This window comes from Prunus mume, linkage group LG6 (assembly GCF_029339155.1).
Source record: "Prunus mume cultivar Tortuosa linkage group LG6, ASM2933915v1, whole genome shotgun sequence".
Lineage (NCBI taxonomy): Eukaryota > Viridiplantae > Streptophyta > Magnoliopsida > Rosales > Rosaceae > Prunus > Prunus mume.
In genome coordinates this window covers 5,070,031-5,141,065 of record NC_142703.1, presented here as the reverse complement: position 1 = coordinate 5,141,065, position 71,035 = coordinate 5,070,031, and the positions used below count along the sequence as shown (strand labels likewise).

Below are 71,035 nucleotides of genomic sequence, written 5' to 3'. Positions count from 1 at the left end.
TAGTTTCTTATTTTTTTAGTACAAAAAAGAATACAGTTATAAGCAGAAATCACGTGGACACGCAAATCAAATCATATCAAAATAAAATGAAAATAAATCACGCGGACACGCAGACCATACCATATCAAAATAAAACGGAAAGAACAGTTCATAGACAGCCCATACTCTTCTAGTTCTATTCAAAAATGGAACTAAGGTGGTTGCTCATCCACTATTACTAAAATGGACATTGCTTGCTCAGCTCAGTTGTTCTTTTCAATCTCTAACTTTTTATTTGGAGATCCACTATTTGTATAAAATGGACTTTGCTCATTGCCGAACTTAAAGAATCTAATATTTTAGTTGAGGGCTGCCAAAAATGGCCAATGTGGTTCACTTTTCAAATGCCACTATGATGAGTGGATCTTTACTAACACATTCCAGCTTTTTTCTGAAAGCTTTTAGGTAAAGACAAGTCACATTCTTCCTCCACACACCCCTAACTTCCTTCCACTATTCCACATTCAATCTTAGATTTGAAGAATATGCAAAATTCCAGTTCTAAAAAATAAATCAACAAGAAAAATTACATGACTTTGTATAACTGAGTTACATTACTAAAGGAAAAGTTTAAAAATAAATAACCATACAGCTCAAATTATACCGTCCAATAATGATTTAGTTCAGTTTGATTTATATGCTAATTTTAGTTCAAACGAATCAATCCATAATAGTTTAGTTCGGTTTGATTTATCCGCTAGTTTTAGTTCAAACCAACCGATGCTTTCTGCTTAAAAATAATTGATTGAAACTAATCCAAATTATGGCATACCCACCCTATTTGTAATAATTCAAACAGAATACAAACTGATGAGGCAAAAAGAATAAAAATCTCTGATGCAGCCACTGAATACACACACACACACTGTTTTTCTCAAAAAAGAAAAATAAATCGAAATAATGGAAGAGAAGACGCTTAATATGTTGGAGTCAAAATAGACGTTCTTTCTTTGTCCATGCTTCATTTTCATGTCAGCATTGACGCCTCGGGTTGGACCAACTTCCCTCTATTTGGCGCTCCATCTGCAACTAACAGATCGAGAGAGAGAGGAGCTTCTCGTTGGACTTAGAATATATAGCAGGAGAGAAGCTTACAAAAAGAGCCAAGCTTCTCCAGAGTCAAAGGTTTCTGGGTAAGCGGAAGAAGAAGAAGAAGCTATTGCTGGGTTGAATGGTAGTTGGGTAGAGAGATCCTTCACGGCCTCTTCTAACTGGCTGGAGAAAGGCAGGCCTGAACAAAGTGAAAGAGGTGACTGAGCTCTGCCGTCTTTTTTCTTTTCTACTTAGTACTGAATGCTCTGTCAAGTTTGAATCTTTTGATTTGGTAGTGCTATTTTGCTGGGTTGGTAGATTGTTTGATTAATTTGGTTAAATCGAGCGTTGGATTTGGCTTAATTAGGAATTTACAACTCTAATTCAGTTTGGATTTTTGGGTTTAGGGATTTCTTAGCTCTTCTTCATGTTCAATTTCGGTGAAGTTCAGTTGAAATTTATACAAATTTGGGAACTTTCCATCTTTGCATCCGATATTTCCACCAATATGCCGATGAAGTTGATTCATCATTTATGTTGGCAAGGTTTTTAGATTGATTCCACAAACAAATTAGAAGAGAGGTAGTAGTTGTCGATTGGAAAGTAAAGACAAGACAAGACAAGTAGTAAGCAGGTTTGCTTATGTGTGATGGTGTCACATGCTCCTTAAAATCATTTCTTTCTCATTCGCATTTGTGATATATTTGCAATTAGTGTTGGTTGTAATGCTTCATGTTATATTCATGCATCATCTTGCTATGTGGTTTTTTGCTACATATTTCAGCCATCTTTTGGCATATTACTTGCATTTAAGCTGCGTAGTTTTGAGTAATGATTACTCGCATGTATACCCAGGAAGAGCAAACAGAATAGCAAATGCTCACAGCCCCAGTAAGTCTTCAGTGGCCAAAAACAGTGAAAAAGGTCAAAGACTCTTGTATAAAATCTGCCCACTTACCTTTTGTTTCTGAAAGCTGTAATATTCTCACCATTATTTTAGAGACACTTGATGCATTACCATTTGATTTGGAGAACATTGGAGCCATTGAAGCAGCCAAATGGATACGGACTGTTTTCCAGTTGGAATTTTATAAAAGAAGAAGCATAAGATATCCTGCCAAAATCGAAAACTTGTCATTAAAGAAACTTTGAAAGTAAGGGTAGACTTCTCATGTATGGGAAGTCTCTACATAACCATCCAATACATGGCAGGCCTTCCATGCTTTACTTCCTCAGATTAGAGCGTTGAAAAGTTGATTCTTCTATCAGTTTTTGACTCAATCTGTCGTATAGAAAATCATTATTGATAATTGAGAACATATTCTGCTATTTGTATAAGTGTAGTTCCATTGTTGTGGATGTATATTTACCATTTTGTTTGTATTTGAGTGTTGGCTTGGAATTATAAGTTTTCTTGTCCTTTTTCCGATTCTCCAAGTAATAAATTAGTTGCAAGCACTTGACTATGCTAATTACTCAAGTGTTAGTGATGGTTACCTTTTTTGTTGGTTGAATATACAGAAGATATAATTCTCTTTGTGGCTTTGTCCTTTTTTTTGTAGCTCTTTTCTTCTTTTCACTTTTATTTTACCTGCAAGATACTTTTCACTCTTATGTGACCTGTAAAATCTGTTTGGAACCAGTCCATATGTTCTCTATGTTTCAGGATGAGTTCTCTCAGCCTATCTGTAAGTCTGTGTATGCGTGTCTGTCTCTACCTCTCTCCTCCTCCTTGTCTCTTATCTAACGAGTGTAGAAAAGAGTTGTAATTATCTTGTTAAATTTTCATATAGGTTTTTATTTCCAATGAATCAGTTTGAAAAGAATGAAACTGACTTGGAAGGCGGAAAATTGTTAAAAGATGGAGATAAAGCAACACGAGGTAATAAGGTGGTTAAATCACAGAATCAGGCCTTGTTGGCTGGTCTTGCATATTGCATATCGTCCTGCAGCATGATATTAGTTAACAAATTCGTGCTTTCGAGCTACAACTTTGATGCTGGAATTTCTCTGATGCTGTACCAGGTAATTACATTATTGATTTTGATTATTTCAAGTAGAGTTTGTATGTGTTTTCCTCCAGATGACATCAAAAGGGGTTTTTTTTTATACTCAATTCTATTTAATCAAACAATTTCAGATTACTTGTCAAGATCTAACGATCTCATGGTACTTATATGGATGCAGAACCTAGTCTCGGTTATAATCGTTTCTGTGTTGAGTTTTCTGGGCATAATATCAACCGAGCCGCTAACATGGAGATTGGTTAAGGTCTGGTTGCCTGTGAATGTTATATTCGTTGGGATGCTCATTACAAGCATGTTTAGGTATGAAGTAGATAGAGTTTTTCCTATTTAAGTTCATCTTGGTGCTTAATGGAGTTTGGTAGTCTTTAATTTGTTGGACTATGAGAGTTAATATCAAATATTACGTTTAATGCCAGCGTCCATTTCATTGGTATGCAAATTTCGTCTTGATCCTTTATAAGCAACACTTTAGGGTCTTCTGATACAATACTTCCTGGCCACTGCCAAAAACATGCATGATACCTCACTAGTGTTTTGAAAAATATTAAAATTCTTGAAATACATGTAATGCTTATTATGTACCGTTGAGTATGTATCAAAAGCACCTCAGATTTGCTGACATGAGTGTTCAGCATTGGTGTATCTTATTGTCCACGTAATGACATTAGCCTAATATGAGATGTTGACCCACATTCTTTTCTTTTGCTCTTAATGTAGTAGGTCTACATTTGTCACACCATATTTATACTCACATTCTTGTTGCATTAAATCTGGTATGATCTGGATAAGAAAAATACTGATCATGAAAGTATTCCTGGGTTTGTGGCTCTTGCAGGTGTAAATTTCTCTTTCTGCACAGTATTTTTCTCTTACTTTTCTTTATTTTTACTTAATTTCATGTTTGCAGCTTAAAGTACATCAATGTAGCAATGGTCACGGTCCTAAAGAATGTTACCAATGTGATAACTGCTATTGGTGAAATGTATCTATTCCAAAAGCACCATGACAGCAGAGTATGGGCTGCTTTGTTTCTAATGGTATGTTTGATAAGTCAGAATGTGAATTGAGATTCGGATGTTGATACATGTTTCAATGCTTTACTCAGTGTTCTTCTCTAGTCTTGCCTTGCCTTTCTATTTTCTTTTTTATTTGTCTCAGAAATTTTCCTTTTTTCTTCTTTTTCTTTTTGAAAGTTTGATTCACATCTTAATTCATCATATTGATGTCAAGAATACCATGATGTGTGAGTATATAAATACATTTTTTTTTCTTTTAAAAAATCCATTTTTTCAAAATTAATTTTTTTTAATCATATGTTTATAAATTTCTTTTTCTTTTTCTTTTTCTTTGGTTTGGAGCTTGGTGATGAATATATGAATTGAAGACCAAATCAGACTGCATGTGTGGGGTGTAGTTAATTGTTTAAAGTCTGGTTTTGATGATAGCATCAAGCCAAATCAACTAGGACAAAACATTTGTTGAATAGATGAAATATTAACCTCCAGGAGTCTGCGGGCAACACTTCTATGTTTGATGCTTTATCATAGTTCTCTAATTGTTGGGGGTTGATGTCCTGCCTGGTAAGTGGATGCTGTGTGGGTACACTTGCGTACATGTATGCATGCATGTTCATTATTCATAGCAATATTTTTGTTGATGGCAACCTAGTGCTATTCATGCCTGCAGACACTGCATCTCAATATGAATTTATTTGAAGATGTTTTTGGGTATCATAAGAATATATTAGTGAGTTCTCATATGATAATGATATGGTTTGACATGGTTTTAAATCTAACCTGTGCAGATAATTTCAGCAATTTCTGGAGGCGTGACTGATTTATCTTTCCATGCCGTCGGCTATGCATGGCAAATCATTAACTGTTTCTTGACCGCATCATATTCTGTGAGTAAATAACATGAAGTTTCAATCTGTTCTGTACACTTTAGAATCCCATTAGTCTTTAATTTTCCCCCTTTTGCATATAAGCTTGTATATATGGCAAAATTTTATTTTAGTTTAGAGTTTCATGACAGAACTTCATATAAAGTATATTAGATAACTACCATATTACAGATTCCTTTATCTGTTATGTGGTTCTTGATATCTCTCCACTCAGAAGAAGTTGTTAGCAATAAGAATATGAATTAGGAAGCTACGTGATAATTTGTTTTTAGATCTACCTTGATGAGAGTTCTTTTCATATTTATGAAAAATTGAAGTCTTTGAGTGTTAATAGTGGTCATTACTAATTATAAGAGGCATTGCCAGAACTAATTATAGACAGTAAAAATCATGTTTCTCATGTGGAATAACAATATCCTTTTACCGGCATTCTGATTTGATCCAACACCGTCTAAATCTTTTCAGTTTCCTTCTTGCATATCAGAGGTCCTGTACCCTTCTAATATTGAGTTAACAAGATTTTTACTTTTATGGTGCAAAATCAACAAGATGTCAGAATTGAACTTTGTTCTTGTTTCTAAAATTTTGAGTGCTTTCTTGTAATTTCTTGGTCTGTGTGCTGACTTTCTTCTAACTTGTTTTGTATTGTTTAATTGTTGAATGTAGCTTATTTATTATTATTATTATTTTAATGTTTTGGCAGCTGACTCTACGTAGGGTCATGGATACAGCAAAGCTTGTTACAAAATCTGGAAAGCTGAATGAGTTTTCAATGGTCTTGCTAAATAACACTCTTTCTCTGCCTTTGGGGATTGTGCTTATTTTTGTTTTCAGGGAGGTTGATTATCTCTTTACAACGTGAGTATTCTGTTTGCTCTGCTTTGATATTATTTCCCCGCTTCTTTGTTGCTTTGCAAGGTGTGGGGTTGGGCTACACGTATATGTTTCTCTCTACCTCTCTTTCTGCATGCCGTTGCCTCTCCACTTGCAGGATGTGGCTACATGTGATGTGAGGGAGGGTGTTAGCTTGACGTACGTCATTGGCCTAATCCCTAGCAACTAAAGTTCTTAAGGTCTAGTGGTTGTCTAATATATGCCACATCTACCACCACACTGTCTACTGTGTTATATTGATGTAATTAATTTTTTTTTATTAACAATAAAGATGGATGGTTGTAGTCTAAATTATATGCTTGCAAGTTATGAGTTTAGCCATAGTTCATAATTTAATGTGTGGGAGGGTTATCAAAGCCCTTCTCCTATCTAAGGTCATTTTGGTTAATGTAGTTAAAACTTTGGATGTTTTTGGAGAGATATAGAAGTATGGAAACTCCTACAATACAAAGGAAAGTGCAAATCAGCTAGTGAAAGAGGAATAACTTGCATAGACACACACACACACACACACACATCTTCTTTAGAATTTGTCATATTGAATATTGAATTAGAATCTATATGTTAGGTGTGGACAGAAAGCTTGCAACTACCACTTTATGATGTTGTTCGATTAGGTTCCTACTATTCTGTATTCTTCCTTTCCTGCCTGTTACCCTCCTGAAATATTTATCAAAGTGTGAAATATTTCAGATGGACTACACTGTCTCTAACATATGGTATAGTAATTTAAAAATATGCATGAAGTACTGCAAAGTTTGTTTTGTCATCGTTGGTTTTATTTTGTTATTGTTTTCTGCCTGAAACTGCAATGACTAGCTAATAATGTGTATGCAAGCCCATTTAGCTATGACTGAGGTCTAGAATTACCATGTGGGATGTCTACTTGTCAACAGAAAAACAGGAAGAGCAAAAGTTTTTGCATTTGTTTTTCTTATAAAATTTTGTTTTCTTTTATCCTATTGAATCTAATGAAGGTTGAATTAAAATGGCAGACCACTTTTGAGGTTACCAACCTTCTGGATGGTAATGACGCTAAGTGGATTTTTAGGTCTTGCAATCAGCTTCACGTCTATGTGGTTTCTTCATCAAACAGGTGCCACCACATACAGGTAAGCTGAATGTAGCTGATGCATAGTATGATATTTGTAGGATTCCGACCTGGTTTAAATGAGACTTTGATTACTGAGCTTAAACCCTTGATATGTTATTCTTAGCTTTCAAATTTATAAGTGATTTTTTTTTATAATGAAACTTTTGAAGCCTGGTGCAATAAGTTTAAAATCCCTTTTTCCAGGCTGAATGGATCCTCAGCATTGATTTCTTTTGTTACATAGCATAATCTGGCCAGCTTGATATCTTACAGTTGTGGTTGATGTAGCCTGACACTTCCCAAAGCTGGAAAATATACACTAGGAATGGCCAGTTATGTAATAAGACTTGGAAACCAATTTAAAACAACCCCATATTTATATTTATATGTGAAATTCGTTTCGTGTTAGTTTTGTGTTGTCGGTTTAGCATATGATTAAATTGCTATGCTTATTTCGAATAAGGAGACGTTAGTGACATCTCTAATGACTGCTCAATGTCTGCAGCCTTGTGGGGTCGCTGAATAAGATCCCTCTATCTGTTGCTGGTATCCTACTTTTCAAAGTCCCGACCAGTTTAGAGAACTCTGCTAGCATTTTCTTTGGTAAGTTCTCTCAACTAGACTGGCTTCAGAATGTGATGTACTACTTTATTACTCTGCAAAGACAATAGAGTTTTGTAGCATTAACCATAAAAAATTGCAATTTGGTAGGTCTTGTGGCTGGAGTATTTTTCGCTAGAGCCAAAATGCGGGAGAGATCTCAATCCTGAACTGTTGTAACTAGTTAGTATTTGATGACAACCAAGTTTTTCACTGTGTGAAAGCTGCATCCGGCTGCCTTAATATCTCATTCTTCAATTTTGGGAAATCATTTTATAGATTCTCATGAAGTCTTAAAGAAGATTCTGCTGGGCATTAGGAAAACTTCCATTCAACTTCATCAGGCCATCTAGAGATGTTGTGTACCAAACCTTACCACTAATTTTTTCACCAATCTGTATTTTGTTGTGTAACTCATTCCTCTGTATCATCTTTGCTAGTCTTATACAAACAATTATTCTGAAACTCGTGCTAAATTGGGAGAAAAATGATCTCCCTAAGATAATGTTGAAAAAAAAAAACTTTGTTTTCAGGTATATGCTATTTCTGTATAGAACAAAGTTGAAAGCTTGTATAGAAGATGTGTTTATTGTGTCATTCGCACGTATGAGTTAGGCCAGTAAGTCCACCATCTTGCATCTTAGTTTGAATCCCAAATTAGATTAATTTAAAGTTGTTTAAACTATCAATTGTATTAACAAAAGAAAGTATCTTGTAGTTCATTGTAATTTCAAATAAGTATGAAATTGGAAATAAAAGAGCATTAAAATGCTGGGTAAGAGTGTTTTAAATAGCGGATTTGTCGCGAGCTTCATGGTGTCTCGGAATTCTTTTTCAGACATAGCGGACTATCTTTGCAGAAGTGTCAAATAGCGTCGTGTAAGCTATATCGCCGTCACACTATTGCATTGACGCGGGTAATGGAATTTTTCTCTTTTTGAAAGAGAAAAAAATGTGTAAAATGACGTTGATAGGTGTTGCTTCTGAAAAACAAACCATAAACCTCAAATTTACCTAAAAATTGATACAGATCCATGAAATTGAAGGTCATACTTCGATGTTTCTAATCGATAGGTGTTGCCTTTCCTCCATATTTGTGACTTAAGGTTTCTAGTCGATACGTGTATATTCTCTTCTTTTTTAGATTGTGGTTGTATGATTTTGGGCAATTTCAGAAAGAGTAATGCTACATTTATCATATTTATATCTCATATTTTCATACATTATGTGGCAGATGAAGTGGACAATCACATCAATTAAAAAGTGTCAATAAATCATAAAAGATAAGAAAACTTTAAATTAATTTTAATTGATGTGTTGTCCACCTCATCTGCCACATAAGGTGGTATGAGAATGTATATACAAATGTGGTAAGAGTAGCATTATTCTTTAGAAATTGAATTTTTGTAACTTCGGAAATTCTTATGTATGCTCAGGTATTTAGTTGAATCGGTTTATGGGTTAATTATTTTAATTAGTTCATTTATATTCAATTATTCAATTGAAGTTGTTTATTGGTAGTTTAGAGGGGAGTGCTGATAATTTGGTAGTTATAATATATATATATATATATATATATATATATGAGTTCTACTATTTCCACTCATATGTCCTATTTTCCCACCTCCCTTTATCTTCTCACCTACTATGTAAATTTGAAAAAATAAATCATATCTTTCCACCCACCATTATTCCTAAAATATCCTTTAATTATTAATTCAACCAAACACCATGACTCCAAGTTAAAAGCATAAAAATTTTACCCCAAAAAAAAAATCTCTTCATCTTCTTCATGTCTTTTCAACTTCACGACCAGAAATCCCAATGAAACATCGTTACAGTCAGTCAACCCCTCAATCCTTTTGGAAGAATTACTCAAATTTACACTACCATATCAATATTCTCATCAGCCCGCAATAGTGGTGGCTTCACCGCTACAACACCACCACCACAACAACATGGCAACGACCAACAAGACTGCCATGGATTTTAATTGAAGTGATGTTATATGGATAAGGACCCGCATGTGGGTTAATTAGATTGAAAAATCTTTAAAATGGAATAAAATTAAAGGAAAATTTGGCCTCTATTATCAACACCCACCAACAGACACAATATTAAAGGTGGAGTTGCGAATTTGATTTTTTTTTTTATATATATATATATATATTATTTTTTTTTACTTTTTCAAAGGATTGGGATGGGTAGATCGGTGCTTGCTGGATTGTTGAGGTCAAGAAGATGGAAAAAATCTGGAGAGTTGAAAGAAAAAAAATTATTTTCTTTTTAAAATTTGTTTTATTTTTAGGGTTTTAGAAGTCATTTTACAAAGGGATAAATTTGTCTTTAAATTTTTTAAGATAAGGTGAGTGGGAAAATAAGACAGGTGGGTAGAATAGTATCACTCATATATATATATATATATATATATATAAAGAAAAATAAGCTAAAGGCAGAGAATAGTGAAACATTCAAAATACCATAAAATGTCATTGGTTAATGCAAACATTAATAATTGAAATTATTAATTAAATGAGGATAATATAGTAAATTCATATTTTTCATATTAAAAAAATTAAAAATAAAAGAAAAATAAGATAATGGATCCTATTTTTATGGAACACAATTACCATTATTTTTTAAATTTTTAAAAAGGCCTCTCTTGAAGCGTCTGAGAGAGACTAGTATATATATAAAGCAAAAGGTAGAGAATAGTGAAACATTCAAAATACCAGAAAATGCCCTTGATTAATTTAAACATTAAGAATTAAAATTATTAATTAAATAAGGATAATATGATAAATTCACTTTTTTTTTCATTTTTAAAAAATTAAAATTAAAAACAAAATCAGATAATAAGTCCTACTTTTATGGAACATAACTACTCATGTTATATTTCTCTTAATTCTAAAAATAAAATAAAATAAAATAAAAAACCAATTGGCACATGCGTGAACATGTGCCAAAGGGCTAGTATATATAAAGTAAAAGGCAAATAATAGTGAAACATTCAAAATACCAGAAAATGTCATTGGTTAATTCAAACATTAAGAATTAAAATGATTAATTAAATGAGGATAATATGGTAAATTCATATTTTTTTCATATTAAAAACAAAATCAGATAATAGCCCATACTTTTCTTAATTTTAAAAATAAAATAAAAAAAGAAAACAAATTGGCACATGCGTGAGCGTTTGCCAAAGGGCTAGTATATATTATGTCTTATCTTTTTTAGTTATAATATTTCTATTCCGAAATGGCTTAGGCAAGAACGTGTCAATGCTTACACTACATTATAACTTACATAATTTGAGACCCAATTCGCAATGTAAGACAAACTTTGGGTTGATATAAAAACTACTTCAAGAAATTTGTGATAATGTACTACTTACGATGTTTTGCTACAATTATTGTTTGGTTGGGAAACACAGGTTCTTGAAGGACTTGGAAGAAGCTCAAAGAAATAGCATCAGTTTTACTAAATCAAAAATATTACTAGATAAAAAACTAATTGATAAGAATATTGCCTGTGCAAGAATTAATTATAAAGAAAATCGCAACGACTAAGAAATGCCAACCTTATCATCTTGAATCACAGTCAGCATAGTCAGGAGGAGAAAACCAAAAAACAAAATGGCTAGATGTCCATATAACTTAAAGACTTTTACCAGTTGCTTTTCAAGGAAAAAATTGTAATGATTGTTTTCTTTTTTCCTTATTTTTTTTAATAAATAAAATTGTTATACGACTTATTATTTATAACTTTGTCTCAAGCCCAATCATCTGATAATATTTTATTTATTAAATAAAAGCTGAAGTCATAATCACAATTTAATACTTAAACACGGATTATACACACAACCCTAAAAAATAATTATAAAAAAAGATTATATACAATCCGTTACTAGAGGAATGTTATCCTTACATAAGTCAATATGCAATTTTCAATAGGAAAAAGAAAAAGTTTAAATCATCAGAGCCCATTTGAGAGTGCTTCGAAGTGGGCTAAAAGTGTTTTATAACAATCAAAAAGTGCTTTTGATAACGTTTGGCAAAAAAAATTAGAAGTGTTGTGCTTCTCCATGAAGCGCTTCGATTTCTTATGAAAACCTCAACGTGCCAGTTTGGAATTACTTATTTGGAGTGATAAGTGATTTTTAAAATTTTTGGGAAGCCTAGCCTGTTTGGTAAACTATAAGAAAATCAATTATTGTTAAAAATTGTTGTGAGAGAAAGTTACAAGGGAAAACAACTAATGAGATATTTTCATTTTCTAATTATGTAGGAATCAGTTTCGAAAAGACGCTGAGTTTAATGATTATGAGGGAATTATTTTCTAATTATACTGGAATTAGTACCAACAACACTTTTAACAAAAAGTTTACCAAAAGCCAAATTACTTTCTCACAACTAATTTCTCTCACAGCAAATTTGACAACAATTATTTTTACATCATAGCAATGCCAAACTAGGCCAATACCTTTATAATAAAAATACTTTTACTAAAAATGCTTATAAATAAAAGTGCTTCTTAAAAAAGCACTGTCAAACGAGAAGTTCAAATTCCAGTCCTTAACTTTTATTTCACTAAATTTACCTTCAGATTAATTATACTTCCTTGATGAATTAGGACAAAATCACATTTTCTGCCAACTAATATGTCCAAAATGTAATTTCAAGCACATTGAAACATTAACAAATCAAATTATAATTTTAAAATATGAAACTTGACTAGGAGGCATGGTACAGGCTATGACATTAATGCCCTTGTCCTTTATCCAATATCCATAACTTAATTACTGTGACAGTTTAGGATATTGATATGCAGTGCAGTACTAATGATTACAATGGCACTACTTTTCTTTGCCTTTTCCCTTCTTTTTATTGTTTTTTTTTTTCACACCTTTTCTCGATGACATCACTATATCAATGGCTAAAAGTCAAGCTCCTAGGCAATACCGAACAAGGCAAAGGAAATAAAAATGAAGTTACCTCATAATTCTGGAACTTGCTCATAAATACAACTCTTCTCCTACAAGGAAGCCAAGATTAAATTTTACAGAGGAAAATCATGGGCAGCTTAACAGAAGAAGAACTTATGCAAATGGTGAGAGATTTCCATGAATCAGACTCATCAGCTCGACCACCCAACTCATTATCATCTTCACAGCCCCTCTCTCCTCCTCATCAATCCAAATATCTCACTTTACAGGTCTCTTCTGTTTTTCTAAAGCTTCCTTTTACTACTGTATATGTACATTTCTCCTCCTTTTTGTTTGTTGGTAATTAATTTTATGCTGGTTTTTTATTTTATTTTTGAAAGGAGATAATTTGGAGGGCAACAGATTGTGAGATTGAGATTCTTGAGAAAGTGTTGATGTATTTGAGGAACACTGAGACTTTGATGGAACCCAACAATCTGAAAAACAAATGGGTTGTGATGAAACTAAAAAAGGATGGTTATGAAGCCTCCCTTTGCAAAACTTCATGGGTTTCTTCTTTTAGGCTCTCTGAAGGTACTCTGTCTCTCTCTCTCTCTCTCTCCCTCAATGTCTGAAAATTTCATTTGTTTTTAAAAACCCATTTCTGGTTTTGATGGGTTAATTTTTTTTGTTTTAAGTTCGTCAAATGACAGGTGATTATGAATATGTTGATGTAATGATGAAGGACAAGAACAATGTCAAAGTGACAAGGCTTATAGTGGACATGGATTTTAGGTCTCAATTTGAACTGGCAAGACCTACACAAAACTACAAGCAGCTCAAAGACACTCTGCCCACCATCTTTGTTGGGACAGAAGAAAAGCTTGACAAAATTATATCTCTGCTTTGCCCAGCTGCAAAACAATCTCTTAAGGAGAATGGCCTCCGTGTTCCTCCTTGGAGAAAAGCCAAGTACATGCAATCCAAGTGGCTCTCCAAAGATTGCAAGAAAGTCTCAATCAATATGGAAATGGGAATTATGGATCATAAGAGTGAACCCCAATTTACAACTACTCATTGATCCCAGCAAAATTAGTACTAATTGGGCATGCCATTTTGAAACTGCAGAGAAGAGTACAGATCAATGTTGTGATCTTGGATCTTGGACACCATTTTCAATTTTCCTTTAATTTTGATCCCCTCTCAATTTTCTTTTATTTCAGGTCAATTTTGTTGGGGCAGACCTCAAAGTTTTGTATGTTTCCAGAGCTATTTCCTAGGTGTCTCAGAGCCAGACATTTTTGTATTGGTTTTTTTACTAGTATTCTGCTCATGAGGGCCTCAGTTGCTGACTGAAATTAACTTGCTCATCAAGTCTTGAGACTGTTTTGAAGCAGAAGGAATTAAAGGAGAAACGCATGCCAACATTTTGGTTTGGCCTTGTTTTTTTATTTTATTTATAATTTTGCTTTTCCAATGAAATATACAGAGATCCACTATTGGAAAATGGTTGTTTTATATTGTTCGAATTGAGACATTTCCCTAGACATTTGGACAAGTGTAAAAGGTGTCTGATCCAATGGCATTTGTCTCTTGTGACAGAAGAGGGGAGAGAGAGAGAGAGACTTGGGATCCAAGTCTAAGTCAGACAGATAGAAAGACTTGGAAAAATAAGAAATAAATCTAACAACCAGCTTCTGCTTCCATGCTTATCCAGAAGAATCACTAGGTATAAGAGGGAGAAAATGATAGTAAATAATGAAAAAAAGCCTTGTTGAGACCCAGACAATTAAATTATTATTTTTTTATACTCGTGTTAAATTGTGATTAACGGATAAATGAAAACGGAAGTAATCAAGTATTTTCTTTTTAACAATTCTTAATAAAAAATTATTATTTTTATACAAACGAATTTGAAGGAGAATAAAACTTAGGACCTCAAATGCAATACTAAATGCTCTTAAACGTTTTTCTCGCAAGAGAAAAGAAAATTATAAGACAAAACATAGCATCGCTAAAAGTCGCATTTGTGTAATTAGGAACCTTCTTGACTTGTGCTGTGTTAGATACCTTTTTTTTTTTTTTTTTTTGTAAGGAATAAAAAAAAAAAAACTTTAGTCATATTTAAGATTTTTAATGAAAAAAAATATGAACTTAGTATAATCTTTTGCTTCATAATGTGTAGAAATGGCTGTGCATATTATACAAGTCATTAACCTTGGAAACAACATTCATAGACAGTAACTCAATTAATGAGGATCCAGAAGATGATAACAAATGTCAAAAGGGTTTGGTGAAAGTTTAAAAGCTCCCATTTTTATCTGGTCTGATAAGACTGATACCTGTAAGGTTGTATTGGACGTGACAATATTCGAAATTATTTTTCTTAACTATGACACAAAATATTAATAAATCGTACCCTACTTCCATGGATCTACGATTGGACTTAAATTAATGTTTCTGACCATAAAGGTTCTATAGTTTTTTGGGTTGTTGTGTTTTGTTTTAAGTGTAGGCATTCTATAGTCTTCTTTGCTGATGTGAGCATTTTCTTTCTCTGTTTCTTTTTTTTTGGGTCTTTCCAACTATTGGCAACATTATTTCTCCTTTTTTTAAATTTTTCTTCAAAAGAATTTGGAGTCAGATAATTTGGCATTTATAAGAGCATTTTCACCCTATTTGTCATAGCAAAAGACAAAGGAAGGTAATGATTGTTACTATTCACATGTCAGATTTCAAATAAGATTTTCGGTTGCTACTTTTGGGCCACGTGTCTTCTCTATCTTCTAAATCCTATTATAAAACCATACCCTCAACTCACACCAATCATCTATATCCTCTCTATCCTTTCATTTATCAGATTTTACAAAACACATTCTACTTTCAATGTCTTATACAAGAAGGTTGTTGGAGAGGGCCGAGTGAGAAAATAAAGAAAGAATGCGCAAACGTGCTAAAGAAGAAAGGGAGTGGGAAGCAAAAGATGATCAAGTTGTTTTAGTGGTAGGTATGCTTGATCAATCAAGCCAACACCACTGTGGTTCATAACCCAACCGTGGCCCGAATATGGACAGATGTAGGCACTCTTGGGGTAAGAATCTCTTGGAAAATTAATTTATCCTAAATTCGTTGTACTCTAGTGTTGATTTTTGAGGGCGATATAGAATGTAGCCCCCATTTGTTCAATAAAATCATGCATGATGTTTGCAATTGAGATGCATACTTCGTTCAAAAGCACGATGCTCTTAGGATTTTGGGTCTTCTTTCGGAGCAAAAACTTACAGATTCTTTAAGGTTGCTTGTATATGGCGCATCTGCAGACCAGGTGGATGAGATTGTTAGGGTGGGGAAATCCACTATCCTAGAGTGCTCGATCAGATTATGTGAATGCAATCGAAACTATCAACACGAGGGATTACCTCTGTAAACCTACGCTTAAGGATCTCTAAAGACTTCTACAAAAAGCCGAGAAAAGAGGTTTCCCATGCATGATTGGAAGTATCGACTGCATGCACTGGCAGTTGAATAATTGTCCAATTACATGGCAAGGATATTATGGGGATAGAATTGGCCAAAAAAGTATCATTCTGTAGGCCGTTACATCATTTGATACTTGGGTTTGGCATGCATTTTTCAGAGTTGCGGAATCTCAAAATGACCATAACGTGCTCGATCAATCTCCGATATTCAACAATGTGTTGAGAGGACATTCTCCTCAGATCACGTATCAAATCAACAATACCTTCCACTTGGGTGAGTACTACCTAGCAGTTGAAATTTACTTAAGGTGGACGACATTTGTCAAAACGATTTTGCATCCCCAATCGGATAAGGAAAACTACTTTGAGGCCTACTAAAAGGGTTATAGGAAAGATGTAGAAAGGTGTTTTAGTATCCTCAAAGCTCGGTGGGCAATTATTAGGGGGGCTGCTCGTATGTTTGATGAATAGGTGCTTCGGAGCATTATGATGGCTTGCATCATTCTCCATAACATGATTATGGAGGATAAGTATGATTATGATGAACCAGAGATTCGAAGTTGATCTCATGAACACGAAATTGAAAAGAATTTATGAACGACCCATTAGAGCAAATTGACAACCACTGGAGCACGAACCGTTGATTAGAGACAGTCGTTACAACAACCGTATGATTGATCGTTATACGAAAATGCAATCTTCTTATGTCTATAAAAGACGTCAAGTTGACTTGATCGAGTACTTATAAGCACTGAGAGACAATCACGGTCAATGAAGTCAAGTTTAATGCTTTGATCTTTAATTACGCTTTGTTTTATTTGTGATCTATTTCGAATTATGCTTTGTTTTGTTTGTGGTTTGTTTTCAATTATACTTTGTTTTGTTTGTGGTTTGTTTTCAATTATGCTTTGTTTTGATGTATGTAATGATTTAAATAAATGACTATATTATTGAATGCTTTCTCTATTCAATAAAACACAATCAATACAACTAATTAAGAAATGGCACCTCTTTCAATACAACCTAACGGTTTTTGTCATTTAACCAATCCATGTTGCTAGGTCCATCGTCACAAAAAAGCATTCTTCTCATAATATTCCTTCGTTTTTGCTTCCAAAATGCATTTGTTTCATGGGACATTTGGCTTGTGTCCATAATCATGGTTTCCCGATCTTTCTTGTCCATGTTTTGTTTGTATGCAGACTCCATTTCTCTTGCAAATGCGTCATCTCTTGCCTTGTCAGCCTCATCTATTTTCATGTCTCTCTCAATTCTCAGTGCGCCATTGATAGCAATTTGCTCTAAAAAATTTGCACATTCATTGTTCGAAGTGCTCATTCTCTTGGCTTTTGTCGCATTTCTCTCAATAGGCCTTGACTCTCTTTAGATTAGTGAGTCTTGATCGATTGTTCAACTGCGAATCCGATGCTGGTGAATCGTTGAGCAGCATCTCATTTAACACAACTCTTGGACCCTTGGGAATAATTTTGAATCTTGGACAATTCTTCACAACCTCCCAACATTAGTGATTGTTGAAAGATTTTTTACTTTGGCCAATGGCACCGAACCACATTTGTGTTTGAATAATCTATAATTAAAAATAAAATAAAATTGGAAATGCAAGGAAATATCAAAAAATAAAACAGCAATTACAAAAAAATTTACCTCATTGTCAAGATTTTCGCCTCATCGAACATTGTCCCTTGTTTTTGCCAACGCATCTATTCATTTCCCTAATTCTTTATTAAAAAAATTTCAACTATTAACCAAGGCCATTTCCGTACGAGGCGAACTCAATCTCTCATAAAATTCTTCATGAATTTTCCTCAACATATGAGAGAACTTCATTTCATTGCCCGTGATCGGGTAATGACCAACTTGAACCCAATATTCACATAACAAAACATCTTCCATGGTTTTCCATGAGCCTCCGGCTTCGGTGGAAGAGGTCATTTGTATTTTTACACAAATAGAATTTAAAGTAGTAGAAAATTTGGTGTGGAAAGTGAAGAATTTACACAAAGATAGGAGAAGAATTTGTATGAAGATTTGGTGTGGAAAGTGAATAATATTTTGTATGTATTTATAGAATAATAAAAAAATCATAATTTTTTGGTATTTTTTCCCCTTTTTTTTGATTTTTTTCAATTTTTATGTCGTTGGATGGCAATGGAAAAAATTAATCGGACACCCCAGGTAGCGCCACTTGGTTTCTAGCCATTGGAGGAAAGCAGGAGCCAGTTGGTTCAAATTTTTTTACCGTTTGTGTGCGTGGTCCCCGCGTGTATGTCACGTGCGAACAGTAAAAAAATTTAATTTCATGCGGTGGCGTCACAACTCACGGACAGGAGCTCGGCCTCATCTTTTCTCCTAACAAGATTTGTGCGCTGGAACCTACTTTGAGGCCTAGGGGGCCTTTTGCCTGGGCTACATGGAGGATCGTATACAACTTAATAATATTATTTCCTTTTCTTTGTATATTTTTCTTTTGATATTTTAACGCTTCTAGTATCATTTTGCCAACAGGGTCTAGCTCAATGAAAAAAGACTTTGATTTGCAGACAAATGGTCTCATGTTCGAATTTCATGGAATCTTGGTTGTGTATGTGAGAAATTTCCATCTTCTATAATTTAGACTATTACTTATACTTTAAAAAAAGAGAGATTCACTATTATATCTAATATAGGAGTCCAAATTATAAAAAAACCATATATAAAATGAACTTTAGAAACATACCAAACACTCATTTATAACATAACAAAAAGGTTTTTAACTTCTTTTAAATTACAAAACTACCATTAATTTCTTAAAACAAACCCAACCTTAAAATCTCATAAAAAAAAAGCTCAAAACACTCAATATGACATCAAAGTAAATTAATAATCAAAATTAAATTCAATAGGGCAAGCTGTCATTGTTTGAGTTTTTTTATATAGAAATTAAGTGGTATAGAGTTTATTTATAGTTTTAGTGCTAAGAATGAGTATATGACTAAATATCTTTTAAAAAAACACTTCTACTATCATTTTATGATAAAATTTTGACTAATGTAAACTTCATTTAAAGTCTAATCCAATGTGCATAGCCCCCGACCCCCCGGCCCCCTCCGACGCTATCAAGGGCTACATTCTTTATCTTTTCCAACCAAAGCTTAAGCTTTTAGATTTAAATTTATTGGGTAGTCTGTATCTTGCCTTCTTAATCAAATTCAAACCTTGTCCTCTTCTTTCATTTCATTTCATGTAACCTAAAGAAAATATCTAATCAAAGTAAACTCGAACTTCATTTTTCAAAGGAAATATACATGCGAAAAATACAAGTTTACTAATTTAGTCGGTAAAATTAAGATGTGACCAACTTGATAATGACCACTGTTGGGATTCTGTGGGATGTATTGGTAACACTGCAATTAACTGAGCCAGAGAATCCAACAGCTCACAGAGAGAGAGAGAGAGAGAGATAATCAATAATCATGATATGAACAGAGCCTGCATCTGCAAGTTTACTATCAACTCAGAAACGTTCCCCAAAGCCAAACTTTGATGTCTGAGTCTAAATCAAGCCGTCCCAATTAATTAATTGAAGGCCTCTCAGTCTCCACCGCAGCTGTAATTATAAATTACTGCACAGATATATATTTTATTTAAAATTTTGGAAAGAGAAGAAGAGAAGCAAACCAATCAATTCCATGTGGTGCATGCAATGATGTTTTTCTATTTATAGGGTGGTGGTGCTGGAGGCCGATGAGTTAAGTAGGATCTAACACACTTTGTATTTAAGTCTTGTTGTTGGTTATTTTCAGACAAGTCTCCTCTAACTCTCCTCCTAGGTAGGGCTCCTAGGCTGCTCTGCGTAATAATTTCACATTTCGAAGGCACCAAACCAAACCATTAACGTACGACATAGCCTATATATATATATAGACAGACTGTAGGGTTTAAGAAGATGGACAGGTTGCCAGGTTCTTGCTGCTCTTTTTTCGGCCCATACAGTTTGTCAGCTACCCACCATTGCAAAATTTAGGCACACAGTGATCAAGTACGAAACTTAATTTGGATTTACGGCGTCATAGGGTTTAAGATTGATGTGCAGGCTGCAGGGCAAAGGCTATCTGCCTTCCTGCCTAGACTTAAGCCACAAAAGACGAGTTGTGCTGGGCTCGGTTGTTGATGTATATAAAGTTCACATCACATCAACGGCTTAATACTTTTCATTTTACGATTTGGTCGGTCCAAAAATTTCCAAATTTAGCACAGTTCCAACGAAATTATGAAATTCGAAAATTATGAAAATATTTGAATTGAAATTAAAATGTACTTTGAAATTTTCCGAAATATATTAGAGTTTCAAGTTCGAGCTATTCACAATGTCTAATTTCATGTTAAAATATATTGTGAACTTTCAATTTTAAGCTCATTTTGACCTCTCAAATTTTTGGGTATATCCAAAAGTTTGAATTATTGACGAATGGATTTTAAAATATATAAGTCTACAAAGCTTTCTAAAAAAAATTTGAGTTTTACGAATTTATGATCAATGTCGAAATAAATTTCCATTCCAAAAGTTTTTATAATGAAATCCCTAATTCTGATATAATGCGTTCGAAAATCAAACATATACATTAGCATTTCTCTTTAGAATTCAAGAGATATGTAAACTCTAAATATTGATCATTCTCACTACATTTGTTGATAGTGAGATTTGACATCCTCAAATAACCTCCTCACTTTAAGCCTTCATTATAGCCTTTCCGCATACTCTCTAGTCTAAGGATAAGCAATTAATACTTATTGGGCCTAATGGGTACCCATTGTTATCCTTTAGCATTTGCAAGACAAAATATAAACAAAAATGAATCCAAATAACAATTCCGTTTATCAACATGTTTCATAAAAAATTCATTATGATAAACAACGAACACAAGATATCTAAATTGTGAATAGAAGCTTCAAAAATAAAAACCCAACACATCTAAATTGTTTATAATTTATGTGTTTTTAAATCAGCTTTGAAACATTTGTCCAAAAACAAAAAAGGATCACCTTTGAAACTGTGTCACTTTAAAATATATTTTATTGATGCAATTTTCAATAACAACTTGTCAAAATAAGATACAAAAAATGAAACCGAAAGGAAACATTTTATATATATATATATATATATATATATATTAAAGTTGGTTTAGCTGACTTTGTCTTTCTCAATTCCGTTATCAACTTTGTAGCCTAATAAAACAAATATTGTAAATAAAAAAGTGCAAAACGATCTGGTTTTCTCAATTCCTTTATGACTCAGTCTGGCTTCATGTCGGACTTCTGGCCAGTTGCCCTTTGCACTGTAAATTTTACTTCTACTTTTTAATTCTTTCAATTGCTGTCCCTTAAAATAATTATGCATGGATTTTATAATATTGGGAGGGATAGTTTGCATGATACTATTAGAGCATCCACAGTGGGGGGTGTATATAGAGGTGTATGTTAAATATCACTCCAAGTCACTGAAATCGTCTCTAATAGGGATTGTAAATGGATGTAAATATACATCACCATCATAAGGATGTAAAATAAAATATATATTTACATCTATTTTTACATCCTTTGCAGGCGGGACCCATCCGAGAAAAGAGAAGAAAAATAAAGAAAAATCAACATAAAAGGCTGGGACCCACGGCTATACCCGAATTTACACCCCCCACTGGAGCAAAAAACATATTTACACTCCCGGAGGTGTAAAGGGGATGTAAAAGTAGCTTTACACCTCCAAATTTACACCCTCCCACTATGGATGCTCTTAGCATGACTGGATCAAAACTTAACACTCACCAAGACCTGAATTTGCAACAAGAAGCCGATACAGTAAATCTATACTTTGTTGATCTCTCACAATATCTTAAGTACAAACTACATTGATACAGTAATATGTATATTAAAATAAAAAGAATCGGGAGATTTCATGTATGACAAGCTTCTTCTGAACAAGGCAAGAAAGTACATGTTAATTAAGTCCTCGGGTATCCGGCTTGGTTAGCGAAAAAATTGGTGCAAAGATGTGAGATCTCATTCTTTTCTATGCTTCTCTTATGGTAGGGAGGGAAACTGCTGCTAGATCTTACCCTCCAAATTTATGGGGTACAAATCCCCTTCAGTAATTACTCCAACAAAATGGTAATGAAAAGGCCGTGTGTTCTGCAGGAACAGAGGGCGATTCTGATGAACCCTCAAGCATGTGTGGCAATTTTTGATATTATAGCTGGTGACCATATCTAAACACCTGTATACATCCACAAACACTTGTGCACATGGCTCTTGAAATGAAAGATATACACCCAAAATTCAGACGGCATTGCTAATCCGAGCTACTCTCTGAGCTTCTTCCAAATCTTTCAAGAACCTGTTTTTCCCAGCCAAACAATAATTGCAGCGGAGCATCTCCTATTAGACAATTTCAATAAGCTACAGTAATTCACTAGAATAGCCTCAAACAATTACAACATATAATTAAAAACCTCCAACAGTCGATGCATAAATACTTGTACCAAAATCTCTTAAGCAACTGTCTACCAAGCACAACCTCCCATTGTCCAGGATTGATCAGGCGAGTGGATGCTTAATTATCATGTTCTCAAAACTTTCTAGGAACTAATATGCTAGATGAATTGTACCTATATGGAATTAGTAATGCAACCCAAAATAACCCCAAGACAAGTTAAGATTTACAGAGGCCAAAGTAATCATGCCCAAAACTCTCAAACTTGCATCCAACACAAGAAAGACGTGGTATCAAGTCAGACCATTCAAAGCCAGTGTTAGATGTCAAAGCAGTAAGTCCAGTTAGCACAGTAATGTAAACTTCTTTTGCACTTATGATGCAAATATTTCTGCAAAAATACAATGATGACCTGAAGCATACCTCTTAGAATTGAGAATCGCAGAACCACCAAGTATAAAACGAATTCCAGTATTCATAGAATTTTGTAAAGCTACAGAGCGAGACTCCTCGTATGTTGTTCCTCCAACAATGAAAATCACAACTTCTTGAGGCCTGCTTAGAGATGGTATGTGTCATTCAGAACATTATCCAAATTATTAACTTTTCTATCCTCACACTATCAAATTATAACTTTAACAAGATGATTTACAGGTTATTATAAATATCATAGATTGCTAGTCTGAGTCCATAAGGATGTAAACCAGACAAAATGAAGTGGGGTGGGGGGATAGTAACCACAGTGATTAAGTCCACTAGACAGCCAGCCTGCCTACAGGTTGAGGTAGCGTGGCCTTCTCAATGATCTCCTGATTAGTAACCTAAATATTGATGTCAATAAGCACACGGCTTGTATAAAACAGCACAGAAGAAATGGGCTCCAGGCAGTGTCAAAGTGCAGGAGCTTCATTTCAATGTTCCTCGCGGTTAGACTCTTGAAGACATGAATTCCTTAAAGTAGTAAACTCCTCTCTAATTATCACACACCTATATTACTTAAAATTTGGGACATGTGAGGTTGCATCAATTGAGCCCATCTACATCCTAAAGAGTTTAAACAAGGGCTAAAAGTTTGACATTCTCATCATATTTCTGATCAAATGAATGACAACAGCAGTAAATGACAACAATTTGTGCCACTAAAACTCTTTCTTTTTTTAAGCTTACAAAGTATCCCATTTCATAGAGTCATTGGTACATGGCTCTGGAAAGATCCATTAATATACTTCATAACTCTAAAAACATAATTTATGACACCTAATAATCTGACCTAGAGAGACTCAAAGACAAGGAACCTTTAGATACATGTGTAACTTGCATTTATTACATAAGGCCATCCCTGATGGTTGGGGCTCTAAAAGAGGTTGATAGAGCCTCATTTAGAGCTCTGGTAGAATCTTTGGGGCTCTAAAGGCATCTTTCTCACACTGAGAGGCTCTGTATTAGGGTTTGATGTTTTTTTTATGATGTAGGTGTTATTTTTTATTACCTTATTCATGTCATGTTTTTTTTTTTTGGTGAACATTTCAACCAAAAAAAATAAAAATTGGACAAAATTTGAAAACATGGTTTTTTTTATAAAAAATTTGCCGTTTAGAACTTGAGCGTTGTAGCCCAAGTCAACTTTAAAAAAACAAAGAGACAATCCTTGAAAGCTTGTTGCAATCGGCCAAACGATTAATAAAATAGGAAAACTGGTCAGCAACTGTCATTTTTGAGCGAGTAGGGATGCGGAAGTCGCAAGGGGCGTCACCAACAAGGCATGTGGGCTGGCAGCTTTTCCTCCATGCGGGTCCCACTGGGTTTTACGGGCTTCAACCAGGTACATACATTTGGGTTCAGCTCCGGTGGGGCTCAAGCATATAGGGCCTCAAAATTGGACCATTGGGACCCTTTTTTTGTACGGGTTTGTATTTATTGGAGCCCAAAGGTGGTGCAGCCCCCTTTAGGCCATCCCCAATGGTGGCTCTAAAGGGGGCTGCACCACCTTTGGGCTCCTATAAATGCAAACCCATGCCAAAAAAGCATCCCTAGTGGTCCAATTTGGAGGCCCTAAATCCTTGAGCCTCACCGGAGCTGAACCTAAATGTATGGACATGGTTGAAGCCCTTGAAATCCAGTGGGACCGGCATGGAGGAAAAGCTGCCAGCCCACTTGCTTTGTTGATGATGCCCCTTGTGACTTCCGCATCCCTACTCGCACAAAAAAATGGTTGCTGACCAGTTTTTTTTATTTTTTATTTTATAATCATTTGGCCAATTGCAACAAGCTTGTCTCATTGTTTTTATTTTAATTTTTTTTGTAAAGTTGACTTAGGCTACAACCTCAAGTTCTAAACGGCTAGGATTAATTTTTTTAAACCAGGGTTTCAAATCTTGTCCAATTTTTTATTTTTTTGGGTTGAAATGTTCACACACAAAAACTAACATAAATAAGTGAACAAAAAACAAAAATAGCACCTAAATTAAATTACATCATAAAAATAAATAAATTAAAACCCTTAATATAGAGCCTCTCATTGTGGCCCAAAAGATTCCATCGGAGCTCTAAATGGGGCTCTACAACCTCTTTTAGAGCCCCAACAATTGGGGATGACCTTAGAGCCCCAATTGGGGATGGCCTAAGAAACTAGAAAGACCCTCAATTTATTATAATTTTGAACTTGGCTTCAGCATCAGTTACGTCTCAATACTTTTGGTAACACTACTTGCTTAGAATGAAACAACACAACAATCCCCAAATTGCAGCTAAATTATAAGTTAGTGAGTTCCTGGGGAAATTACTTTTTTATTAAAATATATATATATATATATATAATATATTCAAAAACCAACCTGCCCTGCTGAAAGTGATTTCCAACAAATGGGTAGTCCACATCTCTCAGTCGTCCCTTGGTGATGCTTTCCATAGTTTGGAAGAGAAGAGGCTGGTGTTGTGTGTACACATTCTCAACCCCCTACAACATTAGTAAAAAAAGTTATCTATAAGCTTGTAAAGCATACCCTATCTAGAAAGCATAAAGTATAACCTTCGCAAGCAAACCTTCAACCCCCGAGCCATGTTACGTGCAATATTTAAGAAATCTCGATTTCCATAAAGATCCCCAGTTCGCTTATCCACACCCGCTTGCTTCAAGAGAAACTGGACAAGCTGCAATGCCAGAATACCCAATTTATTAAGCCTGTGAATTACTCTAGTAGCTAAAAGAAAGGTACACAGCAGATTTTGGCATGATTTCTGCATTGATTTACCCTCTCAAAGAAAGGTCAATCTCCAACAAAATTGGATGAGCAGAAACGAACTACACATAGAATAAAATACAAGTTGCCATCATTAATCCTCTGAATGAAGGTGGCTTATGAAGAAAGACAAACTTTACGGATGGAAAATTGCCACTTAAACATAAATGAAGAGAAAAAAAAAAACAGAATCAAAATAGGACTGCAGTCCTGGTTACATTACCCCAGGCTTGTACTTGGCAGACTTAGAAGACAGTTTGTTAAATAATTGCATCAGTTGCACAGGGCTTTCCTTCTCATAGCGCAAAGCATACAACATGACAAGTCGTAGGCGATCGATATCGGATACACTTTCATTGTTTAATAGATTTGTCACCGCCTGCAAAGTACATAGGAGAAGGAGATGATTGTTTCCAACTTTTCATGTTTCCATGAAGATTAAACTCAGTTGCTATCTCAAAGTCAATAACCAAAAAAACGTATAAAGTACAGACTAAAAGCTGGATTCCAAATCCTAACAATAACTTGTCGCAAGAATAGAAAATAAGGCAAACCAACACAGACACACTCATGGTAGGTTTTGTATCAACTTCATAGCACTAATTCAGCCGCCTGGCTTAAAGATAATTGTATAATAATTTCCAGGACCTCCACCCTTTTGGACAAGGAACTAGTCCCTTCTCATTTCAAGGGAACCTGTGTGGCCATTCAATCATGGCAGAAGGCTTACAAGTTGCCATGGAAAAAAAAAAAGAAAAGAGAGGCCATTTTTCCACTGTAGTTTCAAACTATCCAATCATCATCATATGGTTATGATCTCAACAGGCCCCCTTAATTTAAAAATGCTCTAAATGGAGAGAAAACAAAGTTAAAATATAATATCAACCTTGTTTAAACATTTACCCCGACCCCAACCCAGAGTTGATCATCCCCAATTAGCAGATAGTAATAAATGGACAAAACATTACAAAGATGTTCTTTGCTCCTTATATGACTAGACCCATGCGATAAGGAAAAAATAGAAAAAGGGATACAACTCACATTTTAAAGATGATATTAAACAGTAAAATTAGAAAAGAATAATTTCCCTCATAGGTAGTTAGGATAAGTAGAAACAAGAGAAAAAAGTAGTTGTGCACTTGTAGAGGGAAGGCAGAGAGAATATAGGAGAAGTGGTTTCAATTTCAATTTACTTTTATTTATTTATAGAAATATGTTGTTTTTCAGTACCTCAAAAGCTGCCACCTGCCCACCATTGCAAGCCAACTCCTGTTCTGTCTGTGAAACTAACATAAGTTTTCTCTCTTCAACTAGTTTGCTCATTTCTGTAACCAGTGCCACATGCTTTGAAACATTTCCATGCATCTTTCTGTACTCGGGGTAATTGTCAACAAATTTGGCCATGTCCTCTGCAACAATAAAGAATGTAAATGTTTAATTACCATAGTTAACCATTGTTCCAAGTGCCAATATTTAGTAACCACAAGAAGTTATGAATCTAAACTTTTCATGTTTGCATTCTACAAACCTATCGTCTGAATGTTCTGGTTACTCTTCGAAATTTGCTGAAATTCATCAACCAACTGCTTGATGTTCATCCCAATATCACCAAAGTTCTCGTACATGTTCTTTTTGGAAAAAACCATCTTGTTCTGATGATAGCACAACCTCCTATGAACATCAATACCACAACTGTAATTATTTAGCAATGAAAATTACAAACAGAAACATCTGCATTATTGGGGGGAAAATTACAACTCAACCTGTTGATCTTTTGGAAATTTGCCAATGGTTCTTAAGTCCACTTTGTTGTCTTGAATACCAATCAATTCGTGAACCATTGCCTGTAATAGTGTAATCAATGAGCTGTATTTATATTTCTAGTGATCTTATCCCGTTGTAATTTCAAAGATGTATATCAACATGAGGCATTTTCACATACGTTGTAAAATGTCAGCTGCAACCACAATTACCTGATAGGTCCACTGATTCAGCAATGGGGTTACAGGATCATCCCTCCTATCAATTACCAGCAACAATGGAGAAATTTCTGTTCGTCTGAAATCAAAAAGTCCACTTTCCTGCTGGTACATCAGCTTCTGTTACATGCCCAAAATACAATATCAGTTCCCCTGTGCAAACTTTCATGGCTAGAATCTGCAGGCAGTTATATGACATGTATACATACATAAAAAGTTGTGTCCATAGAAAAAGTGGGGAGATAGGGGGCAGGGGAGACTAACAAAGTTCACATTCAAAACAGTAGTATAATGCACCCCAAACAACACCAAAAAAAAAAGCAAAACTATTTGGAATATACAACTGTACTTACTGCTGTTTCCTGTGCAATCCTTTTCGCAATATCAGATGTTCTTTGATAACGAATAACAGGTCTTCGTTTTAATGCCAAAAAGACAGCTGCAATTCCATCAACAATTCGATCAGAGAAGCGCTGCAAATTTGAATGATCTACAACTGCTGGGAGCATATAAATGTGATTTGATGGCACATTCAAAGTGAAATGGTAAGGATCGCTGGCAACAAAGTCTGCATAGAACTCCTGCAAGACCAAGACAATAACTGAATCTAATATGAAGAGTAAGAAACTAAACCAAGATGTGAGGTGTCATAACAACTATACTATTGTTATTGTACATTGTTATTCTTATTATTAGAGTGACATAATCACTATGTTGCACGAGATTTATTTTTTCGTCAAGAAAAACTTTACTGCAAACTGGATCTGTCTAATCATGCATTAGAACAAGGGTGTATTATTATTATTTCTTTAAAAGAATGTATCAGAACAAGGATTTAATGGCAAAATGAAACCAATTCCAACCGTCAAAGGACAGAGCGACTATATTTGAACCAAAAACAATACATTTTGTATCAACTTCCTTACAAAAGTGAGTAGAAGAAAACCTGGCACCCTATTGATATTATAAGCTTACGCAAAAGTTACCTTGTCCCTATTTTCCTGTTACTAACTTACTACTTATTATAGTATTCTCAAATTTCAGTTATCCAAAACAAAACTCGAACTCTCAATTCAGTTAGCAATTGACATTACTACATACATAAATTATCAGATAATCCGAGAGAATGAGAGAGGAAACATTTTAGTGAATGATGAATTACCTGAAGTTGCTGCACAACTTCGTGCTCATCTGAATCAGCTAAAATATGAATCTGGGTATCCTTCAATATGTTGGAGAAAACTGTAAATTCCAGCATAGAATGAGAAATGAGCTCCAAATAATAGTCAACTCATCTAGGTATCTTCCAAACTCACTCCATAACCAAAATAACATGCAGAAAGCAAAACTTACACAGGTGATACTCTCCAAACCTAGGAGCAACCAAGTGCCGGCGCAAATACTGGATATTCTCTGAAGTGGGTGCAAGGAAGTAAACGGCTTTGAGATGAGACATGGATTCTCTGGACTTGGAAATGGAGTCAACCAATTCCACCAAAAACACTTCTTTCTGAAGAAGCTCGGATTGCGAATACGCCACACTCACTATACTAACCTACACCCCATTCAATTAACAGAACAACCCATTATTTACTGAATTAAAATATGCCATTTTCATTGATTTCCATGCTTAAGAAATTCATAAACATTTCATTTGTGTTTTGGGTTTGTTTCAATGATTGGTAGTTGAAAGCGTTGTTACCGTGTGGGAATCGAGGATGAGAACCTTCATGCCGGAGATGTCCTGCAACATCCGGCTTATGTAATCCCGTACGGCTGAGACCAGCACCATTTTCAGATCTACGGCGAAGATCTGACGTCTATGCCCGTGCCGATGATGATGATTTGTTAAACGGTGTGTCAAATTGTGTGCTAGAGATGAGAAAGATGCAGATCTACGAAGACGAGGAGGTTGAATTGGGTGGACGAATAAGTGGTCTCTGAAAACGCACCGTTTGGTGTCGTCGCAGTTTGGTCTCTCAACGGTACGTTCTCGGCGGTTCAATGCCAAGGGCAGGGTGGGCTACTGCCCAGCCCAAATGTTTCCAAATAAAAATAGCAGCATATGTTAGCCCAGCCACACACACAAAAAAAAAAAAAAAAAAAAGAGAATAAAAAGAAAGAGGAACCCAACACACATGTAATGGGAATATCACTTTCTTTATCCCACAATAACGTAATGACACATAATATAACTTTTCACGTGGCATGGATAGCAAAACACTATCCCCATTACAACGAAGGTTTTTTGCTTAGGTAGGCAGAGCTTCTCTTAAGGCAATAAAATAGTATACAAATTGCTTGTTTTAATGCTGAGAAAGTTTAAAAGCCAACCCTCATTAAATACTATAGTTACTCACTCTTCTAGTTGCCCCTTTTACCCCTCATTAGGTATCGTTTCCCTTTTTTTTACTCATTCTTTTCCTCATTCTTAGTACAAAGAAGAAAAATCTCTACTTTAAAACAAAACAATATTGCTTGTGAAGACAAAAGATAATAGTCTTCTTAGAGCATCTTCAACCGCCTCTTCAATAATTTTGTAATGCTAAAATAAGTGAGTCACATCATCAAAACCCTCTCCAACAACCTTGTTAAACTCAATCATCAAATTGCAACATCTTTCTCTCTCTCTCTTTAGGATTAGTAAGTTGACCTTGGCTCTTCAAAACATTTAATTTAATTTAAAAAAAATAAAACATGCCTTGAAAATGTTAAAAACATGCATTTTTTTCGTTTCAAACAATAAATACATATACACTTTCCACATGTTTTCATATTTACATTATTTTCTATAACATTAAATTAAATGAATTTAAGAGTCTATTGGGGCATAATAAAGTAACAAACAAAGCTTTTCAAATTGGCACTTAAGTCAACAAACTTCAATTTGAAGAGTTACAACAATTGGAGATGCTCTTATAGTTTCCTCTTATAGTTAGTTATTCTTTGTGCATGACTACGACTTCTAATTTGATATTTATTTTCTAGATATTCGGAATCATACGTTTTGAATTTGGTTTTTTTTTTAATCAAGGAAAGTTTTAGATTTGGTCTATTTCATTGGTTTTTGAGTGAATTATTTAGCTTTCAATGGGGAGGAAAATGGTGATTAAGGGTTCGTTTAGGAGTCTGGGAGGGCCAAAATCACTTATGGGGAGAAGCATCTCACACATGCTTCTCCATGTAATCACTTTAACCCTCCGTTTGGATAAAGGAATTGAAGATTACATAAAATTATAAAATGACGGAAATTAGATTTCCATAATTTCTGGTAATTGAAGATTTCAGTGTTTGAATTTATATATGTTAAATTTTGTAAATGACACTATGGAAATTGTGAAATGACGCATATTTTGGTGGAAATTAAACTCGGAAATTTGATGCCCGAACTTCCACAATTTTTTCCACGCATCATTTAATAAATTTCGCACTTAAGTTGCCAAACAAGGGAATTGTCAATTTCTTCTATCAAATTCCTAACTTTTAGCTAAATTCCGAGTTATTTTCCCTCATCCAAAATGGATTGTAAGTGATTTGAAGTGATTCTGGAGAGAAGTACCTCCTATGCGATTCTCCATAAAATCACTTAAATTGATTATATGAAGAAATGATTATTGGTCTTTTCAGAATCACTCCCAAATGAAACCTTAGAAAGTAAATAGTAATTTACATATGTCATAATGATATATATTAGGATTCAACATGAATCAGTCTTGCTTTTTTTTTCTACATGGACATATCATACCAATAGAAAAACCAATTAATAAAAATAGTTAACAAAATTATCTTCTCGCAAAGAAGTTTCATGAAAGCATTAAAAATGATTTTTTTTGCCAAATTTAAAAGTGCATATGAAATTAATTAAGACGCAAAATTTTCCGAACATTCCAAAAATTTGTGTTTCTTGAAGAAGAGTGTAGATGATAAAAAAAAAATTTTAAAAACAAAGGTTGGGATGTGCCATTATTACATTATTATTCTTATCCATTGTACTTCAAAATTCTTTTAGCACATTACTCAACTTTTTTTACCACAATCATTTTAGCGAAATTTAGGAAAAACCCAAAAGAAGCAGCTAGCTCTCAAAAACACCCAAACACTTTTCAAAATGGTAGAAGAGCCCATTATCTTTAGCTTTACTCTTTCCTCCGCCATCAGCATGTGAAGATTTTGTCTTCAAGCAACCAGACCATGTGAAGCCTTTGTCACTTTGCATCTGTCCAATTGTTATTACTGCGCAACGATAGTACAAGATACAATGTTTTTGTTTGTTTATACATATTTTAGAGTGCATGTTGTCTTATTATACAGAAGAATCGTTTGTTTGCCATCAGATGATATGTGATGTATGTATGGAACTTCAAAGAGAGATACAAAAGGTAGCAAATAAGAAGTATCAGATAGAGAAGAACTCTTTTTCTCATCCTTAGCCATAGTAGAAGTCGATGTAAATTATATATATAGTTTGCAACTCCGAAGAAAGAAGTACAACAACACCCGAGAAGAAAAAATCTCAGTACTTCCTCCTTCAGTTTTCAATCAATAAAACTCTCTTTGCTTATATACTTTCCATTTATTATACTTACCCACTCCGACCATTGTTAATACTGTCAATCACTGTTAATATCTTCGACCATTGTTAATACCCTGTAATAATCTGTAGTTCCAGTAACATAAAAAATTAAGTCTTTTTCTCTTTTATTTTTTGTTTTCTTAAACTTTTTGTCCAAAACAGGGAAACACTGTTCATAATTATGTTATTATCTTGCTAAACTGACGATCAATACTTTGTTTGAGCACTTGGTCATGTTTGATATTTGCCATAACAATAATTGGATGTTTGTCAGGGAACCTCTGAGTTTTGCTCCATAGCCCTTTAAGTTGATGTTTTTGTAGTTTCATGTTCTAGTTCCATGTTCTATGGTGTCTGGTTGTTATTTTGGCTTTTAGAAATCTTGACCGAGCCCTGTTGAATAATTATATCAGAGCTTTAGTTTAGCACCTTAATAATATAGTTATACTAGTAAAGTACTTTGAGGACAGAAGTCAATCAACACAACTGATAAAAACCAACATTTTATAATTTGTTAAAATTTTGTTAAGTATCAAACAACAGTAAACCCTTTGCATATTTGGCCCTTGGTGGACATCTATTAGAATAAGAGAAAGGTTACAAGAATTAAAGAAACAAAAAGCAGAATACCAAAGAGAAATTAGGAATCTAGAAGAATTTATAAAATCACCAGAAGTAAATAATTATCTTAGAAGAAAATTAAAAGTACAAAATAGCATAACAAGAAATCTGTAAATAATCCATAGAAGCTTTCCAGGAGCATTTAAGCATCTTAAAAAAAAAAATTTAGACTTAGATAAATTTTATGATAGAATACCTCAATTTAGAAATTAGTGAACAACAAAAGAAAAAATTAACCCTAGATAAATAATACATTAGTTTGCTATTTTCCACAAAAAAAAAAAAAACACAAATACCTTTTACATAGCAGCAGTAATCCCTTAGAAAATAGTATTATTAACATTTTGATTAGTCAAGCAGAGAGTGTAAAATTTGAACATAACAAAAATAATAGGATAATTCAACAATTACTAGAATATTTTCAGAAAAATTCCTTAAAAATAATTAGACAAAACTTAGACTATATAACTTCTCAATTAGAGGATAATAATAGGAATATCCAAAGATTTCCTAGTAAGAAGAAATAAGAGACCTCATAGATCTTATAGATAGTAAGCCAAAACATATAGAACTCCAGTCTTATCGAGCAATTAAAATTAGAAGTGCAAAAAATACAATTAGCTGAACAAGTAGAAAAGTTACATAGTAAAATAAATAGATATAATGATACTCTAAAATTAATAATAAATATATCCAGTCATTAAAAATTATCGTAATATCCCTATTAGCAATTCCAATTAATTAGAAGTGCAAAAAATACAATTAGTACAAAAAAAACATTAACTGAACAAGTAGAAAAGTTACATAGTAAAATAAATAGACTTTTAGTTTAATGTCATACTCTAAAATTAATAATAAATATATCAAAGCATTAGAAGAAGTTGGTCAACTAGATAAGCTTTTGAACCAGTAGGTCTTATTTCAATTATGATTATTTACAACAGCCTTCTGCTTAGAATATGCAGTAGTATGATATCCATTAGGATATGTAGACAAGTATTAGACAAAATAATTTAATTATCCAATTAATTTTAAACTAGCCGAAAAAGTAGATCAATTAGAAGAACAAATAACATAAATTAATCAAGCAATACATAATACCACTTCTACATAAACAACTTTGATAAAATCTATTTTAGTTATTAATTAAGAGTTAGTTTAATTACAAAGTCAAACAATTGGGGACAAGACCTTTGCATTTATATAAATTATTCTTGAAAATTTAACCTTAGTACTAAAAATCCTATAATCCTCAAAGGAGAAAAAGTAGAATAAATCCATTTGATAATAAGTAAATGGAACTCTTTAGAAGAAAAGGAAAACAAATAGTTAGAACAGAAGATATATACTCTAGTGAACAAGAAACACAAGAATTCCTTAGAAAAGGCCTTGAAAAATCTCAGAAAAATAAATATAATTTATATCAATTAGGAAGATTTGAAAATAGGCATAGTATTGTAAGTAGCATCAGTCAACACGAAGTAAGTTGTATAGATAAAGAAGTAACTCTTAATTTACTTAGTAACACAACAATAGAACACCTTAAAAAATCACACTATCAATAAATCCATATAGGAACAATTATGATAGGAATAGCTGGACTCACTAGAGCACAAGTAGGAACTAAAGCACTAGTATACATATATGATGACAGACTAGATAACCATCATCAAGCAGCTATAGCCACAACAGAAGTAGATCTTAGCACAAACTTAGCAGTCATAGGATGTATTCCTAATTATGTCATGAAAATTAGAGAATTTAGTAAACACATAAAAATTAGCATAAGAACAAAAAATTATAATATGAAAGGTGAGTACAAAAATTTAAGTATCAGTCTTATGTCTGTAGGAAAAATTTCAGATAGTTATAATTATAAATTTAATGTAGAATTTCAAAATTTAGTACAAACTTTTGGTAGTAAACATGTTATTATGATAAAGGCAAAACTAGTAGATAATAGTTTTTTAGAAGGAACATAATGGATTTTACCCAATCTACGAGTAGCAAAAAATAAACAACCTAATAAGGCACAAATTTTTGAAAATCGTATAGGTGAAGTAGTAGTAAGATTTACTAATTATAAACAAATAAATGATATAGAAGACTTAGAAAGTGAATTAGAAGAAGAAATACATATGACATTTGATAACTTACAGATAAATATGATTGAGCATAATTTTGATAATATAGTTAATAAACTCATAGATGACATAGATAATTTAGATTAAGAAGAATATATAGAAAAATATAAAACTTATAATTTAGGATTACATAGATTAACAGATAAAGAAATGAAAGATTTAATTTTAAATATAGGATTAGAACATATTTTAGGAGAAAAAGAATATCAAAATATGTTAATTGAAGAAGAATGCATGCCAATAGAAGATCAGTATAATTCAACTGGACCATCTGTAGCCCATGCAAGTAAAACATATCAACAAAATCTTAGGCAAACTAATGACACATATAGAGAAAATAAAGAAACTGGTAGAAATGCTTTCCAACAAGAAGCATTTGGAATAAGAAAAAATAAAATCTCTTATAAAGGAATTGAACAAATTAGTTTAGCAGGAAATATATTAAATTTAGATCATGTAGACCCATAGGATTGGGAAAAAGGATGTGTACATACAACATTAATGTTAGATTTTAGTAATAATAAAGATATGTTAGATTACTTTGAACATACCTTAGATGGAATGGTTTTTTATTATTTTCAAGCATGGAAAACTAAAAATCCAAGAGAACATCAAGCAACAAAAGAAATGTTTAATATAGATGCTTTTGTTAAATTAATTAAATACAAGTTTTTAGACCATAATAGACTGATGGTAGAAATGAACAAGAACAAATTAGAGCCATAAGAAATTTAGAACAATTACAAATTTGTGATTTACAATATATTAGTGAATATACTTCAGATTTTTTCAAGTATTTAGGTAGAACAAGAAGAATTGATGATCTTAATTTGTTAGATACTTATATGACAAAAATTAAAGGGGCAATAGGAGAAAGAATTTGGAACGAATGACAAAAACACCCTAGGAAATTAGATGTATCCATAGGAGCAAGAATACAACATGTATATGATATATTACGATTAGAATGCAGTCAAATAAAAGCAAAAAGACAAATTAGAAAATAGTTTTATATGAGTTGTAAAAATATAGATTTACCCAAACAGTATAGATGTCATAGAAAATTTAGGCAGAATAAGCCATATAGAAAAAGCTATAGAAAATATAAACCTTATAAACAACAATATAAAATTTTTAGAATTCAACCTTCAAAAACTTTTAGAAGAAGAAAATATATCCCTAAACAATTTAGGAAAAGAACAAATAAACCATGGATTAGGAAATATAAAGTACCTAATAAAAGTACATGTAAATGTTATCTTTGTGGTGAAGTAGGACATATTAGACCTAAGTGTCCCAAATTAGGAAAACAACCTAGAGAAAAAATACAACTAATTGAGCAATTTCAATTAGAAGATGATGAGGACTTAGAATCAATCTATAGTCTAGATGATAACCTAAGCGATAATGAAAGTATTTATAGTGTTAATGCCTTAGACTCATAATCAGAATCAGATTACTCTAGTAATTCCAATAGTGAATTAGATGAACATATGTGTATGTTTGAAAAACAAACAGAGCATGAAGAATTTAAATATGTTAATTTAGGATGGCTTCAAGAATGTAATCAATGGAAGAAAATACTGGTAGAAAAATATTACACTAAGACAATAGTTTATTGTAAACCTTGTTTCAATAATAGATCAATAGAAATAAATACATTTGAAATAGATAACAATAATTAAAAGAATAAACAAAAAATAATCGTAGTCACTCCAGCATTGTTAGCACAATATGGTTATTTAGGACAACTTTATATTGAAAATAGCAAGCATTTAGATTCATTCTCCCAAAAATTTAGAGAAATCATAAGTTTTTATTTGCCTCTCTGGAAAAATATAAAATTATATTTCACTAGCATACCCCCAGAGTTGTTTGAAGATAACATTTACCCAGATAAAGCACAACATAGAATCATTATTTCTTTTAATGAATTGCTTAGTCCGGAAGAATCAGCACAAACAGGAATTCCTACTAAACAAGATATCCAACAATATAAAGGAGCAACAACTATTTAATGATGATCATATGACCCTCTGTACCAGTCCAAGTTTGTCAATGTGTATTCAGAATCCACATCCAGGAGACCAGATGACATATATGAATACAAGATCAGCACGACAGGAGCAAAAGTTTTTGATGAAATCTATAACCAAATAACAAAGCAAATTACAGCAGAAGACACTAACAACACATACTGGAATAGCTTAGGAGAAGAAGAGCTACACAATATAGATAACATGATGGATGCATGAAGACCACCTGAAGAAACCATCCAACAGAATAGTCGCCAAACTATTTGGCTCCATACGGCTAGTACGAAGCAACATATGAAAAGAAGAAACATTTTGGTTTCATTCGGCTAACAGAAGCAGAAGGATTCCTTAGGAAATCCCAAAATGAATAGGGGCATTATTGTCCAACCACTTTAATTTTGTCCTTATTTATAAATAATGTACCCATTTTGGGTTTATTTATAAGTCTCCCATCATTTTATCCCTATTCACTCTCCCATAAAAACAATTTTTTTTAAAAAGGTTAGTATATTGTAGTTACACCCATAAGATATGTTAATCCATACTTTATTAATTTTTACAATAACATACCCCAGTCTTTTAAATTGTTACAATGTAGTTCCACCGTTAGGTTTCCATCAGATCTCTCCGTTAGTTGCCTACACGGCACTATAAGTCCCATTTTTTTTTTAAATGGATTAAAATATAAATAAAATATTTAAAAAAACAAAAAAACCTCTCTCTTTTTCCCGATTTCTTCTCCCCCCATTCCCCCATGACCACCACCAGCAAGCTCCAACCCCTAAACCCATCCCACAGCCACTCTCCACCCCAGCCTGCAACCACAACCCCACGAACCCAGAACCCCAGCCCCGATTTCTTCCCCAGTTATTAAATCTAGTTGAAAATTAGTCAAATTAACATTATCCTATTTGGGCGAGGAGATGGAAAGTTTTGCTCTCAAGGGTCAGTAGGGTTCAAGATTTCCCCTAAATTCTCTCAGCTTTGGAAATTGGCTGCCACAACTCCCTCCCCAGATTTGTTGGTTTTTGAATTTGTAGAGAGAGATAGACAGAGAGGAGAGAGAGATAATGACCGTTAGGCTAGGGTGCGGTGAGTTGGGGTTATGTGTTCTTTTGGGGGTGAGCGAGCTGGGGTTCTGGGTTCATTGCAGGCTGGGGTTTTGGGTTCTTTTTGGGGTGGGAGAAGAAAATCGTAGGGGGAAAGGGGAAGAAGAATATTGCGGGGGAAGGAGGGCTTGGTTGGGGAGGATTTTTTTTAATGCAATTTTTTCCACACAAAAAAAATGAAAAATATAGGACCAAAGTGCCACATAAGAACTAAGAGAGATCGAAAACTCTAACTGGAACTACATTGTAATAAATTTAAAAGACCAGGGTATGTTATTGTAAAAATTAAGAAGGTTTGGACTAATATATATTAAGAGTGTAATCACAGGGTATTAAATTATAATTAACCTTAAAAAAATTAATTAAGTTATTAGCATAAATATGTGAAAAGGAATGAGGAATTATCCAAGTAAGACCCATTAATTTCTAAAAAAAAATTTAAAAAAGAGTAAAAGACTTGCCATAGATGAAAAAACTTATCTTTGACCCAAATAAATGAAGAAATATAACTCATTTTACCTATTTGGGGCAAACTAAAGGTAAAATTTGTTTAGAACGCATATAATAGTCAATGACTTGAGATTTTCTTACATTGACCAGTCTCACTGAAAAAGACCCAAAGCATGAAAATTAACCGCCTCTCTCTCTCACTCAGACTCTTCAAACCCAAAAGCTCGCTTCCTCTGTCCTTCTTCATCACAGATCACAGATCACAGATTCGGTTGGAATCATTTTCTGGAATTTGTCTCTTTCCAATTTTTTTTAAAATTGAAATAATAATAATAATTATTATTATAAGTTTTCTGTTTGACCTTCTTCTGCTTCCATTGTTTTTGTAAAATCAGCATATCAGACTCAGATGGTGCCTCCCTCATGCTTCAACTGAACCAGCAAAGATGAGAGGGCCTTCCCCAAGTCCCATTGAGCCCAGACACCGCCTATCTTCTTCAGCTAAGTCAGTCTCTCTCTCTCTCTCTCTCTCTCTCTCTCTCTCTCTCTCAGTTTTTTCTCACTTTTTTTAGTGTAATTTTACTTCATTTTAATTTGAGCGTTTGATTTTTAGTACCACAATTAGGACAAAAAAAAAACACATGTGAGAAACGCCTCATTTATAAACAGTCTTAAGCTACGCAGTTTAATTCCAATGCATCTCTGCTTCTGTTGGTTCATGATTTTAGTACTCATTTTTTGGTCATTTACCAATTTCACTAGATGGGTTGGTTTCCTTCTTCATTATATATGTATACGCATACAGATCAAGGCTTTTTAACTTGGGAGGAATTTTTTTTGTTCGCACTAAATTTGGGTCATGATTCGTAAATATGGATGAATAGCAGGAGTTGAAAGAGGTTTTATTCTGAATTTGAACTTGTCTTGGTTAAGTGAGGTGTCATGCTAATAATTTGGCCACAATTTACACTGTTTGAAAGGGGCATGACAAAATCTTGAGCAACATGTTCAAATTGTGCGGCTTGTACAGGGTCAATGGTCATGGTTCATTTTGATATCAGATTCTTGGGCTCTTGCCAATGTAAATTTTGCAAATGATCTGAGCGCTTTTATTTGTAATGTGCTGAGTGGTATGTAGAACATTCATATATGTGCTGTTTCCACATTTCAATGTGCAATGTGTTTCCGATGATGGAGTCAATTGCAGGGCAGTTGCTTGTCTTTTGAGTGGAACTTGTTCCCAATCACTTATTTAGTGCTCTATCTATTTTTTTCCATTCCATTTGTTGTTCTTTGCATTTTGTTTCACTTGCCATGCAGACATATGCTTATGTTGTAGTGAATCCATTTTTGTTTCAGTGAAGACTCTAACAAAAGAAGGCCCCAGAGAAATAAAGTTCTTAAAGATATAGAAAAGGTCCTCCATGTTCCTGCCCAAGATAGAAACTTAAACTGCAAGCCCACCTTGAAACTTGTGTTGGTCGTTATTATATTGGGGACTTTTGTAACACTCTTCGTCTCTCCTGCTGTTTATAGTACTGATCATCAATCCAGTTCAGTATCTCGGTATGTCCTATTAGCTGATCACCTTGCTTTCACTTATTGTTGCATGGTATTAGTTTATTCTTTGTTACTTCATGCTTCAATCAAAAGACTTCTTTGTTGAGATTTTCAATAATTTATGTTTTCCCCACCTGGGAAAATATGTTGTCAGGAATTGGAAAAGCTATCTTTTCAGTTAGAAGTCAAAATGAAATTGTTTTTTTTTTAAAATAAATATTTTTTTGGCTTTGCTCTCCTTCCCTTGGAAATATTTTGTAACAATAGTTTATTGCCAGCAGGCTAACTTCTCAAGACAGATCAAGAAAAAAGAGTGTTGCCGCAGATTTACGTTACGTATCATCTTTGGACATTAGCTGGCATGAAATTTCTGATGTTCTTGAAACACTGACTGACAAAAAGGACTATCAGGGAATTGGCCTATTAAACTTTAATCACAATGAGGTTGATCATTGGAAGGAGCTGTTGCCAGATTGCGAGCATGTTGTTCTACACCTCAACCATGCGTCAAACAACATAACATGGGAATCCTTGTACCCTGAATGGATAGATGAAGTAGAAGAGTTTGAAGTTCCTACTTGTCCCTCTCTCCCAAAGCTTCAAATTCCTGGAAAACCACGGCTTGATCTGGTCGCTGTCAAGCTTCCCTGCAACAAGTCAGGCAGCTGGTCAAGAGATGTGGCTCGTTTTCACTTGCAACTTGAAGTAGCAAGGCTTGCTGCCTCATCCAAAGGATACCACCCTGTGCGTGTGCTTTTGGTGACTGACTGTTTCCCAATCCCAAATTTATTCACTTGCAAGGAGCTTGTTAGACATGAAGGGAATGCATGGCTTTATGAATCAAACTTGAATATATTGAGAGATAAGCTACAGCTCCCGGTAGGGTCATGTGAACTTGCAGTTCCTCTCAAGGCTAAAGGTCAGATTTAAACTAGCGTCTAGTAGTGCTATTTATTTACTCTTTTCGTTTTCTTTCTAAATTTGAATTATGTTATAAGTCGTTTTTGTGAATTGAAGTGCTGGTCTAACTTTCTTCCATTACTCTTTCTTTCTGTTTTTTTCTATTAATTTTTTGAAACTCAGTGTTTTGGAGTCCTTTGAAATGTGGAACTGAGTTCATTTATAAATGAATTCTACATTTTTGTATGTTTGGAATAGCCGACCACTGTGGAATTTAATTGGAACTTGTTGCAAAAAATTTTGAGTTGTTTATGTGGAGTTTATTTTGATGTGTATGTTTTGACCTGCACCAAGGGGACAAGATTGTGCAATGAAAAAGGACGAGTTCTAAATGTAGTGGTCCCCACATTAAATGGATTTAATAATTTTGAAACTTTTGTTTGAAACGGGGTAGTTTATTTGTGAATGAATTTTAATTGGAGCATAGTATGTATTAATGTGGTTCCAGACGTAGGTGGATACATCATGATAGGGGGATTAGGTGTTTTTGAGGTTAGTTAAGCTTTTTCTTTTTTGGTCAAGTAGTCCATCCAGGTGTCCATGCATGCTCACAACAATGGTAAATGTGAAATATATGGTATTTCATTTCTGCGATGCAAATGCCTGATGTCCTTCAATGCTGATGAGGTTGTTGGCTCACTATGCCGTCAATGTGATCAGCATCCCCCAGTGATTCATGAAGTTCACAATTGTCACACAACTGAAAGTCCTAGACATAAGAATGTAATAAGATTGAGTTGAGATGCATCGTGTCTGTCATGTGGTAAGGAGATGTGCTACTTCAATGATAAATATTAAAGTTGACCACCCGACCATCCTGAACATCAGTTGGTGAAGAAATTGGTGTAGGTCCTTATATTTTTTAAATGCAGACTCCATTAAGTAATTCATATGTGGTCGGTCCAGTGCCTTTGATTGCATCCCCAAGAAAGCAAATATAAGTCATGGTTATTTTGGAAATTTTACTGATGTAATAATTGCAGCATACTTGATAAGTGATGACCTAAATACTTGCACGCAGAACATTTTTTCTCGGAAGGAGCCCACCGAGAAGCATATGCAACAATCCTACACTCTGCCCATGTATATGTGTGTGGAGCCATTGCTGCAGCACAGAGCATCCGTATGGCTGGTTCAACACGAGATCTTGTCATACTTGTTGATGAAACAATCAGTGAGTATCATCGAGGAGGATTGGCAGCTGCTGGGTGGAAGATCCACCCAATTGAAAGAATCAGGAACCCTAAAGCTGAACCAGAAGCATACAATGAATGGAACTACAGCAAATTCCGCCTTTGGCAGTTGACTGATTACAACAAGATCATTTTCATTGATGCTGACATGCTTATTCTTAGGAATATTGACTTCCTGTTTGAGATGCCAGAAATATCAGCTACAGGAAATAACGCTACTCTGTTCAACTCGGGTGTGATGGTTGTGGAACCATCAAATTGTACATTCCAGCTGCTCATGGATCATGTCAATGAAATTGTATCTTACAACGGCGGGGATCAGGGATATCTCAATGAGATATTTACATGGTGGCACAGGATCCCAAAGCATATGAACTTCTTGAAACATTTCTGGGAAGGTGATGAACCAGAGATAAAGCAGATGAAAACTCGCCTCTTCGAAGCTGACCCTCCAATCCTCTATGTCCTCCATTACCTGGGTAATAAACCATGGCTTTGCTTCCGTGATTATGACTGCAATTGGAATGTGGACTTTTTGCAAGAGTTTGCCAGTGATGTTGCACATAAAAGGTGGTGGAAAGTGCATGATGCTATGCCAGAGAACTTGCAAAAGTTCTGTTTGCTTCGGTCCAAGCAGAAGGCAGCACTAGAATGGGATCGGAGGCAAGCTGAGAAAGCAAATTACACTGATGGTCACTGGAAAATTAAGATAAAAGACAAGCGTTTGAAGACATGCTTTGAGGATTTCTGCTTCTGGGAGAGCATGTTATGGCACTGGGGTGAAAAAAATTGGACAGATAATGCCACTGTTACTCCATCACCACCTGCGCTTACTACCTCTTCGGTATCTTCTTCGTGACTTGTTTTCTTCTTTTACTTACATACTTCATTCCGAGGACACAAGTCAACACGTAGTTCATGCCTACAAATGTGAGAAAGAAAAGTGTATCTCCTTAAACTTCACTTAGTATCTAGCTCAACAACTTCCTTGTAATTCATTTTATACTCATTTTTTCGTAATACATCTTATACCCATTTCCCCATCAAGGTGGGATAGATTTGTGCACTTTCAATGCTTTTTGAGGCTGTATGAAGTGATATCGTAATTTCTAGTCATCTTTAAAGTGGCCTTGGCCTTTCTTATGTTGGCTAGTGTCTTGTTCTAAATTTCCAGATTGATTTGGTTTCTTTTTACCAGTTCTTATTACTGTTCCGGGATTTCAATACCAGTTTGCCAACCATTGTCATGGTCTGCTAAATTTACAGAAATTTATGCACTGCCGTTGTCTTGATCTGGTGGACTAGGAAATAGGCGATTTAACTTGTGAAATTATGTAGTGGTAACTGATGAATTAATCTATAATAGGATATTCTTTAAGAAATGTATAGATTCTTTTTGTGTTTTGTTCACAACTATATTTTTTGGCCACCCCAAACTCTAATCTGAGAATTTCTCCATATAAGGTGACCTCTAACCTACCAAAAGTTTCTCTGTTTGAAGGGAGTTGTGGACGATAGAAAAGTTTGCCATTATTATTCTTCAAATCATAGAAAAGTGAGCACATTTCTTAACTTTCTTGACCACAATCATCTACCACCAACTACACTGCGCAATAAAAGAATAAACTAATACGACCCCAATGCTTGACAATGATGATTTTCTTTTTGTGGTCAAATAAACAGACAATGCTTGGTGGTTTGGTTTTGTTTTTAATTTTTTTAAATCAAGGTTGCTTGGTTTTGGTTAAGATGTCATTAATTAACATAAACCCTTCACCAAATAAATCTTATTACCATAAATGAGTGAAAACAGTGAGGTTAAAGTGATAACCACTGTTTGTTATTAAGTATAATTACTATAATTGAGTGCTAAGTGTCTATCACACCATTGTCACCTCTGTTTTTCTTTAATTCCTTTGAAAACCCCACTTTAACCAGCTATTATTTTTATCAACTAACTCTAGAAATGAGGAAAAAGAAAGGATGAACTCCTCATTTAGGCAATGTGATTCAACCACAAATTGATGTGTCTTTTTTTAATTTTGTTTTTTTAAAAAAAAAAATTCTCAAAATTGCATACTTATTGTACATGTTGTTCAGCATAGTAAAATTATTGATAAGGGAATATATATATTTTATTTTTATAGAAAATTTGGGATAAGTTTAAAATTTAGAACATAAGTTGGGTTTAATCATCGCATTTGTTGTTATTGATATAAGGCCTCGTGCTAGATGAAGGTGAGTATGTACATATAAAGCACATCACCCTCTCTCCGTTGGTCGATGTGAGATGTTGCAATCCACTCCCCTTAGGGGCCCGACGTCCTCATCGGCATACTCGCACCACATGACAGAGTGGCTCGATACCAAATTGTCACATCTCGGGATCGGCTCCGCCGTAACACGATATTGTCCGCTTTGGGCTCTCCTCTCTACCTTCATGGTTTTATTTCTGGGAACTCACGAGCAACTTCCCAATGGGTCACCCATCCTAGAATTGCTCTAGTATAAATTCGCTTAACTTCGGAGTTTCCATGACTCCGAAGCCAGTGAGCTCCCGAAAGGCCTTGTGCTAGATAGAGGTGAGCATGTATATATAAGACATCTCCCCTCTCCATTGATCGATGTGAGATGTTACAGTATTTTCTAATGTAGATATATTATTATTACTTTTATAAAATTATATAGTTCTTCTTATTATACCACTAAAGTATAAACTGTGTAGAAATTGATTTATAGGACAATAATTACAAGATTTTATTATGATTTTAATATAGGGATATACATAGGTTAGTAAATCTCATATTTTTAGGACAATTTATTATTTTGGAGATACAATAAAATAACTAATTTTATTTTTGCTATATTATATACTCTTGTAGGTATATTATCCTATGGTGTAGGTATATTGTCCTATTGCCTATTGATATATATATATATATATATATATATGTGTGTGTGTGTGTGTGTGTGTGTGTGTGTTTTTTTTTTTTTCATATTTTTGAAAATGTGTAATAGTATCTTATGTACCTTTTTTTTAAAATTTTTTTATATAGGTAATATACAATTTTATTAGTCTATTTTTGTATCTGACTTATAGGTAGTCTTCTAATTTATGTTACTAACTTATTGGTAACACAATTTATCACTAAATTTTTTTAATTGCTAATAATAACACTATTTACCTGTATGTCATGTACATAATTTCATGTGGGTGCTTGTCTAATCGATTGGTATAATATGTGGGTCTTTACTTTTCATTGATTAAATTGTATTTTATTAATATATTAAGTAAATATTATGAAGGAAATAATGCATTAAATTTAGACTTTTAATGTGTTTCCCCTATTTACCTCAAAGTGTAAAATCAACACAACAAAAAAAAAGTAATAAATTTCAAACGACCTACATTTAAAACAAAAAACTCCTGGACTAAACCCAATAGCAGTTAATCGTTTTGCACCTAAATTTAAGGAGCCCCTTTTTTTTTTTTTTTTTAAATGACATTTGTGGTCAATGAGATTACTCTAATTTACTGTTTTGGAACTGGTAAATGTATTTTCATTTCATTGTCAGTGGCAACTTTGGTTGAAGTAGGGTTGTTGTCGTTGGAGTTGGAAAGGGTCACAAAAAGACTTAAAATTTTGACTTCGGTAGAAAAATTAAAGGAATTCATTTAAGAATTTTTTATTTTGAGAAATAGATATACAAAAAAGAGGAATGCTAGCAACATTCTCTCTAACCTTCTCTTTTGGACTTTCTCCCTTCTCCTAATGACAAGTGTCATTTTCTTTACATTTAAAACAATGTCATTAATGTATCACACAAGTTAGTTTTGGTTTTCCAAGTTTACCATTTTAAAATGTATTGGCTTTTATATTTCCTTGAATTTATTCAAATTTTTTTACAACTTCTTTAGCACATTATTAAAAAATTAAATAATAATAAATAAAAAAAGAAAAACGTCATATATATATATTTAAAATAAAGTTTGTATCAAGATGTTGTTATCATCTTTATTTTGATTTTAACAAAACACACGTTCTCTTTGGGGGAAAAAAAAACTTTAGTTTTTATTTTCTTATTTAATTTTGTTAACAAGGTGGTAAAAAAGTTGTTAAAAAAAATTAATACATTCAATAAGGGTAAATTTGGAAAACAAAAACTAGTTTGTATGATGTATTAATGACATTGTTTTAAGTGTAAGGAAATTGACATTCGTCATGCGAAGAAAGGAGAATGTCCAAAAGAGAAGGTTAGAGGGAAGATTGCTAGCACTACCCTAAAAAAAAGGGTGCATATCAGTTTTATGGGAGAAAAAAAGCTAAGAGGAGAGAAGCATTATCCGATAACAAAGGAATGTAAAACTAGAAAATGATGGTGACAGAAAACATGATTATGAAAAACAAAAGTTTTTTGATGGTGACGAAACATCCTAACTTACGTGGCTTCGAAAGTACTGTTAAAAATGCTTGAAGGCTGGTTAAGCCACGACAATGACAAAGCCTTCATTTTGGTCAAACAGAGGAATGGCGAGACTGCGTGAACGATCAAATTTTTTTTTGAATTTTGCTGCAGAAACTGGTTTGCTTTGTATTTGTGCCTACTCTTCATCATTCATCACGATTGCGTAAAAGCTCTTCAAACATGCAGAAAAAAACTTCGCGTAAAAACTTGGACTGGAGCTGAATAAAGACCCGAAAAGGTACAACCAAAAGACAGAATAAGACCCAGAAGGTAAGCAGGCCTCATTCTTGAATTGACCAACCGCCTTAGGCTTCTCAAATGCGCTGTCTGCAAGTGCTGTTTTCCTTTTTCTATTTTCAAATTCACAGTTTTTTTTTTCTTTATTTATATCAAATCAGGATATCAGAATCAGATGGTGCCTGCCCACATGCTTCAAACCTCAAACCGAATGAGCAAAGATGAGAGGGCCATCCCCAAGTCCAGTTGAACCCAGACACCGCCTATCTGGTTCAGCGAAGTCAGTTACTCTCTCTTTAAATTTTTAGTTTTAGTTATTTTTCTTTCTGGTTTAGTGTAATTTGACTTCATTTTGCTTGGATATCAGATTAATAAGCATGTAAGAAAAGTCTTCCTATGTATCTCTGCTTCTGTTGGTTCAAAAAGTGTCATTTACCAGTTTGATTAGATGGGTTCCTGCTAAATTATATATATGTGTATGCATACAGGTCAAGACTAGACCTTTTAAACTGTGGCAAAATTTACTATGTTGGCATTAAATTGGGTCCATGAACATAGATGAATAGTGGGTCTCGAAAAGTTTGTATTGTAAATTTGAACGTGTTTTGATTAAGTGAAGAGTCTTGCCAATAATTAGACTACAATTTGCACTGTGTGAAATATTTTGGTGAGGATCTGCCATTCCATGTATTTAGCTACTGTGTGATGGTCATGGTGCGTGAGATTTCAATATTGAATTCTTGGGATATTGCTAAACTAGTTTGCAAATGATATTTATAACTTTTCTTTGTAATCTTCCTAATGGGATGTAGGACACTTCAAATTTGTGCTGTTTCCGCATAGACATATCAATGTGCAATGCATTTACAACGACCAAGTTGATTGCGTAACATTTGTTTGTCTTTCTGGGATTTTTTCCATTGGCATTCACTTATTTACTACTTTATTTAGTTTTTCCCATTCCATTTTGTTGCTCTTTGTACTTTCTTTCTCTTGCCATTCAGACATGTGCTGATGTTGTTATGAATCCCTTTTTGTTTCAGTGAAGATGCTAACAAAAGAAGGTCCCAGAGAAATAAAGTTCTTAAAGATATTGAAAAGGCTCTCCACGTTCATGCTACAGATAGAATCTTGAATTGCAAGCCTACCTTGAAGCTTGTGTTGATCATTCTTGTATTTGGGACTTTTGTGACGCTCTTCCTCTCTTCTGCTGTTTATAATACAGATCATCTATCCACTTCTGTATCTCAGTATGTCCTATGAGCTGATCACCTTGATTTCTCTTCTTATTGAGTGGTATTAGGTTACGGTTAGATAGTTTCTTGCTTCAACCTTTAATTTATTTTCTGATGTTGAGGCCTTCAAAAATTTCTCATCCTGGGAAACTATATTGTCAGCACTGCACTCTCTTTTCTCTTTGTCTGGACTGGAAAAGTCATCTTAGTAGCTAACAGGCAAAAGAGCATTGCTCTTTTCTTTTGTTCTCCTTTGCTCTTTCTCGATCTCTCTCCCGTGGCAACATTTGTAACACAAGTTTATATCCTGCAGGCTAACTTATCAACACATATGGACGAAAAAGAGTGCTGCTGGAGATTTACGTTACGTATCATCTTTAAACATTAACTGGAATGAAATTTCTGGTTTTATTGAAAACCTGACTGACAGAAAAGATAATCTGGGAATTGGGCTATTAAACTTTAACCACAATGAGATTGACCATTGGAAGGAGCTCTTGCCAGATTGTGAACATGTTGTTCTAAACCTCAACTATGCGGCAAATAACATAACATGGGAATCCCTGTATCCTGAATGGATAGATGAAGAACAAGAGTCCGAAGTCCCTACTTGTCCCTCTCTACCAAAGCTTCAAATTCCTGGAAAACCACGTCTTGATCTGGTTGCTGTCAAGCTTCCCTGCAACAAGTCAGGCAGCTGGTCAAGAGATGTGGCTCGGTTGCACTTGCAGCTTGAAGCAGCAAGGCTGGCTGCCTCTTCCAAAGGATATCACCCTGTGCGTGTGCTTTTGGTGACTGACTGTTTCCCAATCCCAAATTTATTCACTTGCAAGGATCTTGTTAGACGTGAAGGGAATACATGGCTCTATGAACCAAACCTGAATACGTTGAGAGATAAGTTACAGCTCCCTGTAGGGTCATGTGAACTTGCAGTTCCTCTCAAGGCTAAAGGTCAGATTCAAACTAGAATCTTGTGTTGGTTTATCAAATATTTCTTTTCAACATTTAAACTTTCTTTTGAGTCATTTGCTTTGTGCAATGAAAGCTGCTGATCTACCTCTTTACCATTAATCTTTCTTTCTGTTTTCACTTTTATTTTTTAGAACATCGGTGTTTTGGAAATTTTCAAAATGTGGAAATGAGTTCATTGTGAATGAATTCCACATTTTGAATGCATCCCACAAGTAAGCAAATATAACTCATGGTTACTTTCAAATTTTACTGAGCTTGAACTGCATTACACCTTATAATACAGAACATGTTAACTCCCAAAGAGCCCACAGAGAAGCATATGCGACAATCCTACACTCTGCCCATGTATATGTTTGTGGAGCCATTGCTGCAGCTCAGAGCATCCGAATGGCTGGTTCAACACGAGATCTTGTCATACTGGTAGATGAAACAATCACCGAGTATCATCGAGGGGGATTGGAGGCTGCTGGGTGGAAGATCCACACAATCCAAAGAATCAGGAACCCTAAAGCTGAACCAGAAGCGTACAATGAATGGAACTACAGCAAATTCCGTCTTTGGCAGTTGACGGATTATGACAAGATCATTTTCATTGATGCAGACATGCTTATACTTCGAAATATTGATTTCCTGTTTCAGATGCCCGAAATATCTGCCACAGGAAATGATGCTAGTTTGTTCAACTCAGGTGTGATGGTTGTGGAACCATCAAATTGTACATTCCAGCTGCTCATGGATCATGTCAATGAAATTGTATCTTACAACGGCGGGGATCAGGGATATCTCAATGAGATATTTACATGGTGGCACAGGATCCCAAAGCATATGAACTTCTTGAAACATTTCTGGGAAGGTGATGAGCCGGAGATAAAGCAGATGAAAACTCGCCTCTTCGAAGCTGACCCTCCAATCCTCTATGTCCTCCATTATCTGGGAAATAAACCATGGCTATGCTTCCGTGACTATGACTGCAACTGGAATGTGGATTTTATGCAGGAGTTTGCTAGTGATGTTGCACATAAAAGGTGGTGGAAAGTGCATGATGCTATGCCCCGGAACTTGCAAAACTTCTGCTTGCTCCGGACAGAGCAGAAGGCAGGCCTAGAGTGGGATCGGAGGCAAGCCGAGAAAGCAAATTACACTGACGGCCACTGGAAAATTAAGATAAAAGACAATCGTTTGAAGACATGCTTTGAGGAATTCTGCTCCTGGAAGAACATGTTACGGCACTGGGGCGAAAAGAATTGGACAGATAATGCTATTATTACTCCATCGCTACCTGCACTTACTACCGCATCTGTCTCTTCGTTATGACTTGTTTTCTTCTTTCATACTTGCATACTTCCGTTCTGAAGACACAAATCAACGAGTAGTGTATCTGCTTAAAATTCAGTTAGTCTAGCTCAACAAATTTTTTGTAAAATTTTGTGCCCATATTCCCCAATACGTCTTACACAAATGTTTCCATCAATGTGCCATAGAGTCTTGTACTTTCAATGCTTTTTGAGGCTGCATGCCATGATATCATGATTTCTTTTTTTGTTGCTGCTCTGAAACATGCACAAAACATGGAGACCGGTCGGACCCCTACTACAGTCTTGTTTTCTTGCTTCCAACAGTTCATGCTAAATGGCGAGCCAATCACAACAGTCTCCACTTTGGCAGCCATCAACCAAACATGACAATTGCACCTTTAGGTAATACTCTTGAAGACCAGTCTCACAATCTTCAAGAAACCTTCACCTTGACAAATGACCATTTGCCTCAATGCACCTCAAGTGCGGAGGTTGTCCACCCAATCTCTGGCATGCGAAAAGTTCTAGTAAGCTCAAAAAATGTTTGAAACCGCTCCCTTGTAGATCCTTTCTTGCACATGAAGGCAACCCTACTTCTTTAACCTTGTAAATTTTGTTGCCATATCACTTGTAAATTGTGTTGTTATATCACTTGTAAATATGCTTGCCTACTAATACTATTAAGGTTGTGGTTCTCGTAAACTAATGTGAGGTTACTCTACAGCAAACTTGTATCCTCGGGATTGGCGTAATGTAAATGTTCATTTTTATCTATATCTTACATAAGATTCTGTACGTAAAAGATTGCTTCCCCTTCCAGGTGGTAGATGATCCTTTCATAAGGCTGTGGAGATCCGGTGATCACCGAGATAACTTCCATGATAGTGAAATCAATTTATGGGGTTTACATCTGAATTCTGGATAAGGTTGAGGTTAACTGCTGAGCTCTTAGAGCATCTCCAACCGATGTGTCAAAAGTGTCACATAGACATTTAACGGTTAGAAATAAAATCTCACATCACTCTGACCGATTTGTCAAAGCTGATGTGGAATGAAGGCTGGAGGTTGAGATGTTATTTTTGACATCTCAAAAACAAGATGTCAAATGAATATTTTATTATTTTTAAAGATAGTTAGTTGTTACTTTCATTTATTATTTTCCTTTTTATATTTTTTTTCTTCTTGATCTTAAATGATTTGACTATTATAATAATTATTTATTTGACATATCGGGTGGAATATAAAACTGTGTAAATGTCAAATTGCCACATCAGCCATCAAATTTAAATTTGATGTTTGGTATTTGACATCTCCCTTGGAGATGCTCTTAGGCTACTCGCTGTTTTTTTCCCTGATCTAGACCCAACGGGACCTTAGCTTGTTATTTTAGACCTTCTATATAGTGAAGTCCTTTTATGTCTCACCTAAATATTTACGTGTCTTGCCCATGGTGGAGGAACTAGCAACTAGCTGGTATTTTTACAAAGAATGAAAGTGCTATAGAATTGGTGGCAACTGTTTCATTGACTAAAACCTGAGTTTTCACTGAAAAGTTGGTTTTCTAAATCTATTAAAAGGTCTTTCATCAAAATCCTGCATGATGATTGGAAAAGTTCCTTCGACCAGTCCAGATCATCTTATGCATATTTTCTCTTCAGGTCAATTGATTTCATCCACTAATTATGTAGCTTGATAAAATTGACTTGATATTGAGGCTGCATGCCATGATATCATGATTTCTTTGGTTTATGTTGCCTGCACAATCCATAAGAAGCTGCTGGTCACCCAAAACATGGAGACCGATTGGACCCCTACTATAGTCTTGTTTTCTTGCTTCCAACACTTCATGCTAAATGGAGAGCCAATCACAACAATCTCCATCTTGGCGAGATTGGACCCTACTATAGTTTTGTATTTATACTATTACTTGCGGTTTTAGAATCTCTTTTTCTCGTAAACTAATGTGAGTTTACTCTCCAACAAACTTGTAACCTCGAGCTTGAGGTAATGTAAATTTTCATTTTGAAAAGATTTTGTTTTATTTTCCATTGCCAATAAAACTCTGATCTTAACTATTTAATGGAGTTTGTTACACTTTTGTCCTAGAGTTATATAGATATTCTCTTTCCCGGAATATCGTCTTCCGGGAAGCTGCTAACTCCAGAGTTCAAAAAGATCATAAGGTTCCATGGTTTGAAAGAAGAGCCAGTTGTGGTAGGGGCGTATAACGATTTAGTTTTGTGCTGTGCAAGCCACTGTATCAACGCCATTACTACATCTGCAATCCATACACCACTCAATGGGCTGCTCTTCCTCCCCCTCCTCGATGCCAACAGAAAGTACTCGTGGGACTGATCTGCGATGTTCCCTATTATAACTACAAGGATGACGATGAGGACCACCTCAGCAAAGGATGCAGCGTCCAGGTCAATGCTGATTATAGCTGCAGGGTTGTCAGAATTCTCCTTCCTGATCTTTTTTCAGTTTCAGATGATGACGGATATGATAATTCTGTCAAATTATTCAAATTTCACATGGAGATCTTCTCTTTTGTGACTGGTGAATGGAGAGATTCAGTTGTATTTTCCGGAGTAAGTTCTAATTGTGTAACTACGAATATTAGCATTGATTCTTATAAATGTCACTTTCTGTCTTTTGATGATGTTTATGAACCAGCCATGGGCTGTTGTTCAGCTGAGTGCCTTGGTGTGTTCCGAGGGTGTCTGCGTTTGGGCAAGCAATACTCTATTTTTTTGGGAGTTGAAAGAGGAAGAAGATCATTGTGATATGTTGGTGGTCGATGGAGCCGCCAAATTGTGCTTCAAACACAAGAAGACGGTTTATCCACTGGACCAAATGTTTACAGATCATGATGATCTGGTGGTGGAGCTGATAGCTTTTGACCCGAATGATGAGGATAGCTTGTATCTGAATGTCAACGGACATATAGTGGTGTGCAACATTATTACAAGAAGGTGGTCCAAAGTAGCTTCATTTGAGAGTGATATTAATGTTAATAGTTACTTCTACCAATTTGTGCTCCCATGATGGCCGACACCAGTTCCTAGACTACCACAGCATGCTCAAAATCAACCAGCCCATGGTGGAGGAACTAGCAGCTGGCCTGGTATGTATCATGTATGCTCAACAGCGCTGTTGTATTTTCTGGATCTTAAATGTTTCTTCTTTATTTATTCATTTTTGTCGAATGTTTCTACTTATTATATATGGAGGAGCACTGTGAGTTTAAATTATTCTGTGTTGTACATGCAGCGTTTATTAAAGCAGAAAATTTTCAGTAGTTTTGGATTTTATTTTTGCTATTGCAATTGGTTTTTTGTTTCCACTTTGCTAATTAATTTTTTCAGATTGCAGGTGCAGTTGGCGTTTCCTTGCTCTAGTTAATTATATTAAGGCTTGGAGCTATGCAGCATGATTAAAGTGATGTTTATCATAGCTGGTTTTGGCCCTCTGCCGGTAACTGTACTCTGTTTTACTATTGACTTTCTAGTTTGAGATGTTATGCAGAACTTCAATTTGTGTATTTTGTTCCCCTTTTTTTTCCCCAAAAGAAATTGTATAGCCGCGCGGCTATACTCTGTTTTTAATTTTTTTAAAGAATTCGTATATGGCCGCGCCGCTCGGCTATACTTGGTTTGTCAAATTTTTTAAATTAAACAGTATAGCCGCACGGCTATAAACTTTTCTAATTTTTTATTAAAGAAATAGTATAGCCGACTGGCTATACGTGGTTTTTTATTTTTTTTAGAAAGGCATCGTATAGCCGCACGGCTATACGCACTTTTTCCAATTTTTTTATATATAAAAGAAATAGTATAGCCTCGTGGCGTTACTTGGCTCTCTTTTTTTTATATTAAAAAATAGTATAGCCGATCGGCTATACTGTTTAATTTAAAAAATTTCACTTTTAATTTTTAAAAGAATTCGTATAGCCGCGCGGCTATACACTTTTTTAATTTTAAAAGAATGCGTATGTGCTATACTTGGTTTGTCAAATTTTTTTAATCAAATAGTATAGCCGCATGGCTATAAAATTTTTTAATAGTATAGCCGCTGGCTAAAGGCATCGTATAGCCGCTCGGCTATACTCATTTTTCCCAATTTTTTTATATAAAAGAAATAGTATAGCCTCATGGCGTTACTTGGCTCTCTTTTTTTTATATTAAAAAATAGTATAGCCGATCGGCTATAGGCTTTACATTTATATACTGGGATCCTCTTTCTTTTATATGTTTTTCCCGCTTTTTGTTTATCAATAGTATTAGGCCATTCAATTGAGAGATTGATGTGTTTCACAGACACATCAAAACCATTACGAAAATGTTGCAGATTAGATAACAAACACAGAACCAAGTCAACTGCTAAACCTCCATTACATAGCCAAGTCTAAACCTACTCATCATCACCCCTAAAGCCACCAAGCATCATGCCAATCGTCAGGGAGCCAAGACGAAGCCAGAGAGAGCATTGATTATTTGAATACTATGAAAACCCCCAAGAATCCCCACTTCTGCGAATTGATTTCCACCTATAACCCTAAATTCAGTTTTACCCAAATTGAAACAATATGCCGCACGTTTAAAGCCCCTTTCCCTATTCACTTTTATTTCACTTTTATGTTATTTTATAATGTTGTGTAATTGATTTTTAAGGGCTTTATACATGTAAGCACATAAATAGAGCACAAAATATAGAAAAACCATACAATACTCAAACATTATGAAAAAAGCCTTAGAAATTAAGAAAAATTAATAGATTGGTTTGATTTTGATTCTTCACAATAACAGTTTTAATGGGATCTATTTTATTTTTCATTTTGATTCGTGACAGTTTGTAAATAATTTAATTGAAATGACTTCAATTCATCGTTACTCCGAATTGTGCTTATCAAACCACACAATAAATGACAATAAATGTCATTGGTAACAAAACATTTAACATGTTTTGGGAATAAAAATATTTAAAAGGGTTAAATACATTGTTAGTCACTGGGTTTTACATGAAATTTCAATTTGGTTACTGAGAAACAAATTTAGCCAAATTGGTCATTGTATTATCAAAATTTTACAATTTTTAGACTTGATTTAGTTTCCATCAAGTTGTTAGGTTAATTAACTTTTTAGTCATTGAATTTTACATTAAATTTCATATTGACCTCTAAAACAAAATCTAGCCAAAAGCCATGCAAATATGAAACTTTTTTTTGAACTTTTTTTTTTGGGTCAAGTCTATGTATTGACATGGTTATGGATTTAAATTTTTGGGAGTATGATTCGAGCTTTTTTGAAAAGATCGATTTTCATTTTTGTGAGATTATTATATATGAACATATTTTGTCATGATATGATTCGTTTTTTAGCTTTAATTGATGCTACAACAACCATAAATTTTTAGCCTACAAGCAGCGTGTGCAAGAGCATTGCATTTACATAGATTTTGGCCACTTATTTATTTATTTATTTTTTTCTTAATGATCAAATTGAAATTTCGTGTAAAACCCAATGACTAAAAAGGTAAGAGAAAAAGGAATAAGATAGAGGGGGGAAGAGAGTGAAAGCGAAGAGAGACAGAGGGAGAGAGAAAAAAGAGGGGATAAGCGGCATCAACGCTAGGGTGGGGTGGAGATGGGTGGCAGTGGGGAGATGGTGGGTGCTAGGGTTTGGGGAAGAAGATGAGGATTAAATTTTTTTAATTTTCATATTTCTTATTGTTTTTAAACAACTATTTAATACTATTATTTAAATAGGACAAAAAAAAAATATCGATAAACCATACAATACTCACACTTTAGGAAAAAAATCTTAGAAATTAAGAAAAAAATTAATAGATTGGTTTTAATTTTGATTCTTCACCTATGGTTCGTTTGGATGAGGGAAATAAACTTGGAATTTTGACAAAACTCAGAATTTCTAAATTGACATGAATCAATTCCCGTGTTTGGATAAAAATACATAGAAATTTAGAAATTCCGCGTGGGAAAAAACATGGAATTTGGAGGTCTTAAATTCCAACTTTAAATTCTATCTAAAAGTTGTCATTTCTAAAATCCCAAGAGAGATTGAGTTTAAAAAAAAGATAACTTTACAAATAAAGGTTAAATTCCGTGTTTTAAATCCGTCACCCAAACAAGAAACTTTACAAATTCTAGAATATTAATTGCCGTTATTTTAAATTCCGTCATTTATGAAATCCTTTGTACTTTTAAATTTCCTCATCCAAACGCACTGTAAGGTCCCGTTTGGTTCATAGAACGGATTTGAGGGTAAATCACTTCCCATATCATTTCCCAAGGGATGAGAAATGGATATTCATTTCCCATGTTTGGTAATCCTAGGAAAGTAACCAAGAAATACCACTTTATTTCCTTTCACATGTTTGGTTTATATAGAAATGTAAAACAAAGTGTGTTTAATTTTCCAATTATATGAAATTAAATAAAAAAAGAATGCATTTCATGTTATATTGTAATTTTAAATTTTTAATGGGGACGATATAGTACATGAAAAATGTGTATTTAATGATGGCTCATTTTTCCAAACTTTCTCATGAGGAGGAAAACAAAACCCAAGAGGAGATGAGGGCTTCACTTTCCCCCTACTTTTTCATATACTAGGCAACGATTTCTCATGCTTAGACTTACCAAACATGAGAAAGCAATTGATTTCCGATCCCCAAGCCTTCTTTCCCATAAACCAAACAGGACATAACAATTTTAATGGGAATCAATTTTAGTTTTCATTTTGATTCCTAATAGTTAGTAAACAATTTAATTGAAATGACTTCAATTCCTTGTTACTCTGGAGATAAAATGGTCATTAAAAATGTGCAATTAATGTTGCCTTAGTTTCCCATGGGAAGGGAAAATGAAACCCAATGAGGTGGAGGGTTTCATTTTCCCCTTTATTTTCCCGTGTGTCAAGCAACCATTTTCCATGTGTGAATTTACCAAACATGAGAATCATTTGATTTCCCATTCCCAAGCTCCATTTCCCATGAACCAAATGCCCCCGAATTAGGGGTACAAGGGAGTGCACGGAGCATTTGCTCTCCATCCCGAGACTTATGTGTTCTCGAAGTGGGAAAAAAGCAGTTCCATGAAATTCCATGCATCTTTGGCTCGCGGCCAACATAATCGCCAACATAATACAAGTACATAAATATTCAAGAATTAAATGTTGGAGATTGATTAGAACAGAGAGAGAGAGAGAGAGAGGGAGAGAAACTAAGCGACGCAACTCCATAAGATGTGCTAGAGTTTCAAGATGTTCTTATTCAAGTTAATTTCATTTTAAGTATCAATTGACACACTTTATGTGTTATTTATTTAAGCTTACACACACAAATTAACTTTTCGCTTATAAGAGGTACGTTTTCACATGTAGCAGAAATAAGCATGTCCCCATAGGCCTCTGTGCATTTGTTGGTGCAGTCAGGTTGAGAACACTCACTAGAGTCAAGAATTTCAACACCTAGTGTTGGGTCTGGTGCACCCATCAAGACCACCACAACAATCAGTAGAGCCAAGAATTTCAACCCTCCACCTTCCATTTTGAAGACCCAGATGCTTTTGATATGTGTTATGAGACAAATATGTGATTGTGGGGTGATTTTAAAGCATGAATTTATAAGAGAAAATTGTTTTAATCCTCACCTTTTTTTTTCCCTTCTCTTTTCCTTTTTTTCTCTCCTTTTCTTATTGGATTTATTACATTTGATAAATAATAGTAGTTTTAATTATAATTGTTAAAAAAATCTGATGGGATTTATTACTAGTTTTAATCCAATAAGATTTATTACATTTGACAAATAATAGCAGTTTTAATTATATTCCTTTTGTTAAAAAAATCTTATGGAATTTCTTACCAGTTTTAATCCAATAAGATTTATTACATTTGACAAATAATAGCAGTTTTAATTATTTTCCTTTTGTTAAAAAATCTTATGGGATTTTTGTTTAAATGAGATTTGGAGATTAAGAAAAGGAGAGAAAACAAAGAAAAGATAAGGCCAAAAAAAAAAAAGGTGAGGATTAACACAATTTTCTCTTATAAATACATTTTTCACAATCACATATTTGTCTCATTACACATATCAAAAGCATTTGGGTTTTCAAAATGGAAGGTGGAGGGTTGAAATGCTTGGCTCTAGTGATTGCTGTGGTGGTCTTGATGGGTGCACCAGACCCAACGTTGGGTGTTGAAGTTGTGATCGAGTGTTCTCAACCTGACTGCACCAACAAATGCACAGAGGCCTATGGGAACAAGCTTATTTCTGCTACATGTGAAGATGTACCTTTTGTGACGGGAAAGAAAATTTGTGTATGTAAACATCAATAAATAACACATATAGTGTGTCAACTGATACTTTACAATGAAACCAACATGAAATAAGAACATCTTGAAACCCTAGCACATCTTATGAAGTTGCTCGCTTAGTTTCTCTTTATTACACATTTCTCGCCCTCTCTTTTTTCCACCTCTCTCTCTCTCTCTCTCTCTATCTATTGTAATCAATCTCCAGCATATAATTATTGAATATTTATGTACTTGTATTATGTTGATTGCGAGCTAAAGATGCATGGAATTTCACAGAGTGTTTGTTCCCCACTTCGAGAACACACGAGTCTTGGGATGGAGAGCAAACTTCATGCACTCCCTTTCACCCCTAATTCGGGGACGTTTGGTTTATGGGAAATGGAGTTTGGGAATGGGAAATCAAATGATTCCATTGTTTGGTAAGTGGCACTGGCGGATCTAGTAAGGCGCAAGGAGGTGCAGCTGCACCTCTCATCGCCGGAAAAATCATTGTAGGTGTTTCAAATTGCCCATTTGCTCAAGTGGTGTATAGATTACCTTATTTACATTTTCAACATTTAAGTAAATGGAGTAATATAAAAATAAATAAAAGTAAAATAAAAATAAATAAAAGTAAAAGGACAAAGACATTTACTTAAGTTTACAATGTAAATAAGGAAGTACCCCCCATTTGGATTCAAATAAAAATACTAGAAAATCAAATTCCCATCAAATCAAAATATGAAAATTCGGTTTTAGTGCAAAATACGATTTAGGCTAAAAATGATAGCTCATTAAGTCAATATATACTTCATACTAAAATCTCATAAAATCAAAATTTATTATTTGATGTGTAAGGAATAAAAGCTGCCAAAAATTGTCTTGAGAAAATGATTATTCCGAAAAACCATTTCTCATACTTAGTCAATATTGCACCTCCGCTAAAAAATTTCTAGGTCCGCCAGTGAGGCCAGGTATGAAAAATGGTTGCTTGGCACATGGAAAAATAGGGGGAAAAATGGAACCCTTCACCCACATTGGGTTACATTTTTTCCTTCCTATGAAAAACTAAGGCAGCATTAATTGCACATTTTCATGACCATTTTGTCTCCATTAATAATTTAGGATTAAATATAGTATTAAATGCATTATTTTTTTAAATAAAAAATTGGGTTAAATACTTTTTCAGCCACTTGGTTTTACATAAAATTTCAATTTGGTCACTAGAAAAAAAAAATGTAGCCTTATAGACTTGATGTTAAGTTTCCTTCAAGTTTTTGGGTCAAATATTGTTTTGGTCACTAGGTTTTACACGATATTTCAATTTGATCATTGAGAATTTTTCTTTGGGGCCAAAATCCATGCAAATAGGCTCTTGCACACGCTGCTCGTAGGCTAAAACTTTATGATTGGTGTAGCATCAATTAAGGCTAAAAAAAGGAATCATATCTTGACAAAATATGTTCATATATAATAATTGAATAATACTAATCTTACCACATTTTTATACCACAATTTCATACCACATGATGTGGCAGCTGATGCGTACGTACCACATCATGTAAAATAATAGTTTTTATTTTTTTAATTTTATTTATTAAAATACACTTTATTCATTTAATTGATATGACATATGATATTGACATGTCACAACAACCATAATCCCAACCAGTATCGTACTTCCAAATTGACAAAAATTTAAATCCATAACTATGTCAATACATGGATTTGACAAGAAAAAAAGTTCAAAATAAAGTTTCGCATTTGCATGGCTTTTGGCTAAAAAAAATTTAGTGGCCAAATTGAAATTTCATGTAAAACCCAGTGACTAAGGGCAAGCCTAATCATAGTCCCAAAATGGGGCTCTAAAAATGGTAGATAGAGACCCATTTCAAGCTATGATGAAATATTCTGGGCTCTAAAAGCATATTTCCCATAATTTTGGGGGTCTATACTCTTTGGGTCCTTATATTTTTTATGAAGTAATTTTGTTTATATGCTATTTTTTTGGGTTAACTTATTTAGTTTTAATGTATGTTTATGTTATGTTATTAATTTTTTTTTTTATAACATTTCTACCAAAAAAATCAAAATTTGGACAAAAGTTAAAAAAAATACAACATTTATTTAGTAGCCTTCTATCATTTTCTCATCTACTTTTGTCATAAAATTATGGTGGTAGATGAATTTGATTTTAATTCATTATGACCTTCCATCACTTTCTCATTTACTCATAACGTTGTGATAGTAGATAAAGTTGGTTCATATTCATTATGAAAATCTATCCATATTCCATATGATAAGATTATATCTCACAACAACCGTTTGATCAAATTGAGTCATTGGGCTCAAATCAGCTTTTCACCATGCACTACCAACGACTATATAGCCTTGGTTTCTTTTTAAAAAAGAGTAAAAAAAGTGATTTTGCATGGCACTAGCCGTTGGTTTGTATTTTTTTTTAAAAAGAAGAAAACAAGTTAAACAGTGTAATATGGAGCTGACTTTTCGGCCAGCTTTTGACAGTAATTATGGCCTATTCGGGCTCTATGGCTCTAGGAGGGTCTTTACATCTGGGGCAAACTAAAGTGGGATCTAGGATTTAGAGACTCAAATGGATCCCATTGGGGTTGCCTCTTTGCACTGGGCTTTGTATATAAGGCTTCAATGGTGGTTGAGCCCCTTTTAGAGACCCCATTGGGGACACCCTAAAAAAGTATTTAGGGAGTTTCACTAAAACACCTAAAATGGGGGTTGAAATTATAAAAAAACCCAAGCACTATTTAAACATATAAACACACCAAAAACCCATCATTACACACACTCAAAACCCATTTATAAACACACCCAAAAAGTTGACTTTGGGGTTGATTTTGGGTGTGTTTCTATGTTTAAATAGTGCTTGGGTTTTTTTATAAATACATGTTTAGGATTGGGTTTATTTATAAATTTGTAAAGTATTTAACCCAACAACTTAAAGGAAACTAATTACAAGTCTAAAAATTGTAAACTTTTGATAATACAATGATTAATTTGACTAAATTTATTTATCAATGACCAAATTGGAATTTCTTATAAAATTCATACAACCAACACAACTTGGATCCACACAAAATCATAATTTGTGGCCTAATATAGATAATAGAGTTTTTCTTGATACATTTTTTTGAATTTTTTGTTTTGTTTTTATTTTGGGGCAATCGGCCACATTTTCACTGCTGCCGAAGCACGAGCGGTCCAGCTTCTCAAACGCACTCACTCGATTCTTCAACATTGTATTCGCTTTCTCGTTGTCGAAGGCAAATTCAATTAAATTCGGAGAAGAAACAAAACTAGATGGACTTAACCACAACATGGAATTTGAGAGCCTCTGCAGTTTCATTGTCACCAATCATCACTAGGAGAAGTAGAACCCACTTGCAGCGCCCTTCTCTCTCACCTCCTCCTAAGCTCTCTTGCCAATTCTGGGCGTACCCATTTCCCTTTATTCCAAACAAGTTCCCTGCACTTCACGCCCGCAAGCGAAACTCAGAGCCTGAGCCACTTCTCAAACCAACCATTATCGAAGAAGTTTCAGAGGACGACGAAGACGACGACGACGTTATCTTGGATGACTTAGAAGAAGATGGTATTTTTGTAAAATTTACCTATTTTTCCTTTTCTTTTCTTTTTCTGATAAGATATCTATGGTTTAGAACTTTTCTTTGGATGTTCGGGGTTCTTGAATTTGTATTTGTACATGTCTTTGCCATGAAGTTTCTCATGTCATTATAAGTCTGTCATATTTTTTTCGAGTTCTTATTTTATTTTATACCAGAAAAGCTAGTTAGTATAATGGTGACTTGTTGATCATGCTTTAATGGGTAGTTCTAGCATCTGAGTAATGAGAAAGGTTTTCATTTTCTTATCCTATTTTATTACTGCAAAGTTTGGTCAGAAATGTTTCATGTTCGAGTGAATTCTTAATCACACAGGGGTATCAATGGATGATGAGGATGATGATTACTACGAAGAAGAGTCTGCTGAACTCTATGTGAGTAGTGTGTATGAGTTATGAGCGCCGCTTGGTAATCTTAGAGATTTATCCTAACAATCTTTTGCTTCATTTCGAAGGCTGGAGATGGAGGCGGAGGAGGTGGAATTTCTCTTGCTGGGGTATGGTGGGATAACAAAGCATTAGAAATAGCTGAAGAAGTTATTCTGTCCTTTGATGGTGACCTGAAAATATACGCGTTTAAAACGTTGCCAAATTTCACCATCCAAGTGCGCATTGAGAAGCTTTCGAATAGGTAATCATCAAACCCAAAATTAAATGTGACCAATACTTTTGAAGACTTGCTAATTTACAATTTTATAACATTAGTATGTGATGTAGATTCTATGCTTTCCATGCGTAAGAGCGTATCATGAAACTTTATGTATGCTGATTCTATCAAAATTATAGGTTTGAAGGGTTGGAGCCTTTAGGGAAATGGTGTTGCATTGTGCACACAGATCTCTATGTTTTGTTTCCTTCACTAACCTCTTCCTCTATTCTATGATCTAATAACTCTTTGTGAGCAATCTTTTATGTGAATCTATTTCCAATAATTTCCAATCTGGATAGTGGAGATGATGAAGAAATGGATCAAAATGTGTCATTTGTTTCTGCATGTGGTTCAACAAATAACATATAGCAATAATTTGGGATCTTATGCATTATAATTTATCAAATGGTAAACAGCTTATTTGTAAATGGATAACTTTTGGCCCAAATGTTTCATGTACACATATTTGAAGAGCAGGGCAATTGATCTGAAAAGTCTAAGCTATTAGAAGATGGGATAACAATGCATACCAATCACAACTTAACAGCACACTTAACACTTCACCAAACTGGACCTTACATGTGCAAATTAGAAGTCGCCAGAATTAAGACTTGTACCACTTTTTAGACAATATGACTCTGTTACTATGTTAGGTTACCACTAATCCCAAAAAGTTTAAGTTATTGAAAGGTACTACCATAAGGCAACATCAAAACAGGTTTACTTGACAATAAGTGTTCAACTTCCAAGACCCAATTTAATAATCTATCTGGACAACTCTTAATATTTAAGTGTTTTTTTAATTTTTTTATTCTGAACTTATTGTTCTCCTGGGTACACAAGAGCTAGTGCTACCGTATAAAACTTGGAAGCTATTCATCCATCTAGTAATCAGACCACTAGTCTAATAATAACCAATGTGGAAGCTTTTCATGCAGCTGTTGTTAACTTTTCTCATGTGTATTTCTTTCTATGTTTTCATATTGGTAGAAAAAATCAAATCTGTCTGTTAACAAGTCTTACTTCACAAATTGTGTAAGCTGTCATATGAATGCCTTTTGAGCTCAAACCACATGGATGTACTACAGATCTGGCTCCCCAAGTATGGAAGACATTGAAGCTTTTTCAAGAACCTATAGAGCACGACTGGATGAAGCAGAGCTTGCTAAATCACTTCCTGAGAATTTATCTCTGGAGGTCTGCTTCTATTCTCTCTCTCTCTTCAGTTTCTAATACCCTTTCTCTGTTTTGTATTGTTTGTCTTTTTTTCTATTTTATGTGATGGGGAAGACATACCGTTGTAGATTATTAATGCTCCATGAAATATGAAGGGTAGTGGGGTGGGTTGGGGGCAAATGAGTCTAGCTGCCCCATTGCTGTACGTACTATGGGCAACTGAACGGCAAAGATGGGTCTGAGCATTTTTATGTAGATAGCATAAAACCTTTAGATAAGGGCAGTGGTCAATTGCTTCAGTTTATAGTGCCAACTTGTTTGGGTAGGTTTTTACCACCATGGCTAAAGCTGTGAAGCTGAAACTTCTAAAATTGGTACTCCCTAATTGTTTGTGTTTTCTACCTTGTGGGTCTAAAGAAATAAGTTTACTCTCAGGTGTCATCTCCAGGTGTTGAAAGGATAGTTCGGATTCCACATGAGTTGGATCGGTTCAAAGATCGACCTATGTATGTGAAATATTTCAGTGAGACAGCTGAAACTGGCGTAATTTCAGAAAATGATGGTGTTTTCAGGCTTGTTTCTTTTGATGTGGAAACAAAGTGTTGCGTTTGGGGTTTAGCAGACGTGAGGATTAATAGAGAAAAAGCAGGAAAAGGGAGACCACTTAGCAAAAAGCAGCGGCAGTGGCAATTGAACACACCCTTTGATTCGTTACGTTTAGTTCGGTTGTATTCTGATATTTGATCATTCATTCTGTAAATCATTTTTGGCTCAAGAAATGCTATGATATAGTGCAGTAGATAAATAAGAATAATGCAGGGGTACAGATCATTTTCTCAACTTGCCATCTTCTGTCTGCAGTCTATTTTTGACATAGCTCTTTATGTGTAGCACGTTTGTAAATAAATTCTAGAACTTTTTGTTATGTATATTGGTTGGATATTAGGGCTTAAGCGTTTTTCAGCAAGTCTAGTTTTTCAAGCTTTTTTCAAACGGTTGTTTGGATTTTTATTTTTATTTTATATTTTGATTTCGTCTCGTAGCCCTAGTTTTCACATTATGTTTAAGATTTTAGGGTTGGCGTTTTTAATGTGTGAATGCTTTGCGTGTGCATTTGGGGTTTTCTTTCAGAATTTGGGGAGAGGAGAAATTAGCTTTGCATGTGAATAAGAAAGTACATTTTCTTCTGCTGTTTTGTTTAGGGGATTGCGGATTGTGTAAAACTGTCAGTGTAGCTTTCAGAGCAATTGCAATGTGCGATGATAAAATAATAAAATGTCCACGGTCATGATCAACAGCCTAAACTTTGTTTGATTTGGTTGAAATTTTGCAGGAATAATCCTTGAATGACGACTTAAAAAATGAACTGTTTGGGATTTGGTTGAAATTTTGCAGGAATAATCCTTGAATGACGACTTAAAAAATGAACTGTTTGGATTTGAAATTACATGGTGGAGTAAGGTTAACGGAGTGTTCAGCACCATTAAGTTACTCTATATTCATACACACAAGTTATTATTTTCGTGTACGTTACTTCCATCAAATTAATCATCTGAAACAAAGTGCCAGCGGGTTGAGGTCACAAATGGTGACTTATTTTTATCACCAAGACTCCAAAACAATTTTACTCGCTATAATAGTACTTGTTTACCCTTCTACCCCGATATGTCACCCCAAAACGATTCGTATCTAAACAAAACGCCGTCGTCAATGCCCTTCTCTCCGATTTTGATCCGCCGTTGTGGCTGGCAGGAAATCCCACAACCAGGGGGCAGTACCTTTCTCGAACCCTAAACCCTAAAAATCCCAACTCCTCCCAGCCGAAATCCCCCTCTCCTCTCTCTCTCTCTCTCTCTCTCTCTCTCTCAAGTTGGCCAGCGATGGATATGGTGACAATGGAAGAGGTGTGCCAGCGACGGTGATGCAGGAGAAGAAGAGAGCATTGCGAGAGTCGTTGTTGCTTGAATTGAATCTGATGTAGCAGCTCAGTACCAACAAACAGGCAAGTTTATCTCAAACGCTCTGTCTCTGTCTCTGTGCTGTCTGCTTTCTGCTCTGCGCAAATTAGGCAACCATAAACATGAAACCCCTCAACCCTCAGACCTTACCTTCCAAGGTCAGACCCATTTTCCTCACAAACCACGCTCCCTCCTCCGCACCTTTCTCTTCACTCACTCATCCAGAAAACCCCACAGACCCTCCACCAATAACCCGCCGCTCTCTACTCAAAACCATCCAATCTTCTCAGTGGCATTTCATCAAACACCTTTCGCCCAACCTTTCCCCCTCTCTAATTTCCGAGGCCCTCTTTGAACTCCAAAAAAGCCCTCAACTTGTCCTTGAATTCATCTCCAATGTCGAATTTCACCGTCTGGATATCCAAACCCGGTGCCTCGCCATCGCCATTGTCGCCCGCCAGTCTTCCCCACAACCCGCTTTTGAACTCTTGAAGCAAGTCGTTGGTAGTGGCATTGCTACAATCAGAGAGATTTTCAATCCACTGGCGCTCTCGCGGGAGCATTTGAGTGTAAATAGCAGCATCATTTTTGATTTGTTGCTAAGGGCTTGTTGTGAAATGAAGAAGGCCGACGAGGCTGTTGACTGCTTCTACTTGATGGTAGATAAAGGTTTTATGCCTAAGACTGAGACGTGCAATGACATGCTGAGTTTGTTCTTGAAATTGAACCAAACGGAGAGAGTGTGGGTTTTGTATGCTGAGATGTTTAGGTTGAAGATAAATTCGAGTGTTTGTACGTTTAACATAATGATTAATGTGTTGTGTAAAGAAGGGAAGCTGAAGAAGGCAAAGGAGTTTGTTGGGTTTATGGAGAGTTCGGGCATTAAGCCTAATGTTGTAACTTACAATACGGTAATTCACGGGTTTTGTTCAAGAGGGAGAGTTGGAAGGGCTCAAATGATCTTTAGTGCTATGAAAGGTAAAGGTGTTGAGCCGGATTCCTACACTTATGGTTCGCTTATTAGCGGGATGTGCAAGGAAAGAAGACTTCAGGAAGCAGTGGGGCTTTTCAATAAAATGCTGGAAATTGGGCTACTTCCAAGTGCTGTGACTTACAACACCTTGATTGATGGTTATTGCAACGAAGGTGATCTGGACAAGGCTTTCAGTTATAGAGATGAGATGGTGAAGAAGGGTATAAGACCGACTGTGTCAACTTACAATTTGTTGATTCATGCATTGTTTATGGAAGGTAGGATGGTTGAAGCTTATGAGATGGTTAAAGAAATGGAAGAGAAGGGAGTGGTTTCTAATGGAATTACATATAACATCCTAATTAACGGCTATTGCAGAAGTGGGAATGCAAAGAAAGCCTTTAGCCTTCTTGATGAAATGTTGAGTAAATCGATAAAGCCTACTAAGGTAACTTATACATCACTTATGTATGTTTTGAGTAAAAACAAAAGAATGAAGGAGGCAGATGACTTGTTTAAGAAGATATTGACGAAGGGTGTTCTGCCGGATCTTGTGATGTTCAATGCCTTGATTGATGGCCACTGTGCTAACGGTAACATGGAGCGTGCATTTGCACTTTTGGGGGAGATGGATAAGATGAAGGTTCATCCGGATGAAGTGACTTACAATACCCTAATGCAAGGGCGTTGCAGGCAAGGGAAAGTTGAGGAAGCTCGTCAACTTCTGGACCAGATGAAGAGAAGGGGGATTAAACCTGATCACATTAGTTACAATACCCTAATTAGTGGTTATAGTAAAAGAGGTGATTTGAAGGATGCCTTTAAAGTTCGGGATGAGATGTTGAGCATAGGTTTCAATCCTACCCTTCTAACTTACAATGCCCTTATACAAGGTCTATCCAAAACCCAAGAAGGTGATCTTGCTGAAGTACTCCTTAAAGAAATGGTGAGCAGAGGGATCAAACCTGATGACAGCACATATTACTCTCTGATTAAGGGGATTGGGAATGTTGATGAATTTGTCAGGAAGGGTGATTCATGAATTCCCTCCATGTTTTCTACTTTCAAAGAAAAAGGAGCGTCTTCTTACCAAAGTTCTAGTTTGAAAATTTATTTTAGTTACTACCTGAAGATGATCACTTTTGCATACTCAGCTCAGATATCTATCTTATTCAAAAGTGTTCTTGTAGTTGATTCAAATTAAATTGAGTGGGTTCACAAAGGAGGAGCTGTAAGATTATTTAACCTTGTGCATTTCAGTTCTTTATTTATTTCTTGGCACTGAGCTATGTACATACATTAGGCTTGAATTTTGTTTGATTGTGAACGAGGTATCATGCGTTCTCCATAAATAGAGTACTGTCATAAAGCTAGTTTATAGCAAGAAAGTTTATCATATTTCTGCAGTAAATGTATTTTGGGATTTCATGCTTGGACTAGTAAAATGCTTCATGTATTTAGGCCATGTTTGATAGGGAGGATTAGCTTGGACTAGTAAAATGCTTAGATTTCATGTGCAATCAAGGAAGAATGTGGGTGTTGTCTCAACTCTCTTTCAAGCTCCACAACTGGGAGCATGCAACTATTTTCCTGCACTTCACGCCCGCAAGCGAAACTCAGAGCCTGAGCCACTTCTCAAACCAACCATTATCAAAGAAGTTTCAGAGGACGATGAAGAAGACGATGACGTTATCTTGGATGACTTCGAAGAAGATGGTGTTTTTGTGAATTTACCTAATTTTCATTTTCTTTCCTTTTTCTGATAAGATATTAGAATTTGCTTATGTTCTGGGTTCTTGAATTTGTATTTGTACATTTCTTTGCCATGAAGTTTCTTATGTCATTATAAATCTTTGTCATGTATTTCGAGTTTCTTATATTGTTTTATACCAGAAAAGCTAGTTAAGTATAATGGTAACTTGTTGATTATTCTTTAATGGGTAGTTCTAGCATCTGAGTAATGGGAATGGTTTTCATTTTCTTATCCTATTTTATTACAGCAAAGTTTGGTCAGAAATGTTTCATGTTCGAGTGAATTCTTAATCATACAGAGGCATCAATGAATGATGAGGGTGATGATTACTACGAAGAAGAGTCTGTTGAACTCTGTGAGTAGTGTGTATGCGTTATTATTGCCGCTTGGTAATCTTAGAGATTGATCCTAACAATCTTTTGATTCATTTCGAAGGCTGGAGATGGAGGCGGAGGAGGTGGGGGGTATGGTGGGATAACAAGGCATTAGAAATAGCTGAAGAAGTTATTCTGTCCTTTGATGGTGACCCGAAAATATAAGCGTTTAAAACGTTGCCAAATTTCACCATCCAAGTGCGCATTGAGAAGCTTTTGAATAGGTAATCATCAAACCCAAAATTAGATGTGACGAATAATTTTGAATACTTGCTAATTTACAAATTTATAAAATTAGTATGTGATGCAGATTCTATGCTTGCCATGTGTAAGAGCGTATCATGAAACTTCATGTATGCTAAATCTATCAAAATTAGGTTTGATGGGTTGGAGCTTTTAGGGAAATGGTGTTGCATTGTGCACACAGATCTCTATGTTTTGTTTGCAAAGATGTCTTCAGATTGCCTTTTCCTTCACTAACCTCTTCCTCTTTTCTATCTAATAACTCTTTGTGAGAAATCTTTTATGTGAATCGATTTCCAATCGTTTTTAATATAGCTGGATAGTGCATATGATGAAGAATTGGATCAAAACGTGACATTGTTTCTGCATGTGGTTCAAAAATAGCATATAGCAATTAGATGATTGTATTGGATTATTTGGGATCTTATGCATTATAATGTATCAAATGGTAAAAGGCTTATTTGGGTGTTTATTTGAAAATTGGTAACTTTTGGCCTAAATGTTTCATGTACACATATTTGAAGAGCATGACAATTGTTCTAAAAAGCCTAAGCTATTAGGAGATGGGATAACAATGCATGTCAATCACAACTTAACAGCCAACTTAACACTTCACCAACCTGGACTTTACAGGTGCAAAATAGAAGTTTCCAGGGCGCACAAGAGCTAGTTCTACTGTATAAAACTTGCATGCAGCTAGTAAGCACACCACTCGTCTAATAACTAATGTGGATGTGGCAAAACCAATATTGGTTGAATGTCTGTTGTTAACTTTACTTCATTTGTGTTTGTTTCTCTGTTTTCTTATTGATAGAAAAAATCTTATCTGTTTGTTAATAAGTCTCTTCACAAATTGTGTAAGATGTCATATGAATGCCTTTTGAGCTCAAACCATGGATGTACTACAGATCTGGCTCCCCAAGTATGGAAGACATTGAAGCTTTTTCAAGAACCTATAGAGCACGACTTGATGAAGCAGAGCTTGCTAAATCAGTTCCTGAGAATTTGTCTCTGGAGGTCTTCTTCTACTTTCTCTGCAGTCCATTTTTGACATAGCTCTTTATTTGTAGTACATTTGTAAGTAAATTCCAGAAATTCATAGCTCTTTATTTGTAAGTAAATTCTAGAAATTTTTGTTCTGTATATTGGTTGCATATTAGGGCTTAAGCGTTTTTCAGCAAGTCTAGTTTTTCGAGCTTTTAAAGGTGGTTTGGATTTTTATTATTATTTTTGTTTCATAGCCCTAGTTTTTACATTATGTGAAAATATTAGGGTTGGTGTTTTTAATGTGTGAATGCTTGTGGAAATGTTCCTTTATAAAAAAAGCATGAGTGCTTGCGTGTGCATTTGGGGTTTTCTTTCAGAACAAGGGGAGAGAAGAGGAAGTA

At 34.7% G+C, this 71,035-nt stretch overlaps 7 protein-coding genes across 9 annotated transcripts; 6 read left to right on the top strand and 1 right to left on the bottom strand.

Moving 5' to 3' along the window:
* Positions 1-895: 895 nt before the first annotated feature.
* On the top strand, positions 896-8,185 carry GONST1 (golgi nucleotide sugar transporter 1). Its single transcript, XM_089054704.1, has 9 exons — positions 896-1,288; positions 2,865-3,096; positions 3,259-3,398; positions 4,006-4,135; positions 4,903-5,001; positions 5,705-5,859; positions 6,891-7,007; positions 7,494-7,591; positions 7,700-8,185. Exons 2-9 carry the CDS (start codon positions 2,878-2,880, stop codon positions 7,756-7,758), a joined length of 1,017 nt encoding a protein of 338 aa, XP_088910830.1. The 5' UTR covers positions 896-1,288; positions 2,865-2,877; the 3' UTR covers positions 7,759-8,185.
* Positions 8,186-12,155: 3,970 nt separating this feature from the next.
* Positions 12,156-13,979, top strand: LOC103336415 (transmembrane protein, putative (DUF506)). Of its 2 annotated transcripts, none has more exons than XM_016795192.2 (3): positions 12,156-12,802; positions 12,914-13,106; positions 13,226-13,979. In XM_016795192.2, the coding sequence occupies exons 1-3, from the start codon at positions 12,662-12,664 to the stop codon at positions 13,591-13,593; spliced, it is 702 nt and encodes a 233-aa protein (XP_016650678.2). In that variant the 5' UTR covers positions 12,156-12,661; the 3' UTR covers positions 13,594-13,979. The 2 variants fall into 2 exon arrangements, with proteins under 2 accessions (XP_016650678.2, XP_008237674.2); XM_008239452.3 differs by having other exon boundaries at positions 12,163-12,802; positions 13,211-13,979.
* A 7,864-nt stretch (positions 13,980-21,843) lies between these two features.
* On the bottom strand, positions 21,844-29,737 carry VPS45 (vacuolar protein sorting 45). Its single transcript, XM_089053870.1, is given in 14 exon segments — positions 21,844-22,382; positions 22,902-23,033; positions 25,313-25,434; positions 25,521-25,628; positions 25,941-26,096; positions 26,948-27,126; positions 27,246-27,351; positions 27,353-27,388; positions 27,481-27,561; positions 27,691-27,816; positions 28,050-28,277; positions 28,859-28,938; positions 29,050-29,251; positions 29,399-29,737. Coding segments are annotated over 14 exon segments (1,704 nt in total). The 5' UTR covers positions 29,489-29,737; the 3' UTR covers positions 21,844-22,324.
* A 9,021-nt stretch (positions 29,738-38,758) lies between these two features.
* Positions 38,759-43,485, top strand: LOC103336393 (putative UDP-glucuronate:xylan alpha-glucuronosyltransferase 3). 2 transcript variants are annotated; one of them, XM_008239432.2, is made up of 5 exons: positions 38,759-38,900; positions 39,025-39,134; positions 39,989-40,195; positions 40,471-41,108; positions 42,171-43,485. In XM_008239432.2, the coding sequence occupies exons 2-5, from the start codon at positions 39,076-39,078 to the stop codon at positions 43,199-43,201; spliced, it is 1,935 nt and encodes a 644-aa protein (XP_008237654.2). In that variant the 5' UTR covers positions 38,759-38,900; positions 39,025-39,075; the 3' UTR covers positions 43,202-43,485. The 2 variants fall into 2 exon arrangements, with proteins under 2 accessions (XP_008237654.2, XP_088909995.1); XM_089053869.1 differs by having other exon boundaries at positions 40,468-41,108.
* Positions 43,486-46,837: 3,352 nt separating this feature from the next.
* On the top strand, positions 46,838-50,804 carry LOC103336394 (putative UDP-glucuronate:xylan alpha-glucuronosyltransferase 3). Its single transcript, XM_008239433.2, has 5 exons — positions 46,838-47,079; positions 47,208-47,326; positions 48,090-48,296; positions 48,595-49,232; positions 49,537-50,804. Exons 2-5 carry the CDS (start codon positions 47,268-47,270, stop codon positions 50,565-50,567), a joined length of 1,935 nt encoding a protein of 644 aa, XP_008237655.2. The 5' UTR covers positions 46,838-47,079; positions 47,208-47,267; the 3' UTR covers positions 50,568-50,804.
* Positions 50,805-61,983: 11,179 nt separating this feature from the next.
* On the top strand, positions 61,984-65,313 carry LOC103336395 (uncharacterized). The gene is made up of 5 exons (XM_008239434.3): positions 61,984-62,491; positions 62,838-62,896; positions 62,977-63,152; positions 64,259-64,367; positions 64,782-65,313. The coding sequence occupies exons 1-5, from the start codon at positions 62,200-62,202 to the stop codon at positions 65,088-65,090; spliced, it is 945 nt and encodes a 314-aa protein (XP_008237656.2). The 5' UTR covers positions 61,984-62,199; the 3' UTR covers positions 65,091-65,313.
* Positions 65,314-65,899: 586 nt separating this feature from the next.
* On the top strand, positions 65,900-69,140 carry LOC103336418 (Pentatricopeptide repeat (PPR) superfamily protein). The gene has a single exon (XM_008239454.3). It carries the CDS (start codon positions 66,427-66,429, stop codon positions 68,317-68,319), a length of 1,893 nt encoding a protein of 630 aa, XP_008237676.2. The 5' UTR covers positions 65,900-66,426; the 3' UTR covers positions 68,320-69,140.
* Positions 69,141-71,035: the final 1,895 nt, after the last annotated feature.

Coding starts and splice junctions, on each gene's coding strand:
- LOC103336415 (XM_008239452.3), top strand. CDS start 12,662: ATGGGCAGCTTAACAGAAGAAGAACTTATGCAAATGGTGAGAGATTTC. Junction 12,803..12,913: donor CCAAATATCTCACTTTACAG/GTCTCTTCTGTT, acceptor TATTTTTGAAAG/GAGATAATTTGGAGGGCAAC. Junction 13,107..13,210: donor TTCTTTTAGGCTCTCTGAAG/GTACTCTGTCTC, acceptor TTTTGTTTTAAG/TTCGTCAAATGACAGGTGAT.
- LOC103336394 (XM_008239433.2), top strand. CDS start 47,268: ATGAGAGGGCCATCCCCAAGTCCAGTTGAACCCAGACACCGCCTATCT. Junction 47,327..48,089: donor CGCCTATCTGGTTCAGCGAA/GTCAGTTACTCT, acceptor TTTTTGTTTCAG/TGAAGATGCTAACAAAAGAA. Junction 48,297..48,594: donor CTATCCACTTCTGTATCTCA/GTATGTCCTATG, acceptor TATATCCTGCAG/GCTAACTTATCAACACATAT.
- LOC103336393 (XM_089053869.1), top strand. CDS start 39,076: ATGAGAGGGCCTTCCCCAAGTCCCATTGAGCCCAGACACCGCCTATCT. Junction 39,135..39,988: donor CGCCTATCTTCTTCAGCTAA/GTCAGTCTCTCT, acceptor TTTTTGTTTCAG/TGAAGACTCTAACAAAAGAA. Junction 40,196..40,467: donor CAATCCAGTTCAGTATCTCG/GTATGTCCTATT, acceptor GTTTATTGCCAG/CAGGCTAACTTCTCAAGACA.
- GONST1 (XM_089054704.1), top strand. CDS start 2,878: ATGAATCAGTTTGAAAAGAATGAAACTGACTTGGAAGGCGGAAAATTG. Junction 3,399..4,005: donor CTCATTACAAGCATGTTTAG/GTATGAAGTAGA, acceptor TCATGTTTGCAG/CTTAAAGTACATCAATGTAG. Junction 5,860..6,890: donor GTTGATTATCTCTTTACAAC/GTGAGTATTCTG, acceptor TTAAAATGGCAG/ACCACTTTTGAGGTTACCAA.
- LOC103336395 (XM_008239434.3), top strand. CDS start 62,200: ATGGACTTAACCACAACATGGAATTTGAGAGCCTCTGCAGTTTCATTG. Junction 63,153..64,258: donor ATTGAGAAGCTTTCGAATAG/GTAATCATCAAA, acceptor GATGTACTACAG/ATCTGGCTCCCCAAGTATGG. Junction 64,368..64,781: donor CTGAGAATTTATCTCTGGAG/GTCTGCTTCTAT, acceptor GTTTACTCTCAG/GTGTCATCTCCAGGTGTTGA.
- LOC103336418 (XM_008239454.3), top strand. CDS start 66,427: ATGAAACCCCTCAACCCTCAGACCTTACCTTCCAAGGTCAGACCCATT.